This window comes from Bubalus bubalis, chromosome 5, assembly GCF_019923935.1.
Source record: "Bubalus bubalis isolate 160015118507 breed Murrah chromosome 5, NDDB_SH_1, whole genome shotgun sequence".
NCBI classification, from domain to species: Eukaryota; Metazoa; Chordata; class Mammalia; order Artiodactyla; family Bovidae; genus Bubalus; species Bubalus bubalis.
In genome coordinates, this window is record NC_059161.1 from 73,361,263 (window position 1) to 73,433,351 (window position 72,089).

Here is a 72,089-nt window from a genome sequence, read left to right on the forward strand (position 1 = left end):
ATTTGGAAATAAATATATAATTATTGGCAGTGATACAGATTGGATTAAGTGATTCCTAGCAATGTGGCTTCTCTGTGTTTTTCCAGTTCAATGACAACATAATAAAATGAATAACAAATTTGTTATAACAAATATCAATACTTTTATAATTTTCATATAAAACATGAATCAAGTGACTGTGAGAGAACAGCATGCAAAGAGCAGGAAATAACAGCAAAGAGAGAGAGGGATATAGAGAAAACAGAAGAAAAGAAGTAATATGGGAAAAAAGAAAGAGTGAAAAGATTAAAATTCATAATATGGCAATTGCAAATTCAAAAACGACAGACTGATCTCTGTTCGTTTCAAAGGCACACCATTCAATATCACAGTCTATGCCCCAACCAGTAACGCTGAAGAAGCTGAAGTTGAACGGTTCTATGAAGACCTATAAGACCTTTTAGAACTAACACCCCAAAAGATGTCCTTTTCATGATAGGTGACTGGAATGCAAAAGTAGGAAGTCAAGAAACACCTGGAATAACAGGCAAATTTGGTCATGGAATACACAATGAAGCAGGGCAAATACTAACAGAGTTCTGCCAAGAAAACACACTGGTTATAGCAAACACCCTCTTCCAACAACACAAGAGAAGACTGTTTACATGGACATCACCAGATGGTCAACACCGAAATCAGATTGATTATATTCTTTGTAGCCAAAGATGGAGAAGTACCACACAGTCAGCAAAAACTAGACCAGAGGCAGACTGTGGCTCAGACCATGAACTACTTATTGCGAAATTCAGACTTAAATTGAAGAAAGTAGAGAAAACCACTAGACCATTCTGGTGGGACCTAAATCAAATCCCTTATGATTATACAGAGGAAGTGAGAAATAGATTTAAGGGCCTAGATCTGATAGATAGAGTGCCTGATGAACTATGGAATGAGGTCCGTGACATTGTACAGGAGACAGGGATCAAGACCATCCCCATGGAAAAGAAATGCAAAAAAGCAAAATGGCTGTCTGGAGAGGCCTTACAAATAGCTGTGAAAAGAAGAGAAGCGAAAAGCAAAGGAGAAAAGGAAAGATATAAACATCTGAATGTAGAGTTCCAAAGAATAACAAGAAGAGATAAGAAAGCCTTCTTCCAAGATCAATGCAAAGAAATAGAGGAAAACAACAGAATGGGAAAGACTAGAGATCTATTCAAGAAAATTAGAGATACCAAGGGAACATTTCATGCAAAAATGGGCTCGATAAAGGACAGAAATGGTATGGACGTAACAGAAGCAGAAGATATTAAGAAGAGATGGCAAGAATACACAGAAGAACTGTACAAAAAAGATCTTCATGACCCAGAAAATTACGATGGTGTGATCACTGACCTAGAACCAGACATCCTGGAATATGAAGTCAAGTAGGCCTTAGAAAGCATCACTACGAACAAAGCTAGTGGAGGTGATGGAATTCCAGTTGAGCTATTCCAAATCCTGGAAAATGATGCTGTGAAAGTGCTGCACTCAATATGTCAGCAAATTTGGAAAACTCAGCAGTGGCCACAGGACTGGAAAAGGTCAGTTTTCATTACAATCCCAAAGAAAGGCAATGCCAAAGAATGCTCAAACTACCACACAATTGCACTCATCTCACACACTAGTAAAGTAATGCTCAAAATTCTCCAAGCCAGGCTTCAGCAATATGTAAACCGCGAAATTCCTGATGTTCAGGCTGGTTTAGGAAAAGGCAGAGGAACCAGAGATCAAATTGCCAACATCTGCTGGATCATGGAAAAAGCAAGAGAGTTCCAGGAAAACATCTATTTCTGCTTTATTGACTATGCCAAAGCCTTTGACTGTGTGGATCACAAGAAACTGTGGAAAATTCTGAAAGAGATAGGAATACCAGACCACCTGATCTGCCTCTTGAGAAATTTGTATGCAGGTCAGGAAGCAACAGTTAGAACTGGACATGGAACAACAGACTGGTTTCAAATAGGAAAAGGAGTATGTCAAGGCTGTATATTGTCACCCTGCTTATTTTAATTATATGCAGAGTACATCATGAGAAACGCTGAACTGGAAGAAACACAAGCTGAAATCAAGATTGCCGGGAGAAATATCAATAACCTCAGATATGCAGATGACATCACCCTTATGGCAGAAAGTGAAGAGGAACTAAAAAGCCTCTTGATGAAAGTGAAAGTGGAGAGTGAAAAAGTTGGCTTAAAGCTCAACATTCAGAAAACGAAGATTATGGCATTCAGTCCCATCACTTCATGGGAAATAGATGGGGAAACAGTAGAAACAGTGTCAGACTTTATTTTTCTGGGCTCCAAAATCACTGCAGATGGTGACTGCAGCCATGAAGTTAAAAGACGCTTACTCTTTGGAAGGAAAGTTAGGACCAACCTAGGTAGCATATTCAAAAGCAGAGACATTACTTTGCCAACAAAGGTCTGTCTAGTCAAGCCTATGGTTTTTCCTATGGTCATATATGGATGTGAGAGTTGGACTGCGAAGAAGGCTGAGCTCCAAAGAATTGATGCTTTTGAACTGTGGTGTTGGAGAAGACTCTTGAGAGTCCCTTGGACTGCAAGGAGATCCCACCAGTCCATTCTGAAGGAGATCAGCCCTGGGATTTCTTTGGAAGGAATGATGCTAAAGCTGAAACTCCAGTACTTTGGCCACCTCATGCAAAGAGTTGACTCATTGGAAAAGACTCTAATGCTGGGAGGGATTGGGGGCAAGAGGAGAAGGGGACGACATAGGATGAGATGGCTGGATGTCATCAATGACTCGACTGACGTGAACTGGTTGAAGTCCGGGAGTTGGTGATGGACAGGGAGGCCTGGCGCGCTGCCATTCATGGGGTTGCAAAGAGTTGGACACGTTGAGCGACTTATCTGTTCTGATCTATTGATCAATTCACTGGGTATATGATATAAAGGAAGACTGCCATGTCTGTTCACCAGTCTCAGCTCTTGGGCACTTCACAAAGTGATAGAATATAGCCTAACAGGTTGTGAATTTCGTTTTTAATGGTAGCGTTCATGTTACAGTAAGATGGTTTCAACTACTTTATCTAGAGCTTAAATAAAAAGAAAAAGTATTTGTTTCAGAATGGAAGAGAGAAAACTTGATTAAAATTTTTGAGAAACCTTATGTTTTATTACGTTTGAATTGGGCTATAAGGAGTTGATGGTCTGAGCCAGAGTCACCTCCAGGTTTTATTTTTGCTGGCTGTATAGAGCTTCTCCATCTATGGCTGTAAAGAATATAATCAATCTGACTTCGGTGTTTACCATCTGGTGATGTCCATATGTAGAGTCTTCTCTTGTGTTGTTGAAAGAGGGTGTTTGCTATGACCAATGTGTTTTCTTGGCAGAACTCTGTTAGTATTTGCCCTGTTTCATTCTGTACTCCAAGGCCAAATTTGCCTGTTACTTCAGGTGTTTCTTGACTTCCTACTTTTGCATTCCAATCCCCTATAATGAAAAGGACATCTTTTTTGGTTGTTAGTTCTAAAGGGTCTTGTAGGTCCTCATACTACGGCTCAACTTCACCTTCTTCAGCATTACTGGTTGGTGCATAGACTTGTATTACTGTGATATTGAATGGTTTGCCTTGGAAACGAACAGAGATCATTCTGTCGTTTTTGAGACTGTATCCAAGTACTACATTCTTGGACTCTTTTGTTGACCATGATGGCTACTCCATTTCTTCTAAAGGATTCCTGCCCACACTGGCTCAGATCATGAACCGCTATTTCAGAGCTAAACTGAAGAAAGTAGGGAAAACCACTAGACCATCCAGGTAGGACCTACATCAAATCCCTTATGATTATACAGAGGAAGTGAGAAATAGATTTAAGGGCCTAGATCTGATAGATAGAGTTCCTGATGAACTATGGAATGAGGTTTGTGACATTGTACAGGAGACAGGGATCAAGACCATCCCCATGGAAAAGAAATGCAAAAAAGCAAAATGGCTGTCTGGGGAGGGCTTACAAATAGCTGTGAAAAAAAGAGAAGTAAAAAACAAAGGAAAAAAGGAAAGGTATAAGGATCTGAATGCAGAGTTCCAAAGAATAGCAAGAAGAGATAAGAAAGCCTTCTTCCATGATCAATGCAAAAAAATAGAGGAAAACAACAGAATGGGAAAGACTAGAGATCTCTTCAAGAAAATTAGATATACCAAGGGAACATTTCATGCAAAAATGGGCTCGATAAAGGACAGAAATGGTATGGACGTAACAGAAACAGAAGATATTAAGAAGAGGTGGCAAGAATACACAGAAGAACTGTACAAAAAAGAGCTTCACGACCCAGAAAATTACGATGGTGTGATCACTGACCTAGAGCCAGACATCCTGGAATGTGAAGTCAAGTAGGCCTTAGAAAGCATCACTACGAACAAAGCTAGTGGAGGTGATGGAATTCCAGTTGAGCTATTCCAAATCCTGGAAGATGATGCTGTGAAAGTGCTGCACTCAATATGCCAGAAAATTTGGAAAACTCAGCAGTGGCCACAGGACTGGAAAAGGTCAATTTTCATTCCAATCCCAAAGAAAGGCAATGTCAAAGAATGCTGAAACTACTGCACAATTGCACTCATCTCACACACTAGTAAAGTAATGCTCAAAATTCTCCAAGCCAGGCTTCAGCAATATGTGAACTGTGAAATTCCAGATGTTCAGGCTCGTTTGAGAAAAGGCAGAGGAATGAGAGATCAAATTGTCATTAAATGATGGATCATAGAAAAAACAAGAGAGTTCCAGTAAAAGATCTATTTCTGCTTTATTGACTATGCCAAAGCCTTTGACTGTGTGGATCACAATAAACTGTGGAAAATTCTGAAAGAGATGGGAATACCAGACCACCTGACCTGCCTCTTGAGAAACCTATATGCAGGTCAGGAAGCAACAGTTAGAACTGGACATGGAACAACAGACTGGTTCCAAAGAGGAAAAGGAGTACGTCAAGGTTGTATATTGTCACCCTGCTTATTTAACTTAAATAGAAGTACATCATGAGAATTGCTGGGCTGGAAGAAGCAAAGCTCAAATCAAGATTGCTGGGAGAAATATCAATTAGCTCAGATATGCAGATGACACCACCCTTATGGCAGAAAATGAAGAGGAACTCAAAAGCCTCTTGATAATATGAAAGAGGAGAATGAAAAAGTTGGCTTAAAGCTCAACATTCAGAAAACGAAGATCATGGCATCTGGTCCCATCACTTCACGGCAAATAGATGGGGAAACAGTAGAAACAGTGTCAGACTGTATTTTGGGGGGCTCCAAAATCACTGCAGATGGTAACTGCAGCCATGAAATTAAAAGATGCTTACTCCTTTGAAGGAAAGTTATGACCAACCTAGACAGTATATTGAAAAGCAGAAACATTACTTTGCCAACAAAAGTCCATCTAGTCAAGGCTATGGTTTTTCCAGTGGTCCTGTATGGATGCGAGAGTTGGACTGTGAAGAAAGCTGAGTGCCGAAGAATTGATGTTTTTGAACTGTGATGTTGGAGAAGACTCTTGAGAGGCCCTTGGACTGCAAGGAGATCCAACCAGTCCATTCTAAAGGAGATCAACCCTGGATGTTCTTTGGAAGGAATGATGCTAAAGCTGAAACTCCGGTACTTTGGCCACTTCATGCGAAGAGTTGACTCATTAGAAAAGACTCTGATGCTGGGAGGGATTGGGGGCAGGAGGAAAGGGAGGAAAGGGGGCAGGAGGGAGGCAAATGGTATAACAGAGTATAACATGGCTGGATGGCATCACCAACTCTATGGACGTGGATTTGAGTGAACTCAAGGAGTTGGTGATGGACAGCGAGGTCTGGCATGCTGCAGTCCATGGGGTCACAAAGAATCAGACACGAACGAGTGACTGAACAGAACTGAACTGACTGATGTTTTATTAAATGTCTAAATATGGTCACCGTATTTAAATACAGTGTTGAAGGAAAACTAAAATTTAAAGGACTTAAAATTTCACCTGGAAGTTTACATAAATAGTATTTCTCACTAATTTCTCTTTTCCAAACAGATTTTTGAATAACATAAAAATTCTTTACTTTCTAAAAACTACTTGTATAAGTTCAATTTACAAACCATAGACTACACCAAGATAAATGGTCATGAAAACTCAATTTTTAGGCAGATTACTGATATCATAAAATTTCAAATTTCTAGAAATCATAGGTTAAAATATTTGATGAGAAATATACAGTTAACAAAAACAGGACCAGGAGCTGACTGTGGCTCAGATCATGAACTACTTATTGCCAAATTCAGACTGAAATTGAAGAAAGTAGGGAAAACCACTAGACCATTAAGGTGGGACCTAAATCAAATCCCTTATGATTATACAGTGGAAGTGAGAAATAGATTTAAGGGCCTAGATCTGATAGATAGAGTTCCTGATGAACTATGGAATGAGGTTCGTGACATTGTACAGGAGACAGGGATCAAGACCATCCCCATGGAAAAGAAATGCAAAAAAGCAAAATGGCTGTCTGGGGAGGGCTTACAAATAGCTGTGAAAAAAAGAGAAGTGAAAAGCAAAGGAGAAAAGGAAAGATATAAGGATCTGAATGCAGAGTTCCAAAGAATAGCAAGAAGAGATAAGAAAGCCTTCTTCCATGATCAATGCAAAGAAATAGAGGAAAACAACAGAATGGGAAAGACTAGAGATCTCTTCAAGAAAATTAGATATACCAAGGGAACATTTCATGCAAAAATGGGCTCTATAAAGGACAGAAATGGTATGGACGCAACAGAAGCAGAAGATATTAAGAAGAGATGGCAAGAATACACAGAACTGTACAAAAAAGAGCTTCAAGACTAAGATAATCACAATGCTGTGATCACTGACCTAGAGCCAGACATCCTGGAATGTGAAGTCAAGTGGGCCTTAGAAAGCATCACTATGAACAAAGCTAGTGGAGGTGATGGAATTCCAGTTGAGCTATTCCAAATCCTGGAAGATGATGCTGTGAAAGTGCTGCACTCAATATGCCGGAAAATTTGGAAAACTCAGCAGTGGCCACAGGACTGGAAAAGGTCAATTTTCATTCCAATCCCAACGAAAGGCAATGTCAAAGAATGCTCAAACTACCACACAATCGCACTCATCTCACACGCTAGTAAAATGATGCTCAAAATTCTCCAAGCCAGGCTTCAGCAATATGTGAACTGTGAACTTCCTGATGTTCAAGCTGGTTTTAGAAAAGGCAGAGGAACGAGAGATCAAATTGCAACATCTGCTGGATCATGGAAAAAGCAAGCGAGTTCCAGAAAACCATCTATTTCTGCTTTATTGACTATGCCAAAGCCTTTCATTGTGTGGATGACAAGAAACTGTGGAAAATTCTGAAAGAGATGGGAATACCAGACCACCTGATCTGCCTCTTGAGAAATTTGTATGCAGGTCAGGAAGCAACAGTTAGAACTGGACATGGAACCACAGAATGGTTCCAAATAGGAAAAGGAGTATGTCAAGGCTGTATATTGTCACCGTGCTTATTTAACTTATATGCAGAGTACATCATGAGAAATGCTTGACTGGAAGAAACACAAGCTGGAATCAAGATTGCTGGGAGAAATATCAATAACCTCAGATTCGCAGATGACACTGCCCTTATGGCAGAAAGTGAAGAGGAACTAAAAAGCCTCTTGATGAAAATGAAAGAGGAGAGTGAAGAGTGAAAGGGTTGGCTTAAAGCTCAACTTTCAGAAAACGAAGATCATGGCATCCGGTCCCATCAGTTCATGGGAAATAGATGGGGAAACAGTGGAAACAGTGTCAGAATTTATTTTTCTGGGCTCCAAAATCACTGCAGATGGTGACTGTAGCCATGAAATTAAAAGATGCTTACTCCTTGGAAGGAAAGTTATGGCCAACCTAGATAGCATATTCAAAAGCAGAGACATTACTTTGCCAACAAAGGTTCATCTAGTCAAGGCTAAGGTTTTTCCTGTGGTCATGTATGTATGTGAGATTTGGACTGTGAGGAAGGCTGAGTGCCGAAGAATTGATTCTTTTGAACTGTGGTGTTGGAGACTCTTGAGAGTCCCTTGGACTGCAAAGAGATCCAACCAGTCCATTCTGAAGGAGATTAGCCCTGGGATTTCTCTGGAAGCAATGATGCTAAAGCTGAAACTCCAGTACTTTGGTCTCCTCATGCAAAGTGTTGACTCATTGGAAAAGACTCTGATGCTGGGAGGGATTGGGGGCAGGAGGAGAAGGGGACAACAGTGGATGAGATGGCTGGATGGCATCACTGACTCGATGGATGTGAGTCTGGGTGAACTCCAGGAGTTGGTGATGGACAGGGAGGCCTGGCATGCTCCAATTCATGGGGTGGCAAAGAGTCGGACATGACTGAGCAACTGAACGGAACTAAGCTGAACTGAACTGATATAGTGTTATTTGTAAAATTTATTTGAGTCAAATGCATCTCTTTAGATGCCATTCTTTTACAAATGTAATTTTCACTTGTCTTCAGCATTTGATATTATTATGTTTATGTATTCACATTTTCTTAATCTTTTCATAAATTGCTTGGGTTATAATTTTTTTTAAATTCTTCTACTTTGACACATTTAGGTCATTTCTAATTCCTGTCTCTGCTTTGACTGTTTGCGACCCCTTGGAGTGTAGCCTGCCAGGCTCCTGTGTCCAAGGGATTCTCCAGGAAAGAATACGGGAGTGGTTTGCCATTTCATTTTCAAGGGGATCTTTCTGATGCAGAGATCGAACCCAGGTCTCCCAGAGTGCAGGTAGACTCTTTACCATCTGAGCCACCAGGGAAGCCTCTGTATGCTACATAAAACTTACTTCCTACTTGAAGGACTAACTTGCTGTCTCAAACTGTATTTCCTTGAATGTTTTCCAATTTAGACATCCCTTTCTTTATTGAAGGGGCTTCCCTGGTGGCTCAGCGGGTAAAGCGTCTGCCTGCAATGCAGGAGACCTGAGTTCGATCCCTGGGTCAGGAAGATCCCCTGGAGAAGGAAATGGCAAACCACTCAGTACTCTTGCCTGGAAAATCCCATCGACAGTAAAGCCTGGTAAACTACAGTCCATGGGATTGCAAAGAGTCAGACACGATTGAGCTACTTCATTTTTCTGCCAGGGTCCAGCCCCGGCTGATCCAGGGTATTCAAAGCGGGGACGGCATCTGTGAGGATCAGGATACAATAGCTTCAATTAGATATTAATTAGAGATATAAAGAGTAATAGAATGAGGACAGCTCAGTAGGAAAATTCAGTGGAGAAAAGAGGCTGAGTAGCTTGGTTTATGCGGGAGACCAATAAAACTTCAAGACAAGAAGTTTGCATCACTTACGTAGGCCGCAGGCGTCCTTCCATTCTCCCGAAGGAGAGGAGACACTGAGGCCTCCCCAGTCGGATCTTAGAAGCCCAGGCGTAATTAGTAAGCATGGCGGGTTCCGCGCTCCAGATGGAGACTCAGCCAGAATTTGAGAGAGAGAGAGACATGGGGAGACCAGTCTTTCGAGGAACTGATCCTAATTCTTTATTTTCCGTGGTCTACTTTTATACACTGAGATGTTATGCAAAAGTCATGCAGGGTCAGCAGTCCTGACTTTTATCAAAGTCAGGTGCTTCATACAAATGCATACAGAGGTCTTAAGGGTGTTACATCATCTTCTGGCCAGGGGGCCTGCTGACAATTTATGACCCTCTCCTTGTGACAGTGGTCAGTCAACCAGGACACTTATTTCTCCAGGGGTGATTATTCTTAAAACAGACTCCACCTTCTGAAGGTACCAGATAAAGTTACATTCCTATAGGGTGAGGGTGTAGTAGGTTTTAAGTAAGGATATAATTTACTTAGCCTAAGGTCTAATGTGATTAATATAAAAGGTTAATACTTATTTCTTCTATATATTCATTAATGTGTATAAGGGCAGGGGATGTGGAGACCTAGCAACAAACATTGACTCAACAAGTGAAAAACCCTTCACCAATACAATTTCTAATCAGCCCACTATACTCATACTAATAATTTTCTAACTTCTCTAAAGAACCTGTTTTTAGAAGGTTTAAAGCATCTCGTGCCTCTCACAGTTGGGAGGCTGTGAGCAATCACATGTAGCTGGACAAGCCTGTCAGGTAGGCTAGAGAACCTTCAGAGGAGTTTGTAGGTTGAAACACTCCTATCACGCCCAGGAATTATTATTAACTGGAGCTCTAAGTTAACTCCTTCTCCAAAAGAGGTGGTGGGGGATAGCCCCCCGTAAAGTCAGAGGTGTAGGTGAGAGCACAAAGTAGCAAAGTAGGCAGGCTCTGGTTATGGGGGTAGATGCTTGAGGATTTCCAGGGGAACTCCTGAGGCTCAATTCCGCCTTTGTGTATGTCGAGCCTCCGTCCTCATGACCTTTGCCACGGGCGAGTGCCTCACTCTGGCCCCCAACATCTCCCCCTTATTTATTTCTTAAAACAGCCAGATGCAGCTCAGTCACGAGCTTCCAAATACTCTGCCGAAGAATCCTGACAATACAAGGAAGTTTTCCCAAAACTCGAGTCTTTGACTTGGGAGTCAGCGTTTGTCCCAAGATATACATCACATCCTTCCAAGTGAGGTCATAAAGCATAGTAACACCCTTAAAAGCTCTAATATATTTTTCTGGGTCCTCTAAATAGTCTTCCAGATCCTCCTTGATTCTTTGTATTTCTTGATAAGAGAAAGGCTTATTAACTCTCACAGACTGATTATTTCTCCCGGTGGGTGTTTCAACTAAAAGGAGAGAAAGGGAGGGCTCCATATTCATGAAAACAGAGGCATGGACCTTGCTCAGTATATCTCTTCCCAAAAGGGGTGAGGGAGATTCTGGCACAATCAGAAACTCGTGTGACAACAGCACAGAATCCCAGTTACAAGATAAAGAATAACTGAAATAATACCTTTTGGCTCATCCAGACAGTCCCATTACAGAAGTGGATGGGGAAGAAAGTGGGCCAGGGGCTTCAGTAAGCACAGAAAAAGTTGCCCCAGTATCTAAAAGGAAATTGATGGATTGGCCCCCCACAAATATTAATACCCGGAGTTCCTCAGGTGTAATTAGGATGGGAGCTTGTGTGGGGACCCCCGGGCACCTTCAGTCCTGATTGTCTTGAGAGTCCAACCCCGGAGACCTACGCCTCTGGGGGCAGTCTCTCTTCCAGTGTGGTCCTTTGCAGACTGGACATGGAGCCAGGGGCGGCTTAGATGCCTGAGGGCAATCCCGCTTGAGGTGCCCCTCCTTTCCACAATAATAGCAAGCCCGTCCCTTTTCACCTGGGCCCCTCTGGGCATTTTTCTCAGGCTGTTTAAGAACGTTTTTCATAGCCATGGCGAAGGCTTCCACCTTTTCTTTTGCCTTGTTTTGCCTTTCTTTCTTTTCCTCATACTCCCTACCATAATAGACTGTCTGAGCCAGTTGTAACAGAATATCTAAAGACTGATTTGGTCCATACGCCCATTTTGATAGCTTACAGAGGATATCTGGAGCCGACTGAGTGAGAAATCTATTGTTTAAGATCACTTTTCCCTCTTCACTTTTGGGATCAATCTCAGTGAATCTGCGAAGGCCTTCTCTCAATCTATCTAGGAATTTACCAGGAGCTTCCTTCTCCTCCTGTTCTATGTCTGCCAATTTGCCATAGTTTAAAGGCTTAGAACGCATCTAGGTCCTTCAAGAATACATCTAACAAAATGCCTCTGATCCCATCTTCCTTTAGCTGTGTTGTAGTCCCAGTCTGGCCCTATAGTAGTGATTATGAGAAGTAGGATTAGAGCACAAATGACAGCATAAATAGGGATATTAGACAGAATATTTTTTCCAGAAATAAAGTTAGAGAAGGTGTGAAAAAAAGGCATTAGCTGCTCCAGCGGCGGTAAAATCCAGTTGAGAGTGTTTCAAGGTCTGTATTTGATTATGAAGTTTCCCTAAGTCCAGGCCAATATCAGAACTATTCCAAACACCTGATATATGATTCTTAATCTTTTCCCATTTATAATCTGTCTCATTTACCTTCAAAGATGTCATGCATATCCACCTGTAATCAGCGTGGCATGTCAAAGCCATTTTCACCTTTAAAGCCTGTAACTCAGTCCCAATATGCATAATTGCCTCTTTTAAGGTGTCTACTCTCATCTCCAACTTTCTGTCTATAGCTTCCTGTGTTGCTAGAGTTAGAGAAACATTTTTAGACATGGTATCAACATATTGGGCAGTATGCACTTGTTGAGTCAATGATATTGCTGCCACAGTAACAGAAGTAATTGCTGCTATTAAAGCTGATATTCCTAAAATAAGTAAGCCCACAAACCGTAGTGTACTACTACTCTAAAACTGTATATCCACATACTTTGATTAGTTTCCCCACCATCAGTTCAGTCACTCAGTCTTGTCTGACTCTTTGCGACCCCTTGAGTTGCAGCACGCCAGGCCTCTCTGTCCAACACCAACCCTCAGAGCTCACCAAAACTCATGTTCATTGACTTGGTGATGCCATTCAACCATCTCATTCTCTGTCATTCCCTTCTCCTCCTGCCCTCAATCTTTCCCAGCATCAGGATCTTTTCAAATGAGTCAGCTCTTCACATCAGGTGATCAAAGTATTGGAGTTTCAACTTCAATATCAGACCTTCCAATGAACACTGAGGATTGATCTCCTTTAGAATGGACTGGTTGGATCTCCTTGCAGTCCAAGGGACTTTCAAGTGTCGTTTCCAACACCACAGTTCAAAAGCATCAGTTCTTCGGCGCTCAGCTATCTTTATAGTGCAACTCTCACATCCATACATGCCTACCGGAAAAACCATAGTCTTGACTAGACGGACCTTTGTCAGCAAAGTAATGTCTCTGCTTTTTAATATGCTTTCTAGGTTGGTCATAACGTTCCTTCCAAGGAGTAAGCATGTTTTAATTTCATGGCAGCAATCACCATCTGCAGTGATTCTGAAGCCCCCAAAAATAAAGTCTGACACAGTTTCCACTGTTTCCCCATCTATTTGCCATGAAATGATGGGACCAGATGCCGTGATCTTAGTTTTCTCAAGTTGAGCTTTAAGCCAGCTTTTTCACTCTCCTCTTTGACTTTCATCAAGAGGCTCTTTAGTTTCTCTTCACTTTCTGCCATAAGGGTGGTGTCATCTGCATATCTGAGGTTATTGATATTTCTCCCAGCAATCTTGATTCCGGCTTGTGCTTCCTCCAGCCCATTGTTTCTCATGATGTACTCTGCATATAAGTTAAATAAGCAAGGTGACAATACATATCCTTGACGTACTCCTTTTCCTATTTGGAACCAGTCTGTTGTTCCATGTCCCCCACCTTAGTGAATTGTTTAGCCCTTTTCTTTTTTAAAGGTAAATATATATATATATATATATATATATATATATATATATATATATATACACACACACACACATATGTGTAATCCAGATGCACAATAATACTTACAATATCAAGCAATTAGTCAAAAATACTAAAAATGCAAAGAAGCAGGAAAATATTACCTACAAATCAAGAGAAAAAAGTCAAAAGAAAATGGACTCAGAAATTACAAAGATAATGAAACTGACAATGACTATAAAGAAATTACTATAAATAAGATTATGATTATAAAGAAACCATGAATACAAAATAAAAGCTATATAAAGGTAAATGAAACTGCTAGAGATGAATATAAAATCTGAAGTAAAATATTCACTAGTTTTGATTAACAGTTTAGATACTGCAGAGAAAAATGAAGTGAATTGAAGACATGGCAATAAAATTAGAATTAAACAGAGAGAAAAATGTTGAAAATTTAACTTAATTTCAGTGAACTACAGAAAAATATTGACCAGTTTAGAATACATATTATTAGGTTCCAAAGGAGAGGGAAATAGTAGAAAATATTAGAAAAATTAATGACTGAATATATTCAAATTTGCTTCAAAGCATAAAAACTTCAATAAAGGAGGTTATGGAAGGCAATTCAGAGACACATACTCTGTCCACATCTAAGAGCATACTTTAGGGTGAAAATAAAATAAAATAGAAATAAAATTCATTTCTCCTAAGACTGAGAATAAGGCAAGAATATCCATTTCAATATCTCTATTCATCATTTTAGTGATCATCATTAAGCCAGTGGAAAAAAGCAATAAAAACAAATTACATAGAGACTAGAAAGAAAGAAGTAATATGTTATTTATCTCACAACATGTTATGTATTCAGAAAATTTTCAGAGTTGTGCACATTTTGCATAAAGGACCAGCTATTAAATATCTTAGACTTTAGGTTGTCAGTCTCTTTGGCAGTAACTCAACTCTGGAATTGTAGTTTGAAAACTGCTGTAAACTAATGTAGACATATGGCTGTGGAAGTATTTCCATAAAATTTATCTTGTAAAAACAGACCAGTGGTATCAGCAAAAATGGAGGTGTAAAAGCTTCACCAGGTGCCTCAGTGGTAAAGAATCCACCTGCCTGTGCAGGAGATGCAGAAAACTGGGGTTTGATCTCTAGGTTGGGAAGATCCCCTGGAGCAGGAAATGGCAACCCACTCTAGTATTCTTGCCTGGAAAATCTCATTGACAGGGGAGCCTGGCAGTCTACGGTCCATGGAATCACAGAGTCAGACACAACTCTGTCAGATAAGACTGAGCACAACAACTGTCCTGTTGTTGAAAGGGAACTTTAGGTTCCATTGCTTCTCAGGAACAATAAAACACATGGCAAACTGCCAGAAACAACCTTCCTGTGCCTCTGGAAGATATTTACAGCAACAAAGCAAATGCTTAATCAGAATAAAGGCCACTGAAAGAGAGTAAGAGATTTTTGTGGCATACTAACTAACCCTCACCCTCAACCCTTCTCCACATGGTGGTTATCTTGAAGGTAGTAGCCTGTGTCCTCATGTGGACAGATAATTCTTGAGGGAGCAGAACAGACTCTGTGTATTGCTTCCCATCTTGCCAACTATGCCAATTATATCACTGATCCTGTTCCTGATATCTAGTGTCTTGCTGTTCACACCGTTTGCACTGTGTGCTGAACCCAGGGAAGGCAAGGTGTGAGCTAAAAGACTGGAAGGAGACTCAAGGAGCCATAGCAACCTCAGACATTTTTATTCTTTCCTGGCTGATAAGCCGCCATAGCATAACCCTAACACAACACAACCTCTCTCCTGGCTAACATAACAGCTGTAGCAGTAGACATACTATCTTCTCTCCTTCCATTGTTGACCCAACGGACACAGCTGTGATGCAGCAGTAATGCCGCCACTTTCTAGGTGGAGGTCCTACAGGTATACCACACAAAGATGCCCAAGATCAAGCAAGTACCACGTGACACGCATGCACTGGGCTGCAAGTTAGCTCAGCTGTTACATAATCACTCTTTACAAAACATGGGGCAAGAGAGTCTGACCACACCATCTTGGCTAATTTGCTGTCTCCCCACACTTTTTAGCCAGGGCATTGTATTTACGTATTTGCAACTGACTGGTGTTCCCAATCCTCCCTTAGGATTGCCACTGGGGGCTACCCTTATCAGGTCAGAGACACTTTGCAGTCCTCAAAATACAGCGAAAGCCAAATGGGAAGAGAAAAAAAAAAAAAAAAAAAAAAAAAGATGCTACTGAAGGGGAAGGGGGCACAAGGGATGTGAACCAATAACAGAGCAAACAACGAACACACTAAATTATGAGAGGGGAAGCCAGGAAATGAGTGTTTCAAGGGAATAGTGATTACTCTCAGAACAAACAAGAAAAAGAACCTAGGCAGAGTGGTGAATGTCCTGGTTCAGCACTAAAGTGTTGCCCAGGATCAATATGCAAACATTTCAGGAGTATTATTTCTTTTCTTACTTTGCTTTTCTTTCCCATAGCCTTTTTTTTCTTTTACTTTTTTTCCCCCTCTATCTTCTTTCTTCCTCCCTCCATCCCTTTCTTTCTTTATTGTTTGTTCTTTTTTCTCAGTCTTTTTCTGCTCATCATAATATTAAAATTGTCCATTTTTGTAACAAAAATTTTTTAAAGATTGCAAAGAAGCAAAAATATTATACATTTATAGGAAAACAAAAAAAATCATAGGAAAACTGTCCATAAGAACTGCAAGATGTTGGGTTTTCTGAATGAATACTTTAAATCAACATTCTTAAATATTCTCAATAAATTAAAGTAAGTCAGTAACAGAGTAATCAATGTATGAAGAAATAAAAAATTAATAAAGAAATAAGTATAAAAAGAAACAAGATAGGGATTCTGCAGCTGAAAAGTAAAATAGCTGAAATGAAAATTTCACTGGGGCTTTTCAAAAGATTTGAGAAAATAAGAGGGAACCAACAAAGTCCAAGATATTACAATCTTGGACTATCAATTCTATCAATCAGATGGAAAAGAAGAAATTAAAATGAATAAAGAAAACTGAATGGGGTTTTAGAATCCTATGGGACACTATGAATCATACCTATATATTCATTGTGGAAGTTCAAGAAAGAAAGAAAAAGAAATAGAGAGAATATCTGAAGAAATAGTAGCTGAAAAAATCCCCAAATTTCTTAAAATACATGCATCTAGAAAGACCAGGAGTTCAAAGAACTCTACGTCATTTAAACAAAGAAATCCACACTAAAAATGCATTATTCTTAAGCTCTAGAAATCGAAAGATAAACAGAATCTTGAAAGCAGCAAGAGATAAGTGACATCACATTCAAAGGCTACTCAATAAGATTAACAACTAATTTGTCCATAGGAGCATTGAGGGGGAATGTCAAAGTGCAGAAAGTAAAATATTGTTGATCCTCAAGAATAAAAGAGAAATTAAGATTTTCTCAGATATACAGAGCTGAAAGAGTTTGTTTCTAGTATAACCTACTTATTAAAACTACTAAAGGAAGTCCTTCAGACAGAAAATAAAAGACACTAAGCAGTAACTTGAAGTCAAGTGAGGAAAGTTAAAGCATTGATACAAGTAACTACACAGGCCAACATAAAAGTCAGTATTATTTCATATTTTGCTTATCATTGCATATCACAATATGCATATTACATATTATTGCATATTTTGCTAATACCTTTTTACCATATGATTTAAAATACAATTACATATAATAATTAAGTCTATCTTAATGAATATACAATGTATACAGATATACTCTTTAAAATTTTAAAAAGTAGAGAATATGAAATTAAACAACTATGATGTATAACAGAAGTTTTGTATAATATTGAAACAAAGTTAGTACTAATTGCTATACATTTAAGGTGTTAATTTTCATCCCCAAAGAAAACATTAAGAAAATAATTTTAATTATACATAAAATATCAAAATGATATACTGAAAGGAAATTAAACACAAAAATAATGAAATGGAGGAATTCAGGACCAAAAAAGATATACAGAAAACAAGTAGCAGAATACAGAAGTCTGTACAAATAACTATTTAAAAACTAAGCAGATTAAACTCACCAGTGGAAACACTGATACATGCAGGATGGATAAGAATTACAATACAACTACAAACTGTCTACAAAAGACACATTTTGAACCAAAAGACACAAATAAGTTGAGTGTGAAAGGACTGAACAATATATCCTAAGTCAACAGTAACTGACAGTGAACTGCAGTGGCTGTACTAATATTAGAGAAAATAGACTAGGTGTGTTAAAAATTGTTAAAAAAGGTAAATAAAGTCATTATATAGTGATGAAAGGAAAATTCATCCAAAAGAAAACAATTATAGATATTCACCAAAACATAGACCTTCAAAATATATAAAGTTAACACTGATGTGATTGAAAATAGAAATTTCTACAATTATAGTTGGTGACTTCAATACCCGATTTTCAATAATGAATAAACCAGCAAAAGACCAATAAGGGAATAGAGGACTTGAACAATACCATATAGCAAGTAGACTTAAAAAATAAAGTGACTGGAGTCTTTACAAAAAGAAATAATAATAATAATACTTATCAAGTGCACATAAAACATTTTCCAAGATGGTAGGCAACAAGTCTCAGTAAATTTAAAAGTGTTGAAATTACACAGAGCAATTTATCTGAAAATCTAGAATGCTGAAAATTAGTTAACAGGCAGGAAATATAAAAATTCACAAGTATGTGGAATTCAACAACACGCTCTTAAACAACCAATATGTCAAAGGGGGGGAAAAAAGATATCATTGGTGAAATTAGAAAATACTTCAACATGAATAAATATAAAGAAATAACACACCCAAATTAATGGGATTCAACAAAAGCAATAATCAGAGGGAAGTTTATAGTTGTAAAAGCCTAAATTAAAAAGCTCAAATCAACAACTTACCTTTATACCTTCAGAAAATAGAATTAAAAAAAAAAATAGAGTAATAAAGCAAAGGGGCTTCCCAAGTGGCACTAGTGGTAAGGAAACCCCTGCCAAAGCAGGAGACATAAGAGGCACAGGTTCCATCCCTTAGCCAGGAAGGTCTCCTGGAAGAGGGCGTGGCAGTCTACTCCAGTATTCTTGCTTGGAGAATCCCATGGACAGAGGAACCTGGCAGAATACAGTTCAGGGGGTCTCAAAGAGTCAGATACGACTGAAGTGACTTAGCACAAGCATGCATACATAAAGCAAAACAAGCAGAAGGAAAATAAAGATTACAGTACTACTGCTAAGTCACTTCAGTCGTGTCCAACTCTGTGCGACCCCCATAGACGGCAGCCCACAAGGCTCCCCCGTCCCTGGGATTCTCCAGGCAAGAGTACTGGAGTGGGGTGCCATTGCCTTCTCTGAAGATTACAGTAGAGATAAGTAAAAAGCACAGTAGAAAAACAATAGAGGTAATTATTAAAACTAAAAGTTTGGTCTTTGCAAAGAACAAAATTGACAAACTCCTAGACTGCCTGAGAAAATGAGAGAGTATGCAAGTAACTAAAAATTAGAAATTAGTATAGGGACAACACTAACATTTTTATTTAAAAAAAGTATAAAAGGATCATAAGAGATTACTATACAGTTGCACAGGATATTAGTTTTCTAAAGGGCTTCCATAGCAAAGTACCAAAGACTGGGTAGCTGACAAGATAAATTTATTATCTCCCGTTTCTGGAGACCAGCAGCCTAAAATTGTGTGTTTTCAGGGCCATACTCACTTTGAAACATATGGGAGAATCTTTACTATCATTTTTCTGGATTCTGATAGCTTTCTACCAATCTTTGGCATTCATTGGTACATAGATGTGCATGCACGCTTCGTTGCTAAGTCATGGCCAAGTCTTTTAGACTCCATGGACTATAGCCCACCAAGATCCTCTGTCCATGGGATTTTCCTGGCAAGAATATTGCAGTGGGTTGCCACTTCCTCCTCCAGGGTATCTTATACATTACTCAAAGCCTCTATCTTCACATGGCATTTTCTATGTGTCTCTTTACATAATCTCTCTGTGCATGTTTAAGTCTGACTTGCTATTTCTGTAAGAACACCAGTCATAATGGATGAGGGCCTACTCTGCTGCTGCTGCTCAGTCGCTTCAATCATGTCCAACTCTTGACAACCCTATGGAATGTAGCACATCAGGGTCCTCTGTCCCTGGGGTATAATTTCCAAATAAGTGCCACATTCTGATCGAGGACAAGATGAAGATGCCTGATTTTTGCCACTATTTCCCATTGTACTGGAAGTTCTACCCAGAGCAATTATCTAATAAAAGAAATAAAATGAAACTAAGATGGAAAGTAAGAGGTGAGACTATATATGTTTGCAGATAACATGATCCTATAGGTAGAAATATACAAGGAGTACACCCACAGAAACATATGCTACCAAAGCTAATAAGCAAATTCAGTAAAGTTACAGAGTTACAAGATCAACTCAAACAAGTCAGTTGTATTTCTATACCCTATAAATAAACAATGGGAAATAAAATTAAGAAAACAATTCGATTTATAAGAGTATTCAAAATAATGAAGTATCTAAGAGTAAATTAAACAATGAGGATTAAAGATGTATACAATGAAAGCTATAAGATATTGTTAAAATAAAGAATACTCAAATAAATGAAAGACATCCATGTTCATGGATTGGAAGACTTGATATTGTTAAGATGAAAATACAACCCAAATTTATCTATATTTTCAATGCAGTCTTTACTTAATTTATTGAACCATTATTTCAAAGACTTTTTTTTTTGTCAAAAATGTAAAATCCAATTCTCAAACTCATCTGAATTTGCAAGGCATTCAAAATAGCCAAAACAATCTTGAAAATAAGATCTAAGCATTCATAATTTTACATTTCTAAACTTATGATAAATGTACAATTATCAAGACTTTGTAACACTGCCACAAGTGTAGACATAAATCAATGGAACATAATTAAACTCACTGTGGTTGTTATTCAGTCTCCCAGTTGTGTTTGACTCTTTGTGACCCCATGAACTGCAGCAGGGCAGACCTCCCTGTCTCTCACCACCTCCTGAAGTTTGCCCAAGTTCCTGTCCATTGTATTAGTGATGCTATTCAAGCATCTTATCCTCTGATGCCCTCTTCTCCTTTGGCCCTCAGTCTTTCCCAGCATCAGGGACTTATCCAGTGAGTCAGCTGTTCACATCAATTGACCAAACTACTGGAAGTTCAGCTTCAGCATCAGTCCTTCCAATGAGTATTCAGGGCTGATTTCCCTTAAGATTGTCTGGTGTGATCTCTTTGCTGTCCAAAGGACTTTCAGGAGTCTTCTCCAGCACCACAATTCAAAGCCATCAATTCTCCGGCATTTTGCCTTCTTTATGGTTCCTCTCTCACAACCACTCTTGACCATGGGAAGATCATAGCCTTGATTATATGGATCTATGTCAGCATATTTATGGTTAAATTATTTTTAACAAGGGTATCATAACCATTCAATGAGGCAAGAAAAGTTTCTTCAGCAGTGATTCCTGGGTCAGTTCAGTGCAGTTCGGTCACTCAGTCATGTCTAAATCTTTGCAACCCCATGAATTGCAGCACGCCAGGCCTCCCTGTCCATCACCAACTCCCAGAGTTCACTCAGACTCATGCCTATTGAGTCGGTGATGCCATCCAGCCATCTCGTCCTCTGTCGTCCCCTTTTCCTCCTGCCCCCAATCACTCCCAGCATCAGAGTCTTTTCCAAAGAGTCAGTTCTTCGCATGAGGAGGCCAAAGTACTGGAGTTTCAGCTTTAGCATCAGTCATTCCAAAGAACATCCAGGGCTGATCTACTTGCGATTGGACTGGTGGGATCTCCTTGCACTCCAAGGGATTCTCAAGAGTCTTCTCCAACACCACGGTTCAAAAGCATCAATTCTTCCGTGCTCAGCTTTCTTCACAGTTCAACTCTCACATCCATACATGACCACTGGAAAACCATAGCCTTGACTAGACAGACCTTTGTTGGCAAAGTAATGTCTCTGCTTTTGAATATATTATCTAGTTTGGTCATAACTTTCCTTCCAAGGAGTAAGCATCTTTTAATTTCATGGCTGCAATCACCATCTGCAGTGATTTTGGAGCCCCAAAAAATAAAGTCAGACACTGTTTCCAGTATTTCCAAATATATTTCACATGAAGGGATGGGACGAGATACCATGATTTTCGTTTTCTGAATGTTGAGCTTTAAGCCAACTTTTTCATTCTCCTCTTTCACTTTCAACAAGAGGCTTTTTAGTTCCTCTTCACTTTCTGCCATAAGGGTGGTGTCATCTGCATATCTGAGCTTATTGATATTTCTCCCAGCAATCTTGATTCCAGCTTGTGCTTCTTCCAGCCCAGTGTTTCTCATGATGTACTCTGCATATAAGTTAAATAAGCAGGGTGACAATATACAGCCTTGATGTACTCCTTTTCCTATTTGGAACCAGTTTGTTGTTCCATGTCCAGTTCTAACTGTTGCTTCCTGACCTGCATATAGGTTTCTCAAGAGGCAGGTCAGGTGGTCTGGTATTCCCATCTCTTTCAGAATTTTCCACAGTTTCTTGTGATCCACACAGTCAAAGGCTTTGGCATAGTCAATAAAGCAGAGATATGTTTTTCTGGAACTCTCTTGCTCTTTCGATGATCCAGTGGATGTTGGCAATTTGATCTCTGGTTCCTCCACCTTTTCTCAAACCAGCTTGAACATCTGGAAGCTCACGGTTCATGTATTGCTGAAGCCTGGCTTGGAGAATTTTGAGCATTACTTTACTAGCGTGTGAGATGAGTGCAATTGTGTGGTAGTTTGAGCATTCTTTGGCATTGCCTTTCTTTGGGATTAGAATGAAAACTGACCTTTTCCAGTCTGTGGCCACTGCTGAGTTTTCCAAATTTGCTGGCATATTGAGTGCAGCACTTTTGCAGCATCATCTTTCAGGATTTGAAATAGCTCAACTGGAATTCCATCACCTCCACTAGCTTTGTTTGTAGTGATGCTTTCTAAGGCCCACTTGACGTTACATTCCAGGATTTCTGGCTCTAGGTCAGTGATCACACCATCGTGATTATCTTCGTGAAACTCTTTTTTGTACAGTTCTTCTGTGTATTCTTGCCACCTCTTCTTAATATCTTCTGCTTCTGTTAGGTCCATACCATTTCTGTCCTTTATTGAGCCCATCTTTGCATGAAATGTTCCCTTGGTATCTCTAATTTTCTTGAAGCGATCTCTAGTCTTTCCCATTCTGTTGTTTTCCTCTATTTCTTTGTGTTGATTGCTGAGGAAGGCTTTCTTATCTCTTCTTGCTATTCTTTGGAACTCTGCATTCAGATGCTTATATCTTTCCTTTTCTCCTTTGCTTTTCGCTTCTCTTTTTTTCACAGCTATTTGTTAGGCCTCCCCAGACAGACATTTTGCTTTTTTACATTTCTTTTCCATGGGGATGGTCTTGATCCCTGTCTCCTGTACAATGTCACGAACCTCATTCCATAGTTCGTCAGGCACTCTATCAGATCTTGTCCCTTAAATTCCTGGATAACTGGTAATCCATTTGCAAAAGAGTTATAATGGATTCCTAATTCATACTACATACAAAGTCAATTTGAAATGGAGTAATAATCTGAATATAAGATTTAAAACAATAAAACTTTTAGGAGAACACATAGAAGTAAATATTTATGACCTTGAGTTTTGCAATGGAGTTTTAGATATTACATCAAAATGTTGAACTGCAAAAGAGGAAAAAACAGATAAACTCAACCTCCTCAAAATTAGGAATTTTTTAACATCAAAGGTTATTTCTAAGAAAGTGAAGAAATAATGTACAGGACAGGAGAAAATGTTTGTAATTAGTACATCTGATATGGGTCTAGAAGCAGAAAAAGGCAAGAAAAATGAATTTTCCACTAGGTCCACTAGAGAGTAATTCAGAGTTTTATTTTATTTTATTTTGCTATCTATTTATTTATTTTATTTTATTTTTAAACTTTACAATATTGTATTAGTTTTTGCCAAATATCGAAATGAATCCACCACAGGTATACATGTGTTCCCCATCCTGAACCCTCCTCCCTCCTCCCTCCCCATTCCATCCCTCTGGGTCATCCCAGTGCATCAGCCCCAAGCATCCAGTATCGTGCATTGAACCTGGACTGGCGACTCGTTTCATACATGATATTATACATGTTTCAATGCCATTCTCCCAAATCTTCCCACCCTCTTCCTCTCCCACAGAGTCCATAAGACTGTTCTATACATCAGTGTCTCTTTTGCTGTCTCATACACAGGGTTATTGTTACCATCTTTCTAAATTCCATATATATGCGTTAGTATACTGTATTGGTGTTTTTCTTTCTGGCTTACTTCACTCTGTATAGTAGGCTCCAGTTTCATCCACCTCATTAGAACTGATTCAAATGTATTCTTTCTAATGGCTGAGTAATACTCCATTGTGTATATGTACCATAGCTTTCTTATAATGTCTTGATTTTAGTTCAGTGAAATCTACTTCAGATTACTGATATCCAGTAATGTAATATAATAAGTATTTTTAAAATGTAAGGTGCTAAATTGGTGGCAATATTTTCAGTAGCAATAGGGAATTAATGTCTCCTAACCAGGTAACATCTGGCAGCTATTTTAAGCCATGACTTAATCTATATGTCAAAAATAAAGATAATAAGCATAATAAACTCAACAATTTATTAGCAAGATGAATGAAGTAATGCATATAAAATCCTTATCTTCATAACTAGCAATTGGAAGTGTTTAATGAATGTTCATTTACTCAGTGAGATTAATCAAGCATCTACCATCTGTTAGAAATGCAAAAACACAAAATAATTGTCTGAGGAGGTCTTACAAGTAGCTAAGAAATGAAGAGAAGTAAAAGGAAAAGGAGAAAAGGAAACATATACCCATATGAATACATAACAGCCAGGAGAGATAAGAAAGCCTTCATAAGTGATCAATCCAAAGAAATAGAGGAAAACAATAAAATGGGAAAGACTAAAGACCTCTTCAAGAAAATTAGAGATACAAAGGGGACATTTTGTACAAAGATGGGCACAAGAAAGGACAGAAATAGTATGGACCTAACAGAAGGAGAAGAAATTAAGAAGTGGCAAGAACACACAGAAGAAATATACAAAAAAAGGTCTCAATGATCCAGATAATCATTATGGTGTGATCACTTACCTAGAGACAGACATCCTGTAGTGCAAAGTCAAGTGGTCCTTGAAGCATCACCAGGAACAAAGCTAGTGGAGATGGTGGAATTCCAGTTGATCTACTTAACATCATAAAATATGATGCTGTGAAAGTGCTGCACTCAATATGACAGCAAATTTGGAAAACTTAGCAGTGGCCACAGGACTGGAAAAGGTCAGTTTTCATTCCAATCCCAAAGAAAGGCAATGCCAAAGAATGTTCAAACTACTGCACAGTTGCATTCATCTCACATATTAGCAAAGTAATGGTCAAAATTCTCCAAGCTAGGATTCAACAGTACATGAACCAAGAACTCCCATATGTTCAAGCTGAACTTAGAAAAGCCAGAGGAATCAGAGATCAAATTGCTAACACACATTGGATCACAGAAGAAGCAAGAGAATTCCAGAAAAACATTTACTTCTGTTTCATTGGCTATGCTAAAGCCTTTAACTGTCTGTGTCACAACTGTGGAAAATTCTACAAGAGATGAGAATACCTGACCACCTTACCTGTCTCCTGAGAAACCTGTATACAGGTCAAAAAGCAACAGTTAGAACTGGATGTGGAAAATGGACTGGTTCAAAACTGGGAAAGGATTTCATCAAAGCTGTGTATTGCCACCCTGCTTATTTAACTTATATAAAGAGTACATCATGCGAAATGTCAGGCTGGATGAAGCACAAGCTGGAATTAAGACTGCTGGTTGAAATACAATTACCTCAGGTATGCAGATGACACCACCCTTATGGCAGAAAGCGAAGAGTAACTAAAGAGCCTTTTGGTGAAAGTGAAAGAGAGGAGTGAAAAAAACTGGCTTAAAATTCAATATGCCAAAAATGAAGATCATGGCAACTGGTTCCATCACTTTATGCCAAATAGATGGGTAAACAATGGAAAAAGTGACAGACTTTATTTTCCTGGGCTCCAAAATCACTGCAGATGGTCACTGCAGCCATGAAATTAAAAGACGTTTGCTCCTTGGATTCTTGCACCAAAGCTTTGATGCTTTTGAACTGTGGTGTTGGAGAAGACTCATGAGAGTCGCTTGGACAGCAAGGAGATCCAACCAGTCCATCCTAAAGGAAATCAGTCTTGAATATTCATTTGAAGGACTGATGCTGAAGCTGAAACCCCAATACTTTGGCCACTTGATGCAAAGAACTGACTCATTTGAAAAGACTCTGATGCTCAGGAAGATTGAAGGCAGGAGAAGAAGTGGACAACAGAAGATGAGGTGGTTGGATGGCATCACTGATTCAATGGACATGAGTTTGAGTAAACTCCGAAAGTTGGTGATGGACAGGGAGGCCTGGTGTGCTGTAGTCCATGGGGTCTCAAAGAGTCAGACAAGACCGTGCGACTGAACTGAACTGAACTGCTCCTTGGAAAAAAAGCCATGACCAACCTAGACAGTATATTTAAAAAGCAGAGACATTACTATGCCAGCAAAGGTCCACATAATCAAAACTATGATTTTTCCAGTAGTAATGTATGGATATGAGTGTTGGATCATAAAAAGGCTGAGAGCCAAGAATTGAAGCTTTTGAACAATGATGATGGAGAAGACTCTTGAGAGTCATTTGGACTGCTCTTGCTCAGACCAGTCAATCCTCAAGAAATAAATTCTGAATGTTCATTGCAAAGACTGATGTTGAAGCTGAAGCTCCAATATTTTATCCACCTGATGCAATGAGCCAACTTGTTAGAAAAAATCCTGATGCTGGGAAAGATTAAAGGTAGGAAGTTAAGGGGATGACAGAGGATGAGATAGTTGGATGTCATCACTGACTCAATGGATATGTTTGAGCAAGCTCTGGGAGATGGTGAATGACAGGGAAAACTTGCATGCTGCGCAGTCCATGGGTTTGCAAAGAAGATGACATGACAGAGTAACTGAACAATAACCATGTATTAGCTTCTATTCTAAGGGCTGAAAATACAGAAGGGAATAAAAGGGAAAAAATAATGTTCTCATGTTACTTAAATTCTAGTAATAGCTTAAGTTTCTCTGTATTGATAAGTTTTCTAAATATTTTACATATATTAATTCATGCAGTTTTCACAATAACCATATAATTTCTATTATCACTCTTGCTTTACAAATTAGAAAATTAACTTGCCTAATATAAGTTGGAGAGCTAGAGTATGAATCCAGACCACTTGTCCTGGAATGCATGCCCATAAATTTTATGTTTTCCTACCTCATATTGTACTCTGATTATATTATTATAATTATAAAATTTAACATTTAATGTGAAAGGCTTGATCCTGACTTGATAAAATGTGTTTATAGTAAAGAATGAAAATGTTGCTTTTTGGAGGATAACCTGATGACAATGATAATCAATAAATTAGCAACTGATAAGAGCACAGTCATACAAGGTTCACCACTTAATTCATTATTCCAAACAACTTATAGTTTATTTAGGATATAAAGATAAAATGTTGAGTAACAACTTGATATTGGTGTACACATGATTCTGATATTTGAAAAATAATTTTTGAGACCAAAAGTGCATGTGGAAAGTAGATAGTTGGTATTCGAAGATTTCTGGGATAAATGTTGAGTAATTTTTTACTAAAATATTCTTTGTCTTATTTTCATACTTTAATGACAACTGTAGGAAGACAAATATATTTCTAAATATTGAATATGGTTTTCCTTTCAGTTATGTTTTTGAGGAACTCTACCCTTTTCTATCTCTAAAACGAAAGTGAAGTCATTCAGTTGTGTCTGACTCTTTGTGACCCCATAGACTGTAGCCTACAAGGCTCCTCTGTCCATGGAATTTTCCAGGCAAGAGTACTGGAGTGGATTGCCATTTCCTTCTCCAGGAGATCTTCCCGACCTGGGGATCGAACCTCAGTCTCCTGCATTGCAGGCAGACGTTTTACCATCTGAGCCACCAGGGGTTTTGAATTTGTTTTATTTAGTTTTGTCATTCTTCTAGATTTTTTTCTACTTCTACTTTACCATCATGTGACTTTTTTCTGGCTTTTTTAAAGCCATGATGTAGCTATTTAAGAATACACATTTACATGCAAAGATGTTTAAACCACATTGAGAGAGTATTTAAAATTTTATGAAAGAAGAAGCACAGTAAGATATTTCTATATTTATAAATAACCACAATATGTATAAATATTAGCTTGCCATATATGCTTGGGCATATATAAATATATGCAAACAATATATAATATTTTATATATAACCTTACAGAAAAAGCATAAGTAAATATATATAATGCTTAAAAATAGCTGTTTTTCAATAATGAAATTAAATTTTTACTTATTTCTTATATTTTTAAATTTTTCTACAATGAAGAACCCATTGTACATAATTAAAAAATAATTGAAATATGAACTTGTTGATCAACAATATACAGTGCTACAGGAGATCAAATTTTGCTACAGAGTAACAGCTGTTCATTGTCCTTAGCAGTGAGAGAGTTTGTTGACAAATTTATAAGAGTAGTTTCAAAAGACTATGATGACTGAGACCACAGTAAGAATTAAAAGGCGTTTATGCATCCATCATTGAAAAAATGAAATAAGTAGTAATCAGCATTCTGCAAATGTGTGAATCTAGGTCCTGCCTTTCCAAAGAGGAGAGATTTGATATATACTTATGCTGATTTGTGAGAATGGTTGACGATATAGATGAGAGGGAGTATACTTGTTAAGTAAGATTTTTGAGGAGAAAAAGAGTAGATGGTGTTTCGTTCACACATAGAGTGTTAGTCATTCAGTTATGTCCAACTCTGCAACCCCATGGACTGCAGCCCACCAGGCTCCTCTGTCCATGGCATTTTCCAGGCAAGAATACTGGAGTGGGTTGTCATTTCCTACTCCATCATACATAGAGAGACAGATCTTTTTTGAAAAGAGAACATTTTTATCCAATTAACATGAATGAAGACAACTGACATTACAAAAATGAAGAGTGGGAAATAGATTTTGATCTATGAAAGAAATACAGAGTATGGTATTTTGAAGTGTTTGTAGACTCAAATATATCTTTCTGTTTGTTCTGTTTAATTTATACATAAGGAGCAGCATGTTTTTCTTGACGTAACAATGGAGATTCTCATGGAGAATCTTGGCTCACAGAAATGTTTTGTTTATGCTTCAGAGAAATTAGAGAATTCCAAATTAAAATCTGGACTTCTTTCTTGTTTTCAAAAACTGAAATTGTTATTTTGTGATTGTATTTCTTAATTTGTTATTTTGTGATTCTAAAAATTCCCATAATAGCAATACTTTTTTAAAATTATTTTATTTTTTAACTTTACAATATTGTATTGGTTTTGCCATATATCTTGAAAATCAAAAGCCTGGACAAGTTAAGCTATTTTGATTTGGGGTGGGGGTGGGATGCATTTTAAGAAATCTACAGCCCTCCAATCTCTGCTGCACACCACTGCATTCTACTTCTTAAAACCTAGGTAATTTTTTCTCATAGTATGTAATCAATTAGAACCCTGGGAACTATCAGTTATATTAACAAAAAAAGATGCCTACTATTTAGGCAGCAAAGGAATACCATTGCTCTCATCCCCCCAAATCAATAGCCTATGTGTAGGAATGCTATTGACTATGCCAAAGTCTTTGACTGTGTGGATCAAAATAAACTGGAAAATTCTCAAAGAGATGGCAATACCAGACCACCTGACCTGCCTGTTGAGAAACCTATATGCAGGTCAGGAAGCAGCAGTTAGAACTGGACATGGAACCACAGAATGGTTCCAAATAGGAAAAGGAGTACGTCAAGATTGTATATTGTCACCTTGCTTATTTAACTTATATGCAGAGTACATCATGAGAAACGCTGGGCTGGAAGAAATACAAGCTGGAATCACGATTGCCAGGAGAAATATCAAGAACCTCAGATATGCAGATGCCACCACCCTTATGGCAGAAAGTGAACAGGAACTAAAAAGCCTTTTTTTTTAAAATTTTATTTTATTTTTAAACTTTACATAATCCGCCACAGGTATAAAAAGCCTCTTGATGAAAGTGAAAGTGGAGAGTGAAAAACTTGGCTTGAAGCTCAACATTCAGAAAACGAAGATCATGGCATCTGGTCCCATCACTTCATGGGAAATAGATGGGGAAACAGTAGAAACAGTGTCAGACTTTATTTTTTGGGGCTCCAAAGTTACTGAAGATGGTGACTGCAGCCATGAAATTAAAAGACGCTTACTCCTTGGAAGGAAAGTTATGACCAACCTAGATAGCATATTGAAAAGCAGAGACAGTACTTTGCCAACAAAAGTCCATCTAGTCAAGGCTATGGTTTTTCCAGTGGTCATGTATGGATGTGAGAGTTGGACTGTAAAGAAAGCTGAAGGCCGAAGAATTGATGCTTTTAAACTCTGGTGTTGGAGAAGACTCTTGGGAGTCCCTTGGACTGCAAGGAGATCAGCCCTGCGTGTTCTTTGGAAGGAATGATGCTAAAGCTGAAACTCCAGTACTTTGGCCACTTCATGTGAAGAGTTGACTCATTGGAAAAGACTAATGCTAGGAGGGATTGGGGGCAGGAGGAAAAGCGGACGACAGAGGATGAGATGGCTGGATGGCATCACCGACTTGATGGACGTGAGTCTGAGTGAACTCCGGGAGATGGTGATGGATAGGTAGGCCTGGCGTGCTGCTAATCATGGGGTTGCAAAGAGTCGGACGCGACTGAGCGACTGAGCTGAACTGAGGAATGTGGAGGGAGGGCTAATTAACTGCTATGTTCTTTGATGAGGCCCTTATATTTCAAAGCTGCCTTCAGGAAAGCTAGAATCTCCCATGAATGTTGTGGGTAGTCACACTGAGAAATTTGTAAAGCTGAGGTGTGCATTAACAATAAGAGTTATCTTTGGACTCAAGTTCAAAATCAATGTTAGATTTATTTTCTTATATAGTTGCCTATTTCCCTTTTGTTGTGTTTTCAGTAATATTTCAATGGAAGTTTGGAGATGAATATATCAGGTTTCAGTATACCAAAGTAATGTAATTTCACCTAAGTAAGGCTCAGTGGTAAAGAATCTGCCTGCAATCCAGGAAAGGTAGATTTGATCCTTGTGTCAGGAAGATACCCTGGAGGAAGAAATGACAACCCACTCCAGTATTCTTGCCTGAGAAATCCCATGAACAGAGAAGCCTCGTGGCTTACAGTCCATAGGGTCACAAGAGTCAGACATGACTTAGTGACTAAACCACCAGCACTGAGAGTATATTTCTTACCAGTTTTGCCCCACTTTTTCCATCTAGGCATTCTGTGCTCTCTGTTTCTCTTAGTGAAATAATGTCTAATGAAAAGGTACAGAGTGAGGGATATGGAGAGATATGTGTGATGTGGAAAAAGAGAGGAAAGGAGTAAAGAGGGAGGGAGAGAAGAGAGGGAAAGAAAAATAGGAATGAGTTCTTGCAACCTAATAATATAACACATGTATTTGCTCAGATGATGGATCTGAAAAATAAACAAGAACAACTTTTGCAACAGAAAATCTTTTTTCATACATTATCTATATTCAGACTGGAAAGAGAAGAATGCTGAGTGGAAGCAATGAAAGAAAAGGGCTCTAGGCCCAGGCAAGGGAGATAAATTCTGGAAGACTTTGTGGAGAAAAATGGACAGACTATCATGAGATGACCAGTCCTTAGACCTGTAAGTCCATCCCCAGCACCTGAGAGCCAGGTCAGCTCCCCCAAGGACTCCCTCTTCATAAGAATATGTAAACTACATGAATCAAGAGGTTCCCTGGATTATTTTACCAGTTGGCTTCTAGTTCAAAGCAGATCCCCTACCACCTGCTGAATGTTTAATCTACACAGCCATGCCCTAAAACCTGAACCTCCTTCCACCTACTCAGTGTATCAAACAATCCTTCCATCACCAGGAACGTGTAAAAGTCCCTCAAGAAAGTGAACAGGTACCTAGACATCTACAATTACACTCAGAATAGTGCTCCAAATTCTCAACCAATAATTAAGTCCTCCAAAATCTGGAAGGATAATCCCCAGGTACAAGTCTACTTTCCAAGCCAGTATTAGGGTCATATTGATTGGCACTAGCTGAAACCTTTCTCAGAACTGGCACAGGGCAAAACCATACCCTTATCATACAAGTTGAGGAAACTGGATATAATCCTGAAAGCAATTGGCAACACTTGCTCTGTTTTAAATGAGAGGCTAGAATAATTTTATTATTTTTTTTTAATTTTAAGAATGTTGCTCTGATTCTAGTGTGGAAAATGGAGATAGCAAGTTGAGGTTAGGAGACATTCTAAGTAGTAGAAAGACCTGGAGGAAAAGAGGTTAAAATTTTCATTGACATATGTGACCTAGAATAAGGTACTTAATTTCTTGGAATTTAATCATAAAATGAAAATATTAATTGACACACAATTGGGTTGTAAGATTTCATTTGTATGGTTCCTATGACCATCTGACATTGTGCAAACACATAATACAAAACTTCTACCACCAAAGTGTTAATTCCCTAAGGGGAGAGAGTACATGTATGCTCATATTAAGCACATAAATGCTTTTTCAATTAATGATGAATATCTGTATGTATAATATTAAGTAATGTATCATACTTTTTAAAATAGGATCAATTACCATGAACTTCTAAAATTTATTTAAAAATTTTATTTCCTTATACAGTTGATCCTTGAACCACACAGGTTTGAACTTCATGGTTCTAGTTTGTGTGTTGTTGTTTTTTTCAATAGTAATACTACAATACTACATAATTCACAGCTGGTTGAACCCACAAATGCAAAACCACAGATATGAAAGACTGAATACTAAGGAACCAGAGACACCAAGGACAGATTACAAATTATGGACAAATTTTGGACTGTGCAGAGGGTTGGCCTGCCTCACTGCATGTTGTTCAAGGAATAATAGAGTTTAATGACTTTTCATAAGAATGTATAATCTAGAACACATACTTGAGTGTATAATTAAAGAATACATGAGGAAGATAGTAGGCTTTTAGTGACTCTTCTTTGATGCTTAAATACATGATGTGCACAGACTTAAGATAAATGGTAAGATGTATAAATGGAAAGAATCTATTCAATGATAAATATAACTCTCAAAATGTCAATGTCTTGAATGTCATAATTATTTGATTCTAATATGTAGCAATTAGTAAATTTTCCCATAAGACTTAATTTTTCATACAGCTAGATAATTATTGACTTTACTATCATCCCCTAAATTAATATTTAATGCTCAATCTTTCAAGCTTTGATGAAAACTTCCTTTTGAAAAAAAGAAACATTTCAATTAAAAAATGTGGGATTATTATATGTTATGTTTCTTATTTGAAAATGCAATTTTTCAAGAGTATATTCTTTAATTATATTTTAAAGTATGACTGCATCTATACAGGAAACACAGTGAAACTCATTGCTAATTTATTCCAAAACTCATTTTTTTTTTGCAAATGGATGATAACTTAGAAATAGAAGTTCATTACCAGTATCCATGACTGTCTGAAAAGAAATTTCCTATATGTAGAATGATATTAATTTCCAAGGATAGAAATTTCTTAAGTCTAAATGATAGCATACCTCTCTGAAACAATGAATATGTATTCAATTTTATAAAAATAGATATGTACACTAGTGGTGTTATTTTATTGTATGCAAGTCAAATATTCTTTCAAGTAATAAACAAGCCACAGGTATATTTAATAGAAGAAAATTCCTTAAAATATTTATTATATTAAATATTCTATTAAATAGTTATTAATAAAATAAATTGTTTTTATTATTAAGTATTTATTCTCTAGTTACTGTTTGTATACTTTCTAATAAGGAACCAACATAGTGGTTAAAATTACAGACATATTCAAAGACCCAAGACCTCTAGTAATCTCTGTGCTCATTGCTAAGATGATAATAACAGTACATTTCTCATAAAATTATTAGCAAGATAAAATAGTTTGTATATAAATCCTTAAGGGTGTCATATATATGTATAACTCCAGAAATAAACTTATGATTATTATTAATGGTTTATATAATACAATTATATCACTGACATTTTCACAAACCCAGTTATAAAACTAGGGAAAAAGTATGTGAAAACAATGTATTTTAATGTCATGTGCCATGAAAATTAAGCAGACATCTTATGGCAGACAAATGTGCATGCTAATTATTATTAGCATTCTCATTAAAGCTTCAATATTCTACCTAACTCGCTGTAAAGGAATTTCATTAGTTTGATCCTATAAGACATCTTTACTCCCAGAGTATCACACAAAGACTTTTCCATCACTGCTGTGGAGTAGCTATTAATTTGTTTGGCATAAAGTAATTCATGGTGAAGATTTTTAGTGGGAAAACAGAAAATAAATTGCAAGTTTGGCTTTTTCTTACCCATTTCAATTAAACTCCTTTCTTCTACTTAGTACTAATGCATAATCACTTTACTGACCAAAGTGACATTGATAATCATGTAGATTAAATACTGCATTGGAATAGTACTCACTGGTGTTAAGTCCTGAACATCACACAATACTGTTCTAAAAATGCACTCCAAAGCTTTTGACAGAAGATATGAGAAAAGCTCTTTAAAATTGGCTTTCACTAAACAGAAATTCAGAGCTGAGCTGTGTTCAGAGTTGGGAATTCAGTAACACACTGATGACACCAAGGACCCTGATTATTTTTCACCCAACTTTGTTGCCTTTAAGGTGACAGCCTTGGCCTCAGCCTGGCTCCTTTCACAGACAGAAAGTTTGCTAAGGTCATGTCAGTTCAGTTCAATTCAGTTGCTCAGTCGTGTCCAACTCTTTGCAACCCCATGAACCACAGGACGCCAGGCCTCCCTGTCCATGACCAACTCCAGGAATTCACTCAAACTCATGTCTATCGAGTTGGTGATGCCATCAAGCCATCTCATCCTCTGTCATCCCCTTCTCCTCCTGCCCTCAATCCCTTCCAGCATCAGGGTCTTTTCCAATGAGTCAACTTTTTGCATGAGGTGGCCAAAGCATTAGAGTTTCAGCTTTAGCATCAGTCCTTCCAATGAACACCCAGGACCGATCTCCTTTAGAATGGACTGGTTGGATCTCCTTGCAGTCCAAGGGACTCCCAAGAGTCTTCTCCAACACCACAGTTCAAAAGCATCAATTCTTTGGTGCTTAGCTTTCTTCACAGTCCAACTCTCACATCCATATATGACCACTGGAAAAACCATAGCCTTGACTAGATGGACCTTTGTTGGCAAAGTAATGTCTTTGGTTTTTAATATGCTATCTAGGTTGGTCATAACTTTCCTTCCAAGGAGTAAGTGTCTTTTAATTTCATGGCTGCAATCACCATCTGCAGTGATTTCGGAGCCCCAAAAAATAAAGTCTGACACTGTTTCTACTGTCTCCCCATCTATTTCCCATGAAGTGAGGGGACCAGATGCCATGATCTTTGTTTTCTGAATGTTGAGCTTTAAGCCAACTGTTCACTCTCCTAAGGTCATGCCAAAACACAGTAATTATCTGAGGTATAAAGGGAACTAGTTTTTCTGTGGGTATCCTTAGAAAGAAAGAAGAGAGAAAGAAAAGCATGACCAGAAATACAAGCAGAGTTCTCTTTAAATCTCACTGGCCTGAACTGGATCCTAACCCCTCAGCCAATTACTGGTGAAGGGAATGGAAACCAATCCAGTCTTACATCCCAACAAAAGAATGGTGAAAGGATAAACACATTAATAAAAAGATGATTATGTTACTAAAAAGAAACAGGGAACTACATTTGTTAGACAACAGTATCTGCTTACATAATCAGGAACAGCTCTTTCTCCCAAAATCAGATACGACATTGTACATTATCAGTTTTATATTTGATTAGTTAGATGAAAAAATGGTAGACTTTGTCAAAGCCATTTGTAATACAATCTATCAAATCGATAAAATAAAATGAGATAAATGCATTAATAATTTATGAAATTCATTATTCATCTTTTTCTTGCCATAAAATTGACAATTACATCCCAGATCTGAGTTAGGTGTTTAATATAACTTGGTAAACAAAACACATATGGTGGACATATGATACTAAGAATCTTATAGTGATAAACCAAACATTAATATACAATAGAGATATAAATAGAAAATATAAATGATATGAAGGATAATTACAGGATACTATGAGAGAGTAAAATATGAGGGAGGGGGAAAGGAGATATGCTATACTGTGAGATCTGAGGGATTTCAATTGGTCTCAAATGAGAAAATGACATTTGAGTCCTGAAAGATGAGTTGTTGTTCAGTTGCTAAGTCATGTTCAACTCTTTGCAGCTCCATAGTGCATGCTCCTCTATCCTCCACTATCTTCCAGAGTTTGCTCAGATTCATGTCTATTGAGTCAGTGATGCTATGTAACCATGTCATCTTCTGTCACCCACCTTGTCCTCCTGCCCTCAATATTTCCCAGAATCAGGGTCCTTTCCTGTGTGTTGGTTTTTCACATCAAGTGGCCAAAGTATTGGAGCTTCAGCATTGATCTTTCCAATAAATATTCAGGGTTGATTTATTTAAGGATTGACTGGTTTGATCTCCTTGCAGTCCCATGGACTCTCAAGAGTCTTCTACAGCACCACAGTTCAAAAGCATCAATTTCTTGGTGCTCAGCTTTCTTTATAGTCCAACTCTGACAATGGTACTTGACTACTGAGAAAACCATAGCTTTGACTATATGGACCTTTGTTGTATGAGTAGGTACTGACATTCTTTTCTTAACCAAACTTTACTCAGGTTCTATAAACTTTTCAAAGGCCCACTTTGTGTCTTTCTCTGTGTCATCCAATCTTCACCAGACTCCTGATAGGTCAGTTTAACCAGAGTTCCCCTCACCCCAAGGCTTCCTCTTAGTTCTATTTTCCATCCACTGACCCCCCCTACCCTGCTTCTGGGTTATAAATCCCCTCTGACCCCCAGTGTATTCAGAGTTCAGCCCAATGTCTACTTAAAATTCCAGCAGTGTCCTACACCTGTCCTGAGAGCCCTTCCCCTTGAGTAAAGTCTGATTTATTGTGCTTTAACAGTATTGTTGAAAATGTTTTTTCTTTAGCAGTGTTCATTATGTAAAGAATTAGTGGCAGGGGGAAGCAGCCTTGAAAGAGACTATTCTCTGCAAAGAATCTGAGGAGGAGTGAACTTTTATGCATATGGAGCAAATAATTTTTAAAAAATGAAATCTTAACAGTAATTATCAGAAATCATAATTTAAATTTTAAGTCTCTTTTCATTTTAAATGTAATCTATTAAATCTCTTTTAACACAATACATTTTATATATAATGTATGTTTTATATGTAACTCAATGCCATTTTTAAAAGTATATTAACCAATTTTCCTTTTAGCTGAGAAAGCAAACTCACAGAAATTGAAATTTACAAATCAAAACTATTACTCAGCCATTAAAAAGAATACATTTGAATCAGTTCTAATGAGGTGGATGAAACTGGAGCCTATTATACAGAGTGAAGTAAGCCAGAAAGAAAAACACCAATACAGTATACTAACGCATATATATGGAATTTAGAAAGATGGTAACGATAACCTTGTATGCGGGACAGCAAAAGAGACACTGATGTATAGAACAGTCTTTTGGACTCTGTGGGAGAGGGAGAGGGTGGGATGATTTGGGAGAATGGCATTGAAACATGTATAATATCATATAAGAAATGAATTGCCAGTCCAGGTTCGATGCAGGATACAGGATGCTTGGGGCTGGTGCACTGGGATGACCCAGAGGGATGGTACGGGGAGGGAGGTGGGAGGGGGGTTCAGGATTGGGAACACGTGTGCACCCGTGGCAGATTCATGTGATGTATGGCAAAACCAATACAATATTGTAAAGTAATTAGACTCCAATTAAAATAAATAAATTTAAATTAAAAAAAACCTATTCAAAGACTTATAACCTCAGTAAAATATGCATTTTTATTAGTATTTGAAGGGTGTTTATATACTCATATTAATATAGGAAAATTGAATACTATAATTATCAAATGAATGGAATTAATACTACTTTTATAGTATTCCTCTTTGAAAAGTATTCATAGTGACTGCTTCCTTTAGCAAAAATTATATATGTGTACATCAATTTTTACATTGTTTTACCACTTTACAAAAGGGAGAATTGATAGGAAGTAGTTAATAGCATATATAATATGATATTTATAACACCAGGGAAAAAACAGGACTCCTGATTATTATTTATAACCATGAAAAATGTTCGAGTTCATGACTCTTTATATTTGTCCTAAACACAAACAAAGGAAGTTTCTCCCTTCTACTATTTAACACTATCTGACTGCTGTCTCTTTGGATTAGAATCTCCTCAGTTCTGCCTCTTCCACTTTTGTGACCCCAGAAAAAGTATAAAATTACTATAAGTCTCTAATTTCTCAACATCCTTCTAAAATATAAGTTCTAGATGGGCAGGACTAATTGTTTTGTTCACTAGGATATCTGCAGCACCTAGAGTCCAACACATAGTAGAAACCTCAAACATATCTGTTTAATAAAGTTGAGTTTTTAAATAAAACTCTTTGGAGTTTCCATGACTATGAAATGATATTGTGCATTTAAATGTTGAAAAGGCTAACAGGTAGGGTAGGTGTTATAAATAATAATTCCAAATGTAAAATATCTGGCCTTTAAAACTAGAGTAACAAGCATTGTTATAAATAAATCTAGTTTTTCCCCATATTAAAAAAAAAAGTAGCAATTTTACTCTTAAGTATATATACATTTCAAAATAGTTTTCAGAGAGAAAAAAAATGTATTTATACAGGAGGAAAAATAAATCGATGTTTTGTTTTATACATGTTAACCTTAGTAGTCTAGTTTAAGTGACTGGACATATACTTTGTATATTTTTAGTGGAAATATTATTCCATTGATAGCATTTATATTTCCTGAAATGTCAAAAGGCATTAAAACATTTAAGCATACCCGTAAATAAACAGTTAGGCTATTGTAACTTGGATTAAGAAAAAGAGATTTATACTGATACTATATATTAATTCATTGGGGGTAAACATAGTGAAAAAAACTAAAAAAAAAATGTTAAATGATGAACTACTGATGAATCTAGGGATTTCTTAAAATAAACTAAAATTGGATGCTGTAAGGTGATGCTAGTGCTCAGTTTCCAGTGTGTGTTGTGTGCTAGGGTGTGGGGATTTCTTCACACCACCATTAAGCTAGTCTCAGACACCAGCTGGTATCCTATAATTCAAATCAATAAAAAACCCAGAAATAAACCCATGAACCTATGGTCACCTAATCTCTGACAAAGGAGGCAAGAATATACAATGGAGAAAGACAGTCTCTTCAATAAGTGGTGCTGAGAACATTGGGCAGCTACCTGTAAAAGAGTGAAATTAAAACATTCTCTAGCACCATACACAAAAATAAACTTGAATAAACACCAAAATGGAAAACTGGATACTATAAATGTCCCAGAGGCAAACGTAGGCAGAACACTCTTTGACATAAATCACAGCGATATCTTTTTTCAATCCACTTCCTAGAATAAGGGAAATAGAAGAAAATACACATGAGACCTAATTAAGCTTTAAAGCTTTGCATAACAAACGAAACCATGGAGGGGTGGGGGGACAAGAAGAATACCTACAGAATTTAGGACAATATTTGCAAATGACACAAACTATAAGGAATTAATCTCCAAAAGATAGAAACAGCTTCTACAGCTAAATAAAAAAAAAATCAAGAAATGTGAATAAGATATAGATAGATGTTTTTTCCAAAGAAGACACACAGATGGTGAAAATTCACCTGAAAAGATGCTCACTATTGCTAATAATTAGAGAAACACAAATCAAAATTATGCCACAGTATCACCTCACATTGTTCAGAATGTCCATCACCAAAAAGTCTACAATAATGCTAGAGATGGTGTGGGGAAAAAAAAGAATGCTGCTACACTGTTGGTGAGAATGTAAATTGGTACAGCCACCATGGAGAATAGTATGGAAGTTCCTTGAAAACCTAAAAATGGAGCTACTATGGAGTCTTGCAATCCCACTCCTGGGCATATATCCAGATAAAACATTCTAAAAAGATACAAGCACCCCAATGTTCACTGCAGCACTATTTACAATAGCCAAGACGTGGAAACCACCTAAATTTCCATCTACAGATGAAGGGATGGAGAATATGTGGTATATGTATACAATGGAAAACTACTCAGCCATAAAACATAATGAAATAATGCCATTTTCTAGAATATGAATGGACATAGAGATTACCAAGCTATGTGAAGTAAGCCAAAGACAAATGACATATGATATTGCTTATATGTGGAATCTATAAAAAGTGATACAAATGAACTTACATACAAGATAGAAATACTCTAACAGATATAGAAAACATACTCATAGTAACCAAAAGGGAAAGCAAAGGAGGAAGGGATAAAATTCAAGTTTGGAATTAACATATACATACTATTTATCTATTAAAAAAATAACAAATAAGGACCTACTGTATAGCACAGGAAACTATAGTCAGTATTTTTAGTATAAGGAAAAATAATCTGAAAACATATATATAAGTAGATATAGATATATTTGGACTTCCCAGGTGGTGCTAGTGGTAAAGAACCCACCTGCCAACGCAGGAGACATCAGAAATGTGGGTTCAATCCCTCAGTCAGGAAAATACCCTGGAGGAAGGAATGGCAACCCACTTCAGTATTCTTGCCTGGAGAATCACCTTGGACAGAGGAGCCTCGTGGACTGCAGTGCATGGGGTTTCAAATAGTCAGACATGACTGAGTGACTAATTACAGCACAGCACATATCTGAATCAATTTGCTGTATCCCTGAAACTAATATAGCACTGTAAATAAATATTTCAATAAAAATTGATTAATAAACTTTAGATTTATTATGGTCAGTTGATAAAAAACTTAAATTCAGTTTAATGTTATACACAAATGAGGTATATTTGTCTGCATTAATGAATTGTATATACTGGACATTTGTTTGAATGATTAACTTAATTACTTTCATTAAATACTGTATTATAATGAATATTGACAACTCCCCCCTAGGTCTCTGCTGCCTAGTGTATCATTGATGTTTGTAGATGCCAACGATCCTCATCTACCTAGCATCTGATTTTTCTTCTTATAGTTAAGAAAAATTTTTGTCTCATCTTTATCTACAGTATTTCATATCCTTGCTGCCGCTGCTGCTAAGTCACTTCAGTCGTGTCCGACTCTTAGCGACCCCATGGACTGCAGCCCACCAGGCTCCTCCATCCATGGGATTTTCCCGGCAAGAGTCCTGGAGTGGGGTGCCGTTACCTTAAATATACTTAAATACATAATTCCCTCCCCTGGACATTTTCTGAAAATGTTCACATCATTCTGATTGTAGAAACAGAGAGATATGAGATAGAAGGTCGGTGGGCTCATGACCAAACTGCGGACAGAAAGTAAAGTTACTGGGTGAGCATCCAGATACAAGATAGATAAAAATAAGTCATGTCTGCAGACTAACCATTGAAATTTGGGTACCAATCTATAAACCTTAGAGTTTACAAACCAGAGGTAGTTTGCTATTATTAGAAAAATCAATAATAGAATTTTTCTTTGAGTGATACATTTAATAATCATGCTATATAATAACATTTTGTTAAAAGTCAGACTAGCAAGTTCCTTTGCTGGGTGGGAGGCAAAGTGGGACTGGTTAAGATTGCTAGAGGAAACTTTAAGGAGACAAATTCTATTATGGATTTGGGAGCTGGTTTAACAGATTTGTTCTGTGTGTGTGTGTGCTCAGTCCTGCCCGACTCTTTGGGATTCCATGGTCTATAGCCCACCAGGCTCCTCTGCCCATGGGATTTTCCAGGTAAGGATACTAGAGTGGGTTGCCATTTCCTACTCCAGCAGATCTACCTGACTCAGGGATTGAACTCTGGTCTCTTGGGTCTCTTGCATTGGCAGGTGGATTGTTTACCAATTGTGTCACCTAGGAAGCCCTGTTCTGTTTGTGAGTATTTACAATTTCATACTTAGTATAGGTATAATTTTCTGAATGTATCGGCATATCAATAAAAAGTTTAAAGTCCTATATTCATTCTTTTTTATTCAAAAGTATAACAATTTATTTTTATACAGAAGCGACCCCATGGACTGCAGCCTACCAGGCTCCTCCGTCCATGGGATTTTCCAGGCAAGAGTACTGGAGTGGGGTGCCATTGCCTTCTCCCATGATTCATCTAGAAATTATATTTATTAAATAACAATTCTGTGTTAAAATACAAAGGTTTTCATTCTGTTTATAACTATTACTGTAATCATTGTAATCAATCTTTTTAAGGTATTTTATAGTATATTTCTGGCCATAAATTATTAGACAAGCTACTATGACTTATGGAGCAGTAAATGGCAATCCACTCCAGTATTTTGACTGGAGAATTCCATGGAGAGTTTACAGTTCATGGAGTTGAAAAGAGATGGACACAACTGAGCAGACATGACTTACACACACACATCATGACTTAAGAAACAAATTAATAGATGAACAACATATGAAGGAATGAGACAGAATTATAAAACACTACTATTAAATTGGGTAGACATTTCACATAATTTCAAATTTAGTATAATTTTAGGGATTGTGTTTAGTGCTGGGTAGGAGTTTACTAAGATTTTTGTAAGAGTAAGGGAATTATATTACATCTTTTCCCTTGTGTCTCAAGAGAAAATATTATTTTTAAAATATTAGATTGTATTAGTCTTTCTGATAAAATTAGTAAATTAGTAATTTACTAATTCAGCAAAAAGGAGTGACTTATTGGACCAGCTGATTGAGTTTTCAATTAATCCATTTAAGTCAACATCTCTCACACGTGTAAATACTAAGTATAATCTCTTTGAAGCAATTTGATGTTGTACTCATCAATTTACAGTTTTCAAGCCTCAGTAAGCACCAAGAATGGAGAAGGCGATGGCACTCCACTCCAGTACTCTTGCCTGGAAAATCCCATGGACGGAGGAGCCTGGTAGGCTGCAGTCCATGCGGTCACGAAGAGTCAGACACGACTGAGCGACTTCACTTTCACTTTTCACTTTCATGTATTGGAGAAGTAAATGGCAACCCACTCTAGTGTTCTTGCCTGGAGAATTCCAGGGACGGGGGAGCCTGGTGGGCTGCCGTCTATGGGGTCACACAGAGTCGGACACGACTGAAGTGACTTAGCAGTAGCAGTAGCAGCAAGCACCAAGAAAATATATTTTCTAATTTTAAACAATAGTAAAACTTATCGACAGACAAGAGAGTATATATATATGTAAAATAAGAGAGCTCAAGTTTCTCTATTCCAGATTAATTCTTGAATTCCGCAGATTATACTCACTCCAAACTAGGTTTCCACTTATTTTTCTTATCATGAACACTCCTATGGTCAAATCGAATTAAAAAAACTTTACACAATTTTATTTCTAAAATTTTAGCTATTGATGTAATACTGGCCTATCTACAGGGGATATAATGTTGGGCAACTGTGTACTGAAGAATTAACTTCACCCAAAGAGAGATGTGGTGTTTGTCCCAGCTCCTGAGAAGTAACCTGTAGCTCTGAATGTTAGGGATTGCTCAAGTGGTAGGAGTGTCTTCAGTCATCGTGGGTTCCCAGGGTATCTTCCTGACCCAGGGATCGAACCCGGGTCTCTCATATTGCAGGTGGATTCTTTACCATCTGAGCCACGGAAAAGCCCATAGATGGAGCCACAGAGGAGAATATTACTAGGAAAGAGCCTGGAGATTATTATTACTAGGTTCTTCCCTAGTAATATTCTCCTTTGCATTTCTATCTGTGACTGTTCATTCCATATTCTCCAAGGAATTATATAACCTATAGGCTGTTAGGAAACTTTCCTACTCTTAATTTCTCTTGAAGATCATTGAGCAACTGTCCTCAAAAGCCCACAGGTTCACAGCAGTGAATAACTAATACATATGTATCAGTGAATGGTTAACAAGAGCCATAAATTGTGATCCCTTACCTCGATGTCAGTTAAGTTCTGTGACTCTACTTTTCCTCCAGAACTCCCAGGTCTAGGCTATAGCTAGTGGGTATCCTAGACCACATCCTTGTTTAGCTTTCCTCACTTACTCTATGCTACTTTTCCCTATACCCTTATGCTGAGACCAATCCTTCATTTAAAATTTAAAGAATCAGCTAGAATAGGATTTATACTACTGTTCTACTTTCTTCCCTTTTGTTCTCTTAAATCATTTCCAACTAGACCTTTCTCTAAAACTATTTGGGTAAATGTCATAAATGATGTGCAGATTTCCCCCCCAAATGATCCATCTTGAATTCTCATTTTACTAGAATTTTCAGCACTGCTTAATTCAGCACCAATTCTTTCTTTAAACATTTCTTTTTTTCAATTAGCAAAATATTATTCTCCCCCATTTTCTTGCTGCTTCCTCATGCCCACTGCTTCACAAATACCTTGCTTGTTCTCTTCCATCTTCTAGACTTCTGTTGGAGTAACTCAGGACTCAAAAAATGACCTCTTTTCTGCCTCTATTGTTACTGCACCGGAGATTGGACACAAGCTTTAAATACCTTCTTTAAGCAATTCACTTCCACTTTATATTTCTACTCTTCCCATAAATTATAGAATCCCTGTTTATCATCTTTACTTGGATTTGCAATAATCATCTAAAAACAAGAAACTCAAATATTCTAAGAAACTTAATTATCTGTCTTCAAATCCGCTCTTCTATAAAATGTCCACAACACTGTAATACCGCAATTCTCCCACTAGCCAAGGTACAAAATTTGATATTATCCCTGACTGATTCTTTCTCACAGATTTGATAAAAAAGTCAGCCAAGAAATGCTGCCTAAATAACTTCATCGTCACAAACCCAGGTCAAGCTGTTCTTCTCTGTCATCCTTGAATTTGATTCCTTGTTTCCTCCCCTGGCAGAGACAAGTTACTGTCTACATAGTAACAGGAATGATACTTTATAAATAAGCTTCATTCACAATTATGGTCAGGACCCTTCCATATAGTTAATTTCACATAGAATAAAACCCAAATGTCTTGAGGTTTTCCATGATTCCTGAGCTCATTTTCGCTCCTCCCTCCCCTCTCTCTCCCCCTGTTTCCCCTTTCATTTTGTTCTAGAATTCCTCTAATCTTGGCTTTACCCAAACAGTTAAGCCTGATTCCTACTCAACATTTTGCAAATGATGTTCTCTCTTTCTTGAAGTGATGTCAAAAGGAAAAGTGAAATTGTGTAAGAAATACAAAGAGAAGGTATTGTTCTTTTACACAAGTGGTCAGGAAAAGATGAACTGGTTGGTTGATTTTAAAATGAAAGAGATGCATTTAAGTGAACACAATATATATATATATATATATATATATATATATATATATATATATATATTTACATCGAAACCATCATTGTGGTGTGCCTACTTTTTGCTGTTATTCAGTTACTCAGTTATGTCTGACTCTTTGTGACTCCATGGACCGCACCATGTCAGGCTTTCCTGTCCTTCACCATTTCCCAGAGTCTGCTCAAACTCATGCCCATCAAGTCGGTGATGCCATCCAACAATCTAACCCTCTGTTGTCCCCTAATTTTCCTGCCTTCAATCTTTCTCAGCATCAGAGTCTTTTCCAATGAGACGACTCTTTGCATCACATGGCCAAAATATTGGAGCTTCAGCATCAGTCCTTCCAGTGAACATTCAGGATTGATTTTCTTTAGGATTGACTGGATTGACTGGTTTGACCTCTTTGCTGTTCAAGGGACTCTCAAGAGTCTTCTTCAACACCACGGTTCAGAGGCATCAATTCTTCAGCTCTCAGCCTTTTTATTGTCCAGGTCTCACATCCATACATGACTAGAGAAAAACCATAGCTTTGCCTAGATGAACCTTTGTCAGCAAAGTAATGTCTCTGCTTTTTAATATGCTGTCTAGGTTGGTCATTGCTTTTCTTCAAAAGAGAAAGCATCTTCTAATTTCATGGGTACAGTCACCATTTGCAGTGATGTTGGAGACTGAGGAAATAAATTATATCATTGTTTCCATTGTTTCACCATCTATTTGGCATGAAGTAACGGGAACAGATGCTATGATCTTGGTGTTTTGAATGTTGAGTTTTAAGGCAGCTTTTTCACTCTCCTCTTTCACTTTCATCGCAAGGCTCTTTAATTCCTCTCTGCCTTCTGCCATAAGGATGGTGTCATCTGCATATCTGAGGTTATTGATGTTTCTCCTGGCAAAAAATCTTGATGGCAGCTTGTGCTTATCCAGCCCAACATTTAACATGATATACTCTGCATATAAGATAAATAAGCCATTTGACAATATACAGCCTAGATGTACTCCTTTCCCAATTTGGAAGCAGTCCATATCTTGTTCTAACTGTTGCTTGTTGATCTGCATACAGGTTTCTCAGGAGGTAGGTCAGGTGGTCTTGTATTCCCATCTGTTCAAGAATTTTCCACAGTTTATTGTGATCTACACAGGCAAAGGCTTTAGCAAAGTCAATGAAACCGAAGTAGGTCTTTTTCTGGAACTCTCTAGCTTTTTTTTATGATCCAATGGATGTTGGAAATATGATCTCTGGTTTCTCTCCCTTGTCTAAAATCAGTTGTACATCTGGAAGTTTTTGATTCACATACTGTTGGAGCTAGTTTGAAGAATTCTGAGCATTAATTTACTAGTGTATGAAATGAGGGCAATTATGCAGTAGTTTGAACATTTTTTTTGCATTGCCCTTCTTTGTGTTTGGATTGAAAACTGGCCTTTTCCAGTCCTGTGGCCACTGCTGAGTTTTCCAAATGTGTTGGCATATTGAGTACAGCTCTTTCACAACATCATCTTTTAGGATTTGAAATAGCTCTGCTTGAATTCCATCACCTCCACTAGCTTTGTTTGTAGTGATGCTTCCTAAGGCCCACTTTACTTCTCACTCCAGGATGTCTGGCTCTAGGTGACTAGCAAGCTCTGTTTCCATATTTTAAACTCTCTTTTGTGAAAATGAGAAACCTGACTCCCATTTAATATACATTAAATATCAGTCCTACTGTATGCAGCCAACCTCCTGTGTCCATAGTCACCTTGCCCGCCACACACAGTTCAAACTCCCTGCCCCCACCCCAATCTCCTGTTTACCTGCTTGGCTTCTGCCACCTCTGCCAGGCTGTCTCCATCCTGTCCATGTTCTTTCTACCAGGTTTCCCCCTTCCATGGCATCCTTGCCAGCATGCTTGCATCCTTGGTCTGTGGTCTGTGGTCTCCCACCTCCAGATATGGCATGCACCAGCCCTCCTATGAAGGTGTGCTCCTTACCACTCCATCTCTAACACATGCTCTGGGCTGCCTACCACGGCTCCCTGCCCACTCTCCCCACATGTGTGCTATTTTGTAAGCCTTCTCCTAATGGCTTTAACCTGAACTAGATTTTAAATGTTGTCATGCAGAGATAGTGGTAACCAAACATGAGCGTGAACAGTTATCTCATGCAGAGATAACCCTAACGAAATCTGTTAGGGTCAGAGCTCTCCTCATTTAAAAAGGGAAGCGATACAATAACAAGCACATTATAGGACTGGTGAAAGCTGCTTGAAATATGAAGTAATGGAGAACGTTTTGCTCAAGATGTGATAACAAGGATATGGGTTACACAGTATTTAAAGAAATTACTGAATATAACTTTATTACATATTTGCATTAGGTTCTCTCCAAAATTTTTTTTTTTGCATTAGTACATCATAAGAAACGCTGGGCTGGAAGAAACACAAGCTGGAATCAATATTGCCAGGAGAAATATCAATAACCTCAGATATGCAGATGACATCACCCTTATGGCAGAAAGTGAAGAGGAACTAAAAAGCCTCTTGATGAAGGTGAAAGTGGAGAGTGAAAAACTTGGCTTAAAGCTCAACATTCAGAAAACGAAGATCATGGCATTTGGTCCCTACACTTCATGGGAAATAGATGGGGAAACAGTGGAAACAGTGTCAGGATTTATTTTTCTAGGCTCCAAAATCACTGCAGATAGTGACTGCAGCCACGAAATTAAAAGATGCTTACTCCTTGGAAGGAAAGCTATGACCAACCTAAATAGCATATTGAAAAGCAGAGACATTACTTTGCCAACAAAGGTCGTCTAGTCAAGGCTATGGTTTTTTCCAGTGGTTATGTATGGATGTGAGATTTGGACTGTGAAGAAGGCTGAGAGCCGAAGAATTGATGCTTTTGAACTGTGGTGTTGGGACTCTTGAGAGTCCCTTGGGCTGCAAGGAGATCCAACCAGTGCATTCTGCCGGAGATCAGCCCTGGGATTTCTTTGGAAGGAATGATGCTAAAGCTGAAACTCCAGTACTTTGGCCACCTCATGCAAAGAGTTGACTCATTGGAAAAGACTCTGATCCTGGGAGGGATTGGGGGCAGGAAGAGAAGGGGATGGCAGAGGATGAGATGGCTGGATGGCATCACTGACTTGATGGATGTGAATCTGAGTGAACTCTGGGAGATGGTGATGGACAGGAAGGCCTGACGTGCTGCTATTTATGGGGTCACAAAGAGTCGGACACGACTTAGTGACTGAACTGAACTGAACTGTGAAAAAGCTGTCATGTAAAACAACTGACAGATTAATTGAAAAAGAGAAATAATAATAAATGATCATTTAAAAATAATTTAAAACAGAAAAAAGAGAAGGCTGAATAAGATCAAAAGAATGTAATGTACCTAAAACTCTAATGCTTAAAAAAGTAATTAACAGCTGAAACTCACAAAATGTCCATCAGCAGATGAATGGATAAGAAAGCTATGGTACATATACACAATGGAGTATTACTCAGCCATTAAAAAGAATACATTTGAATCAGTTCTAATGAGGTGGATGAAACTGGAGCCTATTATACAGAGTGAAGTAAGCCAGAAAGAAAAACACCAATACAGTATACTAACGCATATATATGGAATTTAGAAAGATGGTAACAATAACCCTGTGTATGAGACAGCAAAAGAGACACTGATGTATAGAACAGTCTTATGGACTCTGTGGGAGAGGGAGAGGGTGGGAAGATTTGGGAGAATGGCATTGAAACATGTATAATATCATGTATGAAACGAGTCGCCAGTCCAGGTTCGATGCACGATACTGGATGCTTGGGGCTGGTGCAGTGGGACGACCCAGAGGGATGGTATGGGGAGGGAGGAGGGAGGAGGGTTCAGGATGGGGAACACATGTGTACCTGTGGCGGATTCATTTTGATATTTGGCAAAACTAATACAATTATGTAAAGTTTAAAAATAAAATAAAATTTAAAAAAAAAAAGAAAAAAAATCAATCAATAGTGTATTAAAATTTTTTTTGAAAAAAACACTCTCACTCTTCTCAAACCCTCTGATAAAATGGCAGATTTCATTCTTTGGTTTCCCTGCTACAGCTCACCACCCTGTCCTATGAACCCACAGTGATAAGCACCCAGCCTGATCAATCATAATATTGCAGTCTAGCAATAATGAATGTTACAGGTCCTGCACATATCGTCCCATGAGTGAAAGGTCTTCTATGGAGTTCTCATTTAGAAGTTTAGAGACCAAAAAAAAAAAAAAAAAAAGACTGCAACTACATTTATTTGTCTAACTTTTTAAAAAATTATATATTTTTAATTATAGGATAATTGCTATACAATATCGTGTTGGTTTATACCATATATTCACATTAATCAGCCATAGATATGCATATGTCCCCTCCCTCTTGAGCCTCTTTCCCACCTCCCTCCCCATCCCACCTCTCTAGGTTGCCACAGTGCATTGAGTTTGAGCTTCCTGCATCATACATCAAATTCCCAATGGTTATCTATTTTATATATGGTATTATATATATTTAAATGCTTCTGCTGCTGCTGCTGCTAAGTCACTTCAGTCGTGTCTGACTCTGTGCGACCCCCATAGATGGCAGCCCACCAGGCTCCCCCGTCCCTGGGATTCTCCAGGCAAGAACACTGGAGTGGGTTTCCCTTTCCTTCTTCAATGCATGAAAGTGAAAAGTGAAAGTGAAGTCGCTCAGCCGTGTCTGACTCTTAGCGACCCCATAGACAGCAGCCAACAGGCTGTCCCGTCCATGGGATTTTCCAGGCAAGAGTACTGGAGTGGGGTGCCATTGCCTTCTTTTTTTTTTTTTTTTTTTTTTTTTTTTGGTTAAATATTTTATTTATTTATTTATTTTTCTTTCTTTTTTTTAAATTTTATTTTATTTAACTTTACAATATTGTATTGGTTTTGCCATATATCAAAATGAATCTGCCACAGGTATACATGTGTTCCCCATCCTGAACCCTCCTCCCTCCTCCCTCCCCATACCATCCCTCTGGGTCGTCCCAGTGCACCAGCCCCAAGCATCCAGTATCGTGCATTGAACCTGGACTGGCGACTCATTTCATATATGATATTATACATATTTCAATGCCATTCTCCCAAATCATCCCACCCTCTCCCTCTCCCACAGAGTCCAAAAGACTGTTTTATACATCAGTGTCTCTTTTGCTGTCTCGTATACAGGGTTATTGTTACCATCTTTCTAAATTCCATATATATGCGTTAGTATACTGTATTGGTGTTTTTCTTTCTGGCTTACTTCACTCTGTATAATAGGCTCCAGTTTCATCCACCTCAGCCATTGCCTTCTATGATTTAAATGCTACTCTCTCAATTTGTCCCACTCTCTTCTTCCCCAACTGTGTCCACAAATCTGTTCTCTATCCTGCATCTTCATTGTGGAGAAAAATATGGATATTTATTTAACAAAATCTAGGAATAAAATTACTATATAACCCAACAATCCCACTACTGGGCACATATCTTGAGAAAACCATAATTGAAAAAGACACACATACCCCAGAGTTCATGTGGTGCATATATATATATATATAATGTATATATGTATATACTCAGCCATAAAAGGGAACACATTTGAATCAATTCTAATGAGGTCGATGAACCTAGAGCATATAAAGTGAAGTAAGTAAGAGACCAAATTGCCAACATATGCTGGATCATCAAAAAAGCAAGAGAGTTCCAGAAAAGCATCTATTTCTGCTTTATTGACTATGCCCAAGCCTTTGACTGTGTGGATCACAAGAAACTGTGGAAAATTCTTCAAGAGATGGTAATACCAGACAACCTGACCTGCTTCTTGAGAAATTTGTTTGCAGGTCAGGAAGCAACAGTTAGAACTGGACATGGAACAGACTGGTTCCAAATAGGAAAAGGAGCATGTAAAGGCTGTATATTGTCACCCTGCTTATTTAACTTATATGCAGAGTACATCATGAGAAACACTGGGCTGGAAGAAGCAGAAGCTGGGATCAAGATTGCTGGGAGAAATATCAACAACCTCAGATATGCAGATGACACCACCCTTGTGGCAGAAAGTGAAGAGGAACTAAAAAGCCTCTTGATGAAGGTGAAAGAGGAGAGTGAAAAAGTTGGGTTAAAGCTCAACATTCAGAAAACTAAGATCATGGCATCCCGTCCCATCACTCCATGGGAATTAGATGGGGAAACAGTGGAAACAGTGTCAGACATTATTTTTTTGGGCTCCAAAATCACTGCAGACAGTGTCTGTAGCCATGAAATTAAAAGACGCTTACTCCTTGGAAGAAAAGTTATGACCAACCTAGATAGCATATTGAAAAGCAGAGACATTACTTTGCCAACAAAGGTCCGTCTAGTCAAGGCTATGGTTTTTCCAGTGGTCATGTATGGATGTGAGAGTTGGACTGTGAAGAAAGCTGAGTGCTGAAGAATTGATGCTTTTGAACTGTGGTGTTGGAGAAGACTCTTGAGAGTCCCTTGGACTTCAAGGAGATCCAACCAGTCCATTCTAAAGGAGATAAGCCTTGGTATTTCTTTGGAAGGAATGATGCTAAAGCTGAAACTCCAGTACTTTGGCCACATCATGCGAAGAGTTGACTCATTGGAAAAGACTCTGATGCTGGGAGGGATTGGGGGCAGGAGGAGAAGAGGACGACAGAGGATGAGATGGCTGGATGGCATCATTGACTTGATGGAAGTGAGTCTGAGTGAACTCTGGGAGATGATGATTGACAGGGAGGCCTGGCATGCTGCGATTCATGGGGTCGCAAAGAGTAGGACACAACTGAGCGACTGAACTGAACTGAACTGAAGTCAGAAAGAGAAAAGCAACTATATTTAGATAGTGAAGAAGGTTGCTTCTGGCTCTATTAATTATCACACAGTGGTTCTCTACTCTGAGAATAATAATCAAGAATGCATGCCAAGAGGTAAAAGATGGATGGAAAGAGAAAAGAGCAAAAGACATTTCACATGGTAGGTCTAACCTCCAACTCCTGAACTCCTGACTCCTTAGATGTTCTGAGCCCCCACTGAGTCTATTATATATTCCAGTGTGTGCTGTTCCCACTTGCCCTCTGCCTCTTCCCTGTGTCTCCCCAACATTTTTTTTTGGTCTCAGAGCTTGTCTTTCACAAGGCAGGCTGAAGACAGTAGGCATTTCTGCAGCCTCATTTCAGCTAAGCTATAGACAGAACCCTAGCTTATGGATCCTGAAGAGAAAACAACTGATAAAATGTGAAAAAATGTCAAAAGAAAATTCTCCCATTGCTTAAGATTTGCATGTTGAGGGTGGTCCTAAGATGGCTGAGGAATAGGATGGGGAGACCAATTTCTCCCCCACAAATTCATCAAAAGAACATTTAAACACAGTAAATTCCACAAAACAACTTCTAAATGCTGGCAGAGAACATCAGGCACCCAGAAAAGCAGCCCATTGTCTTTTAAAGGAGGTAGGAAAAAATATAAAAGACAAAAAGAGAGACAAAAGAGATAGGGACGGATCTCCATCCCAAGAAGGGAGTCTTAAAAAGAGAGAAATTTCCAAACACCAGGAAACACTCTCACTGCCAAGTCTGTGGTGAGCCTTGGAACCACAGAGGGCAACATAACTTGGAGGAAAAATAAATAAATAATTAAAACCCACAAATTACGTGCCCAATGGTAACTCCCCCAGTGGAAAAGCAGCACAGACACCTGCACCGGCCACTAGCAAGTGGGGGCTGGGCAGGGAGGCACGGGCTGCATTGCTTAGAGTAAAGGATCCGGACTGAATGCTCTAAGGGCAATCTGAGGGAACTAACTTGGGGTAGCAAACCAGACTGTGGGATAACTACCACGCGAAAAGCCCTAACCTAAGACACTGCCAGGCCTGCTCACAGAACAAAAGACTGAGCAGAGCTAGCCCCCTGCAGACCATCCCCCTCTGGTGACAGGCAGCCAGAGCCAGAAGGGGGCAATCACAGCCCCAGAGAGGCATTATCTACCAAATTGCAAGCAGGCTTCTTTGCTAACTAAGACTTCTTGGGGTTCTGGACGGTCAACATCTGCCTGAGAAGGTGTGCCGGTTGTACACCCAGAAAACTGAACAGCAGGGACGGAGGAGGCAATAAGTCGCAGTGAGCACACTCGCTAAAGCTGAGCTGCTCAGACCTGGGAAGGGCACAAAACGCAGGCCCAACTGAGTCTGCACCTTTGAGGACTACCCTAGTGCCTGAACCTGAGCGGCTTAGACCTGGGAGGTGCATGCAGCTCAGAGCTGGCCTCGGAAGGTTCCCGGTGGAACACCCTAGAGCCTGAGCAGTGTGGGCAGGGAGGGCACACGTGCCATGAGTGGGGGCAGGCCCAGGGTGGCTGAGACACTGTGAGCACACACCAGTGTTATTTGTTTGCAGCATCCCTCCCTCCCCACAGCGAGACTGAACAAGTGAGCCCCAAAAAAGTGTCCACCACTGCCCCCTTGTGTCAGGGTGGAAATCAGACAATGAAGAGACCAGCAAACAGAAGAAGCTAAAACAGAGGGAACCGCCTTGGAAGTGACAGGTGCAATAGATGAAAACCCTGTAGTTAGTACCAACTAAATAGGAAGGGGCCTATAGATCTTGAGAAATATAAACCGGACCAAGGAACTATCCAAAAATGAACTGACCCAACACTGCCCACAACACCACCAGAGAAAGTCCTAGATATATTTTTACTATTTTTAGTATCATTTTTTTTTAATTTTTAAGCCCTCTATTACTCCTTTAATTTTCATTTTTATAACCTACTATTACTTCACAAAAAGAAGAGACCCTATTTTTAAAAGCAAACTTTATATATATATATATATATATATATATATATATATATATATAATTTTTGTGACTTTTTTGTCTTTCTTTTTCTTTAATATGGTATTTTTGAAAATCCAACCCTACTCTAGATTTATAATCTTTACTTTTTGGTTTTTGTTATAAATTTTGTACCTTAAAGAACCCAATCTTCAGTACCCATTTTGACTTGGGAGCGAAATTACTGGCTTGACTGCTCTCTCCTGCTTTGGACTCTCCTTTTTCTGTACCAGGTCCCTCTATCGCCTCCCTCTGCCTTCTCTTCTCTACCCAACTCTGTGAATCTCTTTGTGTGTTCCAGACGGTGCAGAAAACTTAGAGAACTGATTACTGGCTGGATCTGTCTCTCTCCTTTTGATTCCCCCCTTTATCCTCCTGGCCACCTCTGTCTCCTTCCTCCATCTTCTCTTCTCTGTATAACTCTGTGAACATCTCTAAGCGATCCAGACTGTGGATCGCACATAAGGAAGTGATTACTGGCTAGCTTGCTCTCTCCTCTTTTGACCCCACCTCATCTCATCCTGGTCACCTCTATCTCCCTCCTCGCTCTTCTCTTCTCCATGTAAGTGTGTGAACCTCTCTGGGTGTCCCTCACTGTGGAGAAACTTTTCATCTTTAACCTAGATGTTTTAACAACAGTGCTCTATAGATGGAGAAGTCTTGAGGCTACTGTAAAAATAAGACTGAAAACCAGAAGCAGGAGGCTTAAGTCCAAATCCTGAGAACACCAGAGCACTCCTGACTCCAGAGAACATTCATCGATAGGAGCTCATCAAATGCCTCCACACCTACACTGAAACCAAGCACCACACAAGGGCCAACAAGCTCCAGCGCAAGACATACCACACAAATTCTCCAGCAACACAGGAACATAGCCCTGAGCTTCAATATACAGGCTGCCCAAAGTCACTTCAAACCCACTGACATCTTGTAACTCATCACTTCATTGCACTCCAGAGAGAATAAATCCAGCTCCACCCACCAGAACACTGACACAAGCTTCCCTAACCAGGAAACCTTGACAAGCCACCCGTACAACGAGGAAACTCCACAATAAAGAGAACTCCACAAACTGCCAAAATAAAGAAAGGCCACCCCAAACACAGCAATATAAACAAGATGAAGAGACAGAGGAATACCAAGCAGGTAAAGAAGCAGGATAAATGCCCACCAAACCAAACAAAAGAGGAAGAGATAGGGAATGTACCTGATGAAGAATTCCAAAAAATGACAGTGAAAATGATCCAAAATCTTGAAATCAAAATGGAATCACAGATAAATAGCCTGGAACAAGGATTGAGAATATGCAAGAAAGTTTTAACAAGGACCTAGAAGAAATAAAAAAGTCAATATATAATGAATAAAGCAATAAATGAGATTGAAAAAAAACACTCTGGAGGGAACAAATAGTAGAATAACTGAGGCAGATGATGGGATTAGTGAAGTAGAAGATAGAATGGTAGAAATAAATGAATCAGCGAGGAAAAAAGAAAAGCCAATTAAAAGAAATAAGGACAATCTGAGAGACCTCCAGGACAATGCTAAACGCCCCAACATTAGAATCATAGGAGTCCCAGAACAAGACAAAAAGAATGACCATGAGAAAATACTTGAGGAGATAATAGTTGAAAACTTCCCTAAAATGGAGAAGGAAATAATCACCCAAGTCCAAGAAATCCAGAGAGTCCCAAACAGGATAAACCCAAGGCAAAATACCCCAAGACACATATTAATCAAATTAACAAAGAACAAACACAAAGAACAAATATTAAAAGCAGCAAGAAAAAATCAACAAGTAACATACAAGGGGATTCCCATAAGGATAAAAGCTGATCCTTCAATAGAAACTCTTCAGGCCAGAAGAGAATGGCAGGACATACTTAACATGATGAAAGAAAATAAAATAACCTACAGCCCATATTACTGTACCCAGCAAGGATCTCATTCAAATATGAAGGAGAAATCAAAAGCTTTACAGACAAGCAAAAGCTGAGAGAATTCAGCACCACCAAACCAGCTCTCCAACACATGCTAAAGGATCTTCTCTAGACAGGAAACATGAAAAGGGTGTATAAACTCGAACCCAAAACAATAAAGTAAATGGCAACAGGATCATACTTATCAATAATTACCTTAAGCATAAATGGGTTGAATGCCCCAACCAAACGACAAAGACTGGCTGAATGGATACAAAAACAAGACACCTTTATATGTTGTCTACGACAGACCCACCTCAAAACAGGGGACACATACAGATTGAAAGTGAAGGGCTGGAAAAAGATATACCATGCAAACATAGACAAAAAGAAAGCAGGAGTAGCAATACTCATATCAGATAAAACAGACTTTAAAACAAAGGCTGTGAAAAGAGACAAAGAAGGACACTACATAATGAACAAAGGATCAATCCAAGAAGAAGATATAACAATTATAAATATATATGCACCCAACATAGAAGCACAACAATATGTAAGACAAATGCTAACAAGTATGAAAGGGGAAATTAACGATAACACGATAATAGTGGGAGACTTTAATACCCCACTCACACCTATGGATAGATCAACTAAACAGAAAATTAACAAGAAAATACAAACTTTAAATGATACAATAGACCAGTTAGTCCTAATTGATATCTATAGGACATTTCACCCCCCCAAAAATGAATTTCACTGTTTTCTCAAGTGCACATGGAACTTTCTCCAGGATAAATCACATCCTGGGCCATAAATCTAGCCTTGGTAAATTAAAAAAAAAAAAAAAAATTGAAATCATTCCAAGCATCTTTTCTGACCACATACAGTTAGATTAGATCTCAATTACAGGAGAAAAACTATTAAAAAATCCAACATATGGAGGCTGAACAACATGCTGCTGAATAACCATCAAATCACAGAAGAAATCAAAAAAGAAATCTGAATATGCACAAAAATGAATGAAAATGAAACCACAACAACCCAAAACCTGTGGGACACTGTAAAAGTAGTGCTAAGCGGAAAGTTCATAGCAATACAGGCATACTTCAAGAAGTAAGAAAAAAGTCAAATAAATAAACTAACTTTACACATAAAGCAACTAGAAAAGGAAGAAATGAAGAACCCCAGGGTTAGTAGATGGAAAGAAATCTTAAAGATTAGGGCAAAAATGAATGCAAAAGAAACAAAAGAGACCATGGCAAAAATCGACAAAGCCAAAAGCTGATTCTTTGAAAAGATAAATAAAATTGACAAACCATTAGCCAGACCCATCAAGAAACAAAGGGAGAAAAATCAAATCAACAAAATTAGAAATGAAAATGGAGATCACAACAGACAACAAATAAATACAAAGGATCATAAGACACTACTATCAGCAATTATATGCCAATAAAATGGACAACTTGGAAGAAATAGACAAATTCTTAGAAAAGTACAACTTTCAGAAACTGAACCAGGAAGAAATAGATAATCTTAACAGACCCATCACAAGCACAGAAATTGAAACTGTAATCAGAAGTCTTCCAGCAAACAAAAGCCCAGGTCCAGACGGCTTCATTGCTGAATTCTACCAAAAATTTAGAAAAGAGCTATGACAGAAAGTGAAGAGGGACTAAGAAGCCTCTTGATGAAAATAAAAGTGCAGAGTGAAAAAGTTGGCTTAAAGCTCAACATTCAGAAAACTAAGATCATGGCATCCGGTCCCTACACTTCATGGGAAATAGATGGGGAAACAGTGGAAACAATGTCAGATTTTATTTTGGGGGGCTCCAAAATCACTTCAGATGGTGACTGCAGCCATGAAATTAAAAGACGCTTACTCCTTGGAAGGAAAGTTATGACGAACCTAGATAGCATATTCAAAAGCAGAGACATTACTTTGCCAACAAAGGTCCTTCTAGTCAAGGCTGTGTTTTTTCCTGTGGTCATGTATGGATGTAAGAGTTGGACTGTGAAGAAGGCTGAGTGCCAAAGAATTGACGGTTTTGAACTATGGTATTGGAGAAGACTCTTGAGAGTCCCTTGGTCTGCAAGGAGATCCAACCAGTCCGTTCTGAAGGAGATCAGCTCTGGGATTTCCTTGGAAGGAATGATGCTAAAGCTGAAACTCCAGTACTTTGGCCAGCTCATGCGAAGAGTTGACTCATTGGAAAAGACTCTGATGCTGGGAGGGATTGGGAGCAGAAGGAGAAGAGGATGACAGAGGATGAGATGGCTGGATGGCATCACTGACTCAATGGACGTGAGTCTGAGTGAACTCTGGGAGTTGGTGATGGACAGGGAGTCCTTGTGCGCTGCAATTCATGTGGTTGCAAAGAGTCTGACACGACTTAGTGACTGAACTGAACTGACTGAACACCTATCCTACTCAAACTCTTCCAGAAAATTGAAGAGGAATGTAAACTTCCAAACTCATTCTATGAGGCCACCATCACGATAATACCAAAACCTGACAAAGATGCCACAAAAAAAGAAAATTACAGGCCAATACCACTGATGAAAATAGATTCAAAAATCCTTAACAAAATTCTAGCGATCAGAATCCAACAACACATTAAAAAGATCATACACCATGACCAAGTGGGCTTTATCCCAGGGATGCAAGTATTCTTCAATATCCACAAATCAATCAATGTAATACATCACATTAACAAATATAAAAATAAAAGTCATATGATCATCTCAATAGATGCAGAGAAAGCCTTTGACAAAATTCAACATCCATTTATGATAAAAACTCTCCAGAAAGCAGGAATAGAAGGAATATACCTCAACATAACAAAAACTATATATGACAAACCCACAGCAAACATTGTCCTCAATGGTAAGAAATTGAAAGCATTTCTCCTAAAGTCAGAAACAAGACAAGGGTACCCACGTTCAACACTACTATTCAACATAGTTTTGGAAGTTTGGGGTACAGCAATCAGAGCAGAAAAAGAAATAAAAGGAATTCAAATTGGAAAAGAAGAAGTAAAACTCTCACTGTTTGTAGATGACATGATCCTCCACATAGAAAACCCTAAAGAATCCACCAGAAAATTACTAGAGCTAATCAATGAATATAGTAAAGTAGCAGGATATAATATCAACACACAGAAATCTCTTGCATTCCTATACACTAATAATTAGAAAATAGAAAGACAAAAAAAGGAAAAAATTCCATTCACCATTGCAATGAAAAGACTAAAATACTTAGGAATGCCTCTTGAGAAACCTATATGCAGGTCAGGAAGCAACAGTTAGAACTGGACATGGAACAACAGACTGGTTCCAAATAGGAAAAGGAGTACATAAAGGCTGTATATTGTCAACCTGCTTATTTAAACTATATGAAGAGTACATCATGAGAAACCCTCGGCTGGAAGAAGCACAAGCTGGAATCAAGATTGCCATAAGGACTATCAATAACCTCAGATATGTAGATGACACCACCCTTATGGCACAAAGTGAAGAGGAACTAAAAAGCCTCTTGATGAAAGTGAAAGAGGAGAGTGAAAAAGTTGGCTTAAAGCTCAACATTCAGAAAACTAAGATCATGGCATCTGGTCCCATCACTTCATGGCAAATAGATGGGGAAACAGTGGAAACAGTGTCAGACTTTATTTTTTGGGGGCTCTGAAATCACTGAAGATTGAAGCTATGAAATTAAAAGACGCTTACTCCTTGGAAGAAAAGTTATGACCAACCTAGATAGCATATTAAAAACCAAAGACATTACGTTGCCAACAAAGGTCCGTCTAGTCAAGGCTATGGTTTTCCAGCGGTCATGTATGGATGTGAGAGTTGGACTGTGAAGAAAGTTGAGAGCGGAAGAATTGATGCTTTTGAACTGTGGTGTTGGAGAAGACTCTTGAGAGTCCCTTGGGCTGCAAGGAGATCCAACCAGTCCATCCTAAGGGAGATCAGTCCTGGGTGTTCATTGGAAAGCATGATGCTAAAGATGAAACTCCAGTACTTTGGCCACCCGATGCAAAGTGTTGACTCATTAGAAAAGACTCTGATGCTGGGAGGAATTGGGGGCAGGAGGAGAAGGGGACTACAGAGGATGAGACGGCTGGATGGCATCACTGACTTGATGGACGTGAGTTTGAGTGAAATCTGGGAGTTGGTGATGACAGGGAGGCCTGGCGTGCTGCAGTTCATGCGTTGTCGAAGACTCAGACACAACTCTGCAACTAAACTGAACTGAACTGAAAAAAACTAAAGACCTATATATAGAAAACTATAAAACACTGGTGAAAGAAATCAAAGAGGACACTAATAGATGGGGAAATACACCATGTTCATGGATTGGAAGAATCAATATAGTGAAAATGAGTATACTACCCAATGCAATCTATAGACTCAGTGCAATCCCTATCAAGCTACCAATGGTATTTTTCACAGAGCTAAAACAAATAATTTCACAATATGTATGGAAATACACAAAACCTCGAATAGCCAAAGCAATCTTGGGAAGAAAGAATGGAACTGGAGGAATCAACCTGCCTGACTTCAGGCTCTACCACAAAGCCACTGTCATCAAAACACTATGGTACTGGCACAAAGATAGAAATATAGATCAATGGAACAAAATAGAAAGCCCAGAGATAAATCCACACACCTATGGACACCTTATTTTTGACAAAGGAGGCAAGAATATACAGTGGAGAAAAAACAATCTCTTTAACAAGTGGTGCTGGGAAAACTGGTCAACCACTTGTAAAAGAACACTTTTTAAAACCATACACACAAATAAACTCAAAATGGATTAAAGATCTAAACGTAAGACCAGAAACTATAAAACTCCTAGAGGAAAACATAGGCAAAACACTCTCTGATATAAATCACAGCAGGATCCTCTGTGACCCATCTCCCAGAATATTGGAAATAAAAGCAAAAATAAACAAATGTGACCTAATTAAAATTAAAAGCTTCTGCACAACAAAGGAAATTATAAGCAAGGTGAAAAGACAGCCTTCAGAATGGGAGGAAATAATAACAAATGAAGCAACTGACAAAGAGCTAATCTCAAAAATATACAAGCAACTCCTGAAGCTCAATTCAAGAAAAATAAACGACCCAATCAAAAAATGGATCCAAGAACTAAACAGACATTTCTCCAAAGAAGACATACAGATGGCTAACAAACACATGAAAAGATGCTCAACATCACTCATTATCAGAGAAATGCAAATCAAAACCACAATGAGGTATCATTTCACGCCAGTCAGAATGGCTGCTATCCAAAAGTCTACAACCAATAAATGCTGGAGAGGGTGTGGAGAAATAAGAACCCTATTACACTGTTGGTGGGAATGCAAACTAATACAGCCACTATGGAGAACAGTGTGGAGATTCCTTAAAAAACCGGAAATAGAACTGCCTTATGACACAGAAATCCCACTGCTGGGTGTACACACTGAGGAAACCAGAATTGAAAGAGACACATGTACCGCAATGTTCATCGCAGAACTGTTTATAATAGCCAGGCCATGGAGCAAAACCTAGATGTTCATCAGCAGATGAATGGAAAAGAAAGCTGTGGAACATATACACAATGGATTATTACTCAATCATTAAAAAGAATACATTTGAATCCGTTCTAATAAGGTGGATAAACTGGAGCCTATTATACAGAGTGAAGTAAGCTAGAAAGAAAAACACCAATACAGTATACTAACGCATATATATGAAATTTAGAAAGATGGCAATGATAACCCTGTATGCGAGACAGCAAAAGAGACATAGATGTATAGAACAGTTTTTTGGACTCTGTGGGAAAAGGAAAGGGTGAGATGATTTGGGAGAATGGCATTGATACATCTATAGTATCATATGTGAAATGAATTGCCAGTCCAGGTTTGATGCAGGATACAGGATGCTTGGGGCTGGTTCACTGGGATGACCTAGAGGGGTGGTATGGGGAGGGAGGTGGGAGTGGGGTTCAGGATGGGGAACATGTGTACACCTGTGGTGGATTCTTGTTGATGTATGGCAAAACCAATACAATACTGTAAAGTAGTTAGCCTGCAGTTAAAATAAATTTATATTAAAAAATAAAAAAAGAGGAAAGAAAAAAGATTTGCATGTTGTTAAAAATGATTGAATTCTAATAAAGACCTACTGTTTAGCACAGTGAACTCTACCCAATATGCTGTAATGACCTATATAGGAAAAAATCTAAAAAAGAAAGGATGTGCATATATATTAATGCTTCACTTTGCTGTTTGGCAGAAATAAATGCAACATTATAAGTCAACTATACTTCAGTCAAAATTTAAACAAAAAGAAAAGAATGATTGGGTGCTAGAGACAGGATGAAGAGATAAAAAGAATCACAACAATGTTGACTTTTGAGCCTCAATACCATGGAACTTCTCAGATCATCTAATCTGAATATTATGTTCAATTTACAAAAATGAAACCTCCATTATTTAAGCATTTCTAAATACACATCCTATTACATATAGCTATTTGAATGCTAAATGATATGTCTCTTCATTAATTTTAGCCTAAAAATAGAAGCCTACCAAAAATATAAAATTATGGCAGGAAAAGCAGTTTGTCTACAAAGATGTTACTAAGTAGCAAGGTGTGAACAAGAAAACTTAAGAGATATAGCATTGCCACAATGTAAAGTACCCAAAGGAGAAGTTAACAATAAAGGTGGAGGAATGGGGACATTTCAAAACAATACAGAGCCCTGTGGATCCCCCAAAATTGTGAGTGCCCATGTTCAACATGGGGAAATCTTGTCTAAAAATGAAAACTTTTTTTTAATTACATATATATATATATTTTTTTCCTTTTCTCTGAAGTTACTCTCTCAAATTGGGAGGATGCATTTTATTAACAATATGTTATAGACTATTTGCATCCCCCTAAATTCATTTGTTGAAGTTTAATCCTGGATGTGAGTAACTGGACGTGGGGCCTTTGGAAGGTGATTAGGTCATGAGGATGGACACCTCAAGACTGGGATGAGTGGCCTTATAAAAATAGGAGTAGGCTCTCCCTCATTCTGCAGTGTGAAGACACTGCAGAAATGCCTACTATATCTAAACCAGAAAGGGGGTTTTCACTAGACTCCAAATCTGCCAATGCCTTGATCATGGACTTCCCAAGTTTCAGAACTGTGAGGTAAGTCACTGTTGTGTATAAGACTATGGTATGTGGTTGTTATTTTTATTCACTCATTCAATCATGTCTGGAATTCTTTATGACCCCATGGACTGCAGCACACCAACCTTTGCTATCCTTTACTATCTCCTGGAGTTTGCTCAAACTCATGTCCATTGAGTTGGTGATGCTATCTCACCATCTCATCCTCTGTCACCCCCTTTTCTTCCAGCCCTCACTCTTTTCCAGCATCAGGGTCTTTTCCAATGACTCAGCTATTCACATCAGGTGGCCAAAGTGTTGGAGCTTCAACTTCAGCATCAGTCCTTCTAGTGAATATTCAGGGTTAATTTCATTTAGGATTTACTCGTTTGATCTATTTGCTGCCCATGGGACTCTCAAGAGTCTTCTCCAGAACTACAGTTCAAAAGCATCAGTTCTTTGACACTCAGCCTTTTTTATGGTTCAACTCTCTATGGAGCATATAAATATAAATTTAAGACATTATTTAATATTGTCCTAGGAAAAGAAAATTTAAATTTTTAAACATTTGTATGTATTTTATTCTTCATCTTTACATTGTGTAATGAGGAATTTAAAGGCAAATGACAAGACTGAATGACTTTCACTTTTTTTATTAGAGCATCCAACTTGTATGCAGAATTACAAAAATTGCACAATTTATGTTTTCTAGCTACTCCCAAGGGTAATTCCAGAAGGCCTGAAGAGCCAAATGGAAGCCAGATCAGGAAGGATGGACAAGGGAAAAAATATCTTTCCAGACATGTAACTTGCTAACAGAATACAGTCTAAGGAAGCATAATTATTCCTGGGCAAATAAGACTATCACAGACTTCGAGAGCCCCTCGACTGGCTTGACTACGGCCTAAAAGGTGAAGTATTCCACCTCCTGCCAGCATCCAGCCTCCGGATGGACAGACTGTAGCCCAGCTAAGGGTGGACACATGAAAACTTGAGTTAGTCGTTTTCCTTTTCCAAGAGCCCATTGTCCTGACCTACATCAGAGACAACCCAAGGGATCTTAACCTCTGCTCCGGGACAGACTAGCTGGTTTCCTGGATTGGGGTTGGGCTGTAAGTTAGAGCTTCAGCACTTCCAGGACACAGTCTCTGAATGGCTGCCAACCAGAGATGCAGGTGCTACCAGCTCAGATGGTCATGCCCCACTGAGACATCCAGGGCACAGGTACACAACTTGAACTCTTCCCTTCTCAGCCCTGAGCAGAGAGTGAGGGCAGAATGCACATCCTTCTCATGCCAAAGGAACCTAGTTCACCTGCAAGTGGGCCATCTAGTTATCTCTGGACTCCTAGGAGAAGGGGAAAGCCAAGTAATGCCTAGGGATCCAAAGGATGTGGGAATAGGCATAGATAGTGTCCCAAGGAAGTGGAGGCAGGGAGAGGGACCCTGTGTGAGTGAAGTCTCCAAGCCTCCAGCACATCATTGTCCCATCAGATTTCAAGTAGGGAACACAAATTTCAAGATAAAATCATCAAGATGTTAAGATTTTGACAGCAGAGTCTTAAACCAAGCATGGAGGCCTCCTGAATGTGGCCTCAGGTGAGACTACAGAGGTTTTAAGCCCCAGAGTGCCATTCTGCCCAGAAGTCAGTCTTAAAGAATTCTCAGTGGACAGAGCTGGAAAAATGTGAACAACAAGATAAATATTAAAAAAATTAGAACCCTAAGTAAAAAATAAATATTCATGAGTCCATGTTGGTAATAAGCAAACAAAGGATAGATCTTCTTTGCAGGAGAATTATAAATAATACATGTATAGTGGCATCCCTTCTTTCCCAACACATCCTTAGGTAGAGTTTAATTTACTTCCCCTTCATCATGGGCTGGATGTAGTGACTCAATTAAAGAAAAGATTATGGTAAGAGGAACTTTAAAGAAATCTGGCAAAGGCCATTCTAAACAAGGGCCAAATGTTATCATCACCAACAATAAATAGAGGAAAGAACATCTTACAGAACAAATGTGGGACAGAACTGGTGATGACGGTTTTGAAAAGTACCCAGTCAAGTGACATCTTGCAGTGTCTCTGTGTCAGGCTTCCCTGGTGGCTCAGCAGTAAAAAACCCACCAGCCAATGTAGGAAATGCAGGTTCAATCCCAGGGTCATCAAGGTCCCCTAGAGGAGGGAATGGCAACCCTGTGCATTATTCTTGCCTGAGAAACCCTATGGACAGAGGAGCCTAGTGGACTATAGTCCATGAGGTCACAAAGAATCAGGTGCAGAAACAAAAAATATACAAAATTCTCTACAAGAGAAATAAAGGGCACATTTCACACATGACAGGATCCTCACTCAGTGGATATGGTGTCCTGTCATGACTTTGTGATAGAATTCTATCCCCAGACCTTTCTGTTCACGCTCCTGCCAGATATTTGGTTAAAAGTTTAGCTAAGTTCTGGAGTGAAGGGATTTTGCAGATGTAATTAAAGTCCACAGTTAGTTGAAATTAAAGAGATGGTAGAAATTCCTTGGTGATGCAGTTGTTAGGTCTCTGTGTTTTCACTGAAAGGATGCGGTTGGATACCTGGTTGGGCTCCAAAATCACTAAAGATGGTGATTGAAGCCATGAAATTAAAAGATGCTTACTCCTTGGGAGGAAAGTTATGACCAACCTAGATAGCATATTCAAAAGCAGAGACATTACTTTGCCAACAAAGGTCCGTCTAGTCAAGGCCATGGTTTTTCCAGTAGTCATGTATGGATGTGAGAGTTGGACTGTGAAGAAAGCTGAGTGCTGAAGAATTGATGCTTTTGAATGTGGTGTTGGAGAAGAGTCTTGAGAGTCGCTTGGACTGCTAGGAGATCCAACCAGTCCATTCTAAAGGAGATCAGCCCTGAGATTTCTTTGGAAGGAATGATGCTAAAGCTGAAACTCCAGTACTTTGGCCACTTCATGTGAAGAGTTGACTTGTTGGAAAAGACTCTGATGCTAGGAGGGATTGGGGGCAGAGGATGAGATGGCTGGATGGCATCACTGACTCGATGGATGTGAGTTTGTGTGAACTCTGGGAGTTGGTGATGGAAGGGGAGGCCTGGTGTGCTGCAATTCATGGTGTCGCAAAGAGTCGGACACGACTGAGCGATTGAACTAAACTGAACTGAATTGGGAAACTAAGATCCTTTAAGGATCACAATGTGGCCACAAATAAATAAAATAGGGAGATTGTTTCGGTAGGCCAGATCTAGTCACGTGAATCTTTTAAAACCATAAAGTTTTCTTCAACTGGTTACAGAAAAGGAAGTCAGAGAAACATGCTCTGGCTGGGCTGGAAGAAAGCAAACTTTTATGTTCCAAACTGCCTTTAAGGGCCATGGGGCAAGGAACAGCCTCTAGTTGCCGAGAAGGTCACTGAACAACAGCTAACAGGAAATGGGAATCTTAATTCTGCAACAGGATGCAAATGAATTCCGCCAACCACCTGTGAGCTTAGAAGAGCCCCAATCCAAATTAAGAACTGCATCCCTGACCAACATCTGGATTTCAGATCCAGTGCTGCCATCTTTGGATTTCTGACCCCTGGAAAATGTGTGATAATAAATGTGTGCTATTTAAATATTTTTAAAAATAATTTATAACCCAGTAATAGAAAACAAATACACCATCTATTTCCTTAGTCAAGCTAAGGGAACCCACGATCTTATCCATGACTGGAAGCTGCTGTGTAATAGTCCATTTCATGCAGTAATAGTCATCATTTTGGAATTTTTTAAATTAAAAATGTATCAGTTCAGTTCAGTTCAGTCACGCAGTCATGTCCGACTCTTTGTAACCCCATGAAAAATAGCATTCCAGGCCTCCCTGTCCATCACCAACTCCCGGAATTCACTCAATTCATGTTCATCTAGTCAGTGATGCCATCCATCCACCTTATCCTCTGTAGTCCCCTTCTCCTCCTGCCCCCAATCCCTCCCAGCATCAGAGTATTTTCCAATGAGTCAACTGTTTGCATGAGGTGGTCAAATTATTGCTGTTTCAGCTTTAGCATCATTCCTCCCAATGAACACCCAGGACTGATCTCCTTTAGGATGGAATGGTTGGATCTCCTGGCCGTCCAAGGGACTCTCAAGAGTCTTCTCCAACACCACAGTTCAAAAGAATCACTTCTCCGGAGCTCAGCTTTCTTCACCATCCAACTCTCAAATCCACACATGACAACTAGAAAAACCAGAGCCTTGACTAGACGGACTTTGTTGGCAAAGTAATATCTCTGCTCTTCAATATACTATCTAGGTTGGTTATAACTTTCCTTCCAAGGAGTAAGCGTCTTTTAATTTCATGGTTGTAATCACCATCTGAAGTGAATTTGGAGCCCCCCCAAAAAAAACAAAGTCTGAGACTGTTTCCATTGTTTCTCCATCTATTTGCCATGAAGTGATGAGACCAGATGGCATGATCTTCCTTTTCTGAATGTTGAGCTTTAAGCCAACTTTTTCACTCTTCACTCTCCTCTTTCACTTTCATCAAGAGGCTTTTTAGTTCCTCTTCACTTTCTGCCATAAGGGTGGTGTCATATGCATATCTGAGGTTATTGATATTTCTCCCAGCAATCTTGATTCCAGCTTGTGCTTCTTCCAGCCCAGTGTTTCTCATGATGTACTATGCATTTAATTTAAATAAGCAGGGTGACAATATACAGCCTTGATGTACTCCTTTTCCTATTTGGAACCAGTCTGTTGTTCCATGTCCAGTTCTAACTGCTGCTTCCTGACCTGCATATAGGCTTCACAAGAGGCAGGTCAGGTGGTCTGGTATTCCCATCACTTTCAGAATTTTCCACAGTTTATTGAGATCCACACAGTCAAAGGCTTTGGCATAGTCAATAAAGCAGAAATAGATGCTTTTCTGGAACTCTCCTGTTTTTTCGATGATCCAGTGGATGTTGGCAATTTGATCTCTGGTTTTCTAAAACCAGCTGGAACATCTGGAAGTTCACAGTTCACATATTGCTGAAGCCTGGCTTGGAGAATTTTGAGCATTACTTTACTAGTGTGTGAGATGAGTGCAATTGTGCAGTAGTTTGAGCATTCTTTGGCATTGCCTTTCTTTGGGATTGGAATGAAAACTGACCTTTTCCAGTCCTGTGGCCACTGCTGAGTTTTCCAGATTAGCTGGCATATTGAGTGCAGCACTTTCACAGCATCATCATTCAGGATTTGAAATAGCTCAACTGGAATTCCATCACCTCCACTAGCTTTGTTCGTAGTGATGCTTTCTAAGGCCCACTTGACTTCACATTCCAGGATATCTGGTTCTAGGTGAGTGGTCACACCATCGTGATTATCTTAGTTGTGAAGCTCTTTTTTTTGTACAGTTCTTCTGTGTATTCTTGCCACCTCTTCTTAATATCTTCTGCTTCTGTTAGGTCCACATCATTTTTCTCCTTTATTGAGCCCATCTTTGCAAGAAATGTTGCCTTCATATCTCTAATTTACTTGAAAAGATCTCTAGTCTTTCCCATTCTGTTGTTTTCCCCTATTTCTTTGCATTGATCATGAGGAAGGCTTTCTTATTGCTCCTTGCTATTCTTTGGAACTCTGCTTTCAGATGCTTATATCTTTCCTTTTCTCCTTTGCTTTTCGCTTCTCTTCTTTTCACAGCTATTTGTAAGGCCTCCCCAGACAGCCATTTTGCTTTTTTGCATTTCTTTTCTATGGCTATGGTCTTGATCCCTGTCTCCTGTACAATGTCACAAACCTCATTCCATAGCTCATCAGGCACTCTGCCTCCAGATCTAGCCCCTTAAATATATTTCTCATTTCCACTGTATAATCATAAGGGATTTGATTTAGGTCATACCTGAATGGTCTAGTGGTTTTCCCCACTTTCTTCAATTTAAGTCTGAATTTGGCAATAAGGAGTTCATGACCTGAGCCACAGTCACCTCTCAGTCTTGTTTTTGCTGACTGTATAGAGCTTCTCCATCTTTGGCTGCAAAGAATATAATCAGTCTGACTTCGGTGTTGACCATCTGGTGATGTCCATGTGTAGAGTCTTCTCTTGTGTTTTTAGAAGAGGGTGTTTGCTATGACCAGTGCATTCTCCTGGCAAAACTCTATTAGCCTTTGCCCTGCTTCATTCTGTACTCCAAAGCCAAATTTGCCTATTACTCCAGATGTTTCTTGACTTCCTATTTTTGCATTCCAGTCCCCTATAATGAAAAGGACATCTTCTTTGGGTGTTAGTTCTAGCAGGTCTTGTATGTCTTCATAGAACCATTCAGCTTCAGCTGCTTCAGCATTACTCATAAGGACATAGACTTGAATTATTGTGATATTTAATGGTTTGCCTTGGAAACGAACAGAGATCATTCTGTCATTTTTGAGATTGCATCCAAGTGCTGCATTTCAGACTCTTTTGTTGACCATGATGGCTACTCCATTTCTTCTGAGGGATTCCTGCCTGCAGTAGTAGATATGATGGTCATCTGAGTTAAATTCACCCATTCCAGTCCATTTTAGTTCACTGATTCCTAGAATGTTGACGTTCACTCTTGCCATCTCCTGATTCACCACTTCCAATTTGCCTTGATTCATGGACCTGACATTCCAGTTTCCTATACAATATTGCTCTTTACAGCATCATACCTTGCTTCTATCACCAGTCACATCCACAGCCAGGTGTTGTTTTTGCTTTGGTTCCATCCCTTCATTCTTTCTGGAGTTATTTCTCCAATGATCTCCAGTAGCATATTGGGTACCTACAGACCCAGGGAGTTCCCCGTTCAGTATCCTATCATTTTGCCTTTTTATACTGTTCATGGGGTTCTCAAGGCAAGAATTCAAAAGTGGTTTGTCATTCCCTTCTCCAGAAGACCACATTCTATACATTAAAATTATAATTACATTCTATACATTAAAATAAAAAAATATGTATAGATCCTATGTTTTCTTAAGCTTTAATCGCACCAGGTTAATATTAAGAAAATCATACAAATAGAAAGAAAATCTATGAATAAGCTATGAATATAAGGGAACTTTCATAGTAGGATAAAGAATATCTGTCATGTATTAAAGCCAAAATCATATGTAAAATTGACAATAGAATAACAAGACTCTGTTGGCAGAAATTACTTCTTTTGTTTAAAATGGCTCTTATGTCCCAACAGTTCAGTTATAAAGAAAAACAAATAACTATATAAATATAAAAAATGAGAACAAATAAGATGGTGATGTCTTGTTCCAAACAGCTCTGACATTTCAAAAAATTCAGTTACAAAGAAAATAAGAACATAAATCATTGTTTCTTACAGAAGAAATGCTTATTTGCCTGCAAAATCCCTGAAAATTACATGAACATTCTAAAGATTAATAAAGGAATTCATTATAATTTTGATTAAAATATACTTGAGAGAATAAATTGTTAGTTAGCATAATGAACATAAATCCTATTAATAATAGCAATCGAGATATAAAATACATAGAAAAAACTTAATACAGTAGGATTATATCTAAAAAGTCATACTGTTGTGTAGATTAAAAGAAGACAATCATGGGAATGAAGATACATTCTTAAATTTCTGTATTAAAGATTTTGATACATATTCAACGATTTTTTTATTCTATTTTTTACTTCACCTATGTCAGTTTATCACTGTTGGGATTTGTAGGGTTCCTCTATTATTAATCTCAATTATTCCCTTCCATCCCCTCTATTATACTCAGTTATTTTCCTATTACAATAGGCTACCTTTATTTTGTGTTAATTGTATAAACATGGTTTCCCTGGTGGCCCAGTGGTAAAAAAAAAAAATCCACCTGCCAATGGAGGAGACATGGGTTTGATCCCTGGGTTTGGAAAATCCCCTGTAGTAGGAAATGGCTACCCACACCAGAATTCTTGCCTGGAAAATCCTATGGACAGAGGAGCCTGGTGGGCTACAGTCCATGGGGTTGCAAAAGATTCAGACACAATTTAGTGACTAAAAACAACAAATGATTATATACATCTTATTTAGGTATATTCTGACTAAGTGTGTATTTATATTTTATGGGCATTACATCACACCCAACTTTTTAAAGAGAAATCTGGTTTTAAAGCACAACTCTACTGTTATATTTATGTCTAATAACTTGCTTCTAATTTCTGGACAGTAGTTCACAGTAGGCACCCACCATATTTTACCCATCTAGCCTTGCCTGGAGAATTCCATGGACAGGGGAGCCCAGTGGGTTATGGTCCATGGGATCACAAAGAGTTGGACATGATTGAGCACACAACATGGCACCCTACAATGATGGAAAATCTCTACATCACAAATAACGTTCAGTAAACATACTTGTAAATATCCCCTTTGGAACACCATAGGGCTTTATTTGTGTTATTTATCCTGTCACAGTATTGCTAAACAATAAATATGTCTGTACTTAATTTCACTAAGTGATGCTAGACTGATCTCCAGAATGGCTGTTCTGTGCTGTCCTTCCAGTCACCAACACGTTACGGTCCCTATTCCCATTATTCACCAACATTAAGTGTGTTAATTTCTTATTTTTGCCAATCTAGTAGAATAAGGTTTTTATTTTTATTTTAATTTGTATGTCTGAATCCTAATCCAAATATTGTTATCATGTAAAATTTTTCTTTTATAAAAATTGCCTATTTATTTTATTTATGTTTTTCTCTTAAATTGTCCTTTTCTTATTGATTTTCATAAGATTTTTGTATTACAGATATTAGCCATTTTTTCAGTTTTAAACATTGTGAATATCTTTTTAAATGCTATCACTCTGTTAATTTTAACTTTGTGATATTCTTTATTAAATAGAAATGTTTATTATAATTCCATTCATTAATATTCTGCTTTATGTTCTGCTTTTGAAATTTTGTTTTTTCAGTTTTATTTTATTCTATTTCATTTTACTGTGGTGAAACACTTAACATGAGATGCTCTATCTTAAATTGCTGTTAAGAGTAAGGTACAGTATGGCAACCCACTCCAGTGTTCTTGCTTGGAAAATTGGAGGAGCCTGATAGGCTACAACACTTTCACAGTATTGTTACAGCAGATATGTAATCATATTCATCTTGCTGAACTAAAACTGTAACTTTTGATTATCAACTCTTCTTTCCCTCTTCGTCTTAGCTCCTGGAACCAGCATTTCACA